We start from the raw sequence: 72,089 nt of genomic DNA, 5'->3' as shown, positions 1-72,089 counted from the left end.
AACACCGCTGAGTACGAAGGGCTACTTGCTGGCCTCACGAGTGCATCCAGATCTGGGATCAGGAAGCTCATCGTCAGAGGTGACAAAACAGCTAGTTGTCTCGCAAGTCAACAAGGACTATCAGAGCCAACTAATGGAAGCTTACATGGAGGAAGTGAGGAAGTTCGAAGAGTGTTTTGATGGTCTACAGATGGAGCACATCCCCCGTGCCGAAAACACCATCGCCGATGACCTGTTGAAGCGTGCAACTCTTAAGTTACCTGTGGAACCAGGGACTTTTGTGCTACGACTGACTCAACCCTCCGTAACACCATAAACCAAGCCGGGCAAGAGAAGGATGCTGAACTCTGGCCAGTATTTTTCGGCAGACCTGTCGAGGAGTCCCGGCAAGGATCTTATCGGAGAAGAAGTTGCCGGAGGAGATGCCAAGCCTGCCGGGGGGATACCCCCCTAGCAGAGGATATGACTTTAGTCCTTGTCGTCGAGCCTCACGCTCCGTCCTGGGCACCACAGATACTCCGATACCTCCAAACTGGGGACCTACCCAAAGAGCAGGAAGAAGCAGAAAGAATAGCCCGTCAATCCAGCATGTACCAGTTTGTGGATGATGCCCTTTACAGGAGGCGATTGAATGATGTGAAATTGAATTGCATCCCCCAGGAGGAAGGACAGGAGTTGTTGGCCGAGATACATGAGGGAATATGTGGCTCCCACATAGGGAAAAGAGCCCTTGTCGGCGAAGCATTCTAACAAGGTTTCTTCTGGTGCACAGCCCTCCACGATGCAACCGCACTAGTAACCAAGTGTGAAGCATGCCAGTTCCATTCAAGAAAGCTTCATCAGCCAGCCCAAGCTCTCCAGACGATCCCTCTCTCCTGGGCATTCTCGGTCTGGGGGCTCGATATCCTCAGTCATTTCGCCCTTGCTGTCGGGGGCTTTGAGTACTTGTACATCACAATTGACAAGTTCGCAAAGTGGCCAGAGGTAGAACCAGTGAGAATGGTGACAGCGCAGTCAGCCATCAAGTTCTTCAAAGGGATAGTCTGCCGTTTTGGTGTCCCAAATAGAATCATCCCCGACAATGGCACCCAGTTCACGAGCCACACCTTCATGCAGTACACTCAAGACCTCGACAACAAAATATGCTTCGCTTATGTTGCCCATCCAAGAAGAAACGGTCAAGGTGAAAGAGAAAATGTTGAAGTACTGCGGGGGCTCAAGACAAGAACTTTTGACAAGCTGTGAAGACATGGAAAGCACTGGATCGACGAACTTCCAGCGGTTCTTTGGTCGATCAGAACGACGCCAAATGGAGCCACCGACCATACACCCTTCTCCCTGGTCTATGGGGCGCAGGCAGTTCTTCCCACGAAACTCACTTATGGATCACCTTGGGTGCTCACTTATGATGAGCTTGAGCAAGAGCAATTGGGTCAAGACGACGTAGTGCTCCTCGGGGAGACCGGATTAAGGCAGCTGTGCGAGCTACTCGCTATCAGCAAGCCTTGCTTCGCTATTATAGCCGCAAGGTATGAGCCAGAAGTCTTGAGGAAGGTGACCTTATTCTTCGGCATGTTCAGTCGACCAAGAATTCAAACAAGTTGACGCCGAAGTGGGAAGGCCCATATCGGGTAGTACGAGTCACCAGACCTGACGATGTCCGCATGGAGACCGAAGATGGCACACCAGTGAGCAATTCCTGGAACATTGAACATCTTCAAAAGTTCTATCCGTACTACCTATACTACCGGCAACCACCTTTTGTACAAGTCTTGCCCAAGTTGCATGTAATCCTTTGTCCAAAGCCAGGCAAAGACCCTGCGCGTAGTTGAATAAAGCATAGCGTTTCGCATCATCATTTATATTCCCATGTTAGATCATATGCGTGCATAATCTAAGATTTTTTGAAACGCCTGAGCTAATAGACCGAAAGATGATCCGCTCAAAGACAGAAAGAAGTACCGCAACCTAAAGATAAGTTGCAAAAACTTTGACTAAGTTATCGAGTGGATACATCATTCCCCTTCACATGTCTTCAGTTCTTTTGTATGGAAAACCTGTGCGCGGAGAAACTCAGTCGCGGGCCTCCTAAACATTGTCTTGAAGCGCACTCGGTAACTTAAGAGGCCTATCCAATATGCCCCTTCTGTTTGAGAAAGAGCGTGCTCAACAACCTATGGAAAGGCCCAGAGTAAAGCAAGGCTTCTTGCCGGCAGTGACAACTCCGGCAAGAGCCACTCCTCGAGACATTCGCGGCAAGGCCAGCTTGGCCGACAAATCCCTAGCAAAACACAAGGATGAGCCATACAAAAAGCGCGACCGAAAGAGGGGGTGATACTTATCAAGATTATCAAATATATTACAATACTGACTATTATAATCAAGACACAACAGCTCTTAGCTGGAAGTTGCAGCAACATGAAAGCATGGGGAATTAATCCCGGTGTGGGCCTTGCACCATCTTGATCTGGTCCACTTTATCAACGATGGGGATGACCATCTTCTCGAGCTCCTTGAGGTCCGCCTCCTTCGGCAAACGCCCCTTTGTGAGATCGATATCGGGATTCCTATGCACCAATTTGGTGCGGACCTTGAGGAGGGCACCCCAACACAGCCTCCGAGACTCGTTCGCTAGGCGCGCCGCCTCGACACCTTGAAACTGCTTCAGGGCATTGACAACGCCCTCGAAGAATAGAGTTATCTTGGAGCTTGGAGACACCTCTGGGCCCGAAGAGTAGCCAAATCTGTGAAGATCCATAGAAGACAACTGCGTGGCGATCCCCTCTGCAACATTGACAAGGCGCTCTGTCCACAACTCCATGCCATGTGTATAATCCTCATGGGCGGTGGAGGCGGTCTCGAGCTGCTTTGTTGCATCGAGAAGCTTCTGGGTCAAGACCCCTTCGCGAGCCTTGCTCTCTTCGAGGGCCTGCTCCAGGGGAGCCAGCTTATCCTGCAGGGCGACAAGGGAGGCGTTGATGGAGCGAAGTTGAGCACTCTTGTCAGAAATGGTAGCTTGGATCTCCATCAAGTTGGAGAGAGTTTTCTCTCTCTCAGTTGTGAGGGTTGAGATCTCCTTGACGAGGCCTTCAAGGTTCTCATCCAGCTTCTTCACCTTGTCGGCGAGCTCGCCCCTGGTAGCCTCGGCGGCAGTGGCCATGTCAGCAACCTCCTACAGCTTGCCGGTGTGCTCCGAGGTCTGGGCGGCAAGGGCACCCTTGTGCTGATCCAACAGCTCTTGGGTATGCTACGCCATGAGCCACTCGACTTCCTCGTCCTTGGCGCGGAGCTTTTCGCTGAGTGCCTCCTCAGGATTGGCGAGTTCCTCTTCAGGGGAGTCGAGGCTGATCATAATCGTGTTGAGAGAGATGTCCTCATCGGAGATACGGCGTCGGGCATGTTCTTCCTGCTTCCAGACGTCATACGACTTCTGAAGGACCGTGTCTCGCTCAGCTCTGAGCTTTTCATGCTCATCCTTCACCCCCTCGTGAGCCTCGGCAAAATGAATCCGCGAATCCTCGAAGAGCGTCTCGAAGGTTTCCTCGGCTGCCTTGACGACCGCCGCCCGGGATTCTAGTTTCTCCCTCTGGGCCCGGTAGAGAGCTTGGAGCTGGCTGACGTTGTTCTTCATGGACTGGAAGAGCTGCTATTCGCTTAGTTTCCTGCCGCCGACCTCTGATGCACCTAGGATCTAGAGCCTAGCATCGACGGAGATTTCGACGTCGAGGCTCCCCCCCTCCGTGACCGTCCCTGTGCGATCCACCCCCGGCGGGTTGATGAACAGACCCTTGTCGGCACGAAGGTACTCGCTGGCTGGCGGGGGCTCAGACGCGGAAGGTTGATCACCGCCAACGTCCTCGCCGACAAGAGGGGGCTCCTCATCCAATACGGCCTCGTCAACCCCAGCAGCAGAGGATTCCCCGGAGCATGCATTGGGCCCCTCGATGGACTCCTCCGTCGGTTCCTGAGTGGCCCGTTCCCGCGCCTCCTCGGTAACCTCGCTCGCGGCGACCTTTTCAGCCTCAGCAGCCGTGTCACGGGCGGTCTCCTCGATGACAGAGTCGACGTTCATCTCCTCCGCGGGAGAAGGATGTGAAGCACAAGATAAGGAAGAAAATGATCAGAACAAGATGAATACTGAAGGAAACAAAATAAAAGCTCGCAGATGTTCTTTGCCGGGACACTCACCCTCGTCAAGTTGAAAAGGAGTAGTTGTCCCCATTCTGACAACATCGGTTGCCGGGGGCTCGTCTTCGGGCGTCGCAGGCCTCGGCAACTCACGTCGGGGGCTGGGCACAGGAGTGGCCGAAGCCGCCGGCGGCAACTCTGAGGCACTTGTCGTGCGCCCGTCGCTTGCCGACACCTTGACCCTTTTAGCCATCCTCTAGGCCAGCGTTTCTGTGTCCCTGCGGAGAAGAGACGGCATCGGATGAGCAAGAGTATGAAGCAAGGGGTTTGAAGGAGGTAAAGGGACATGCGCGTACTCTTCCTCCTCCCCCAAGCTGAAGGCAAAAAGATCGAAGTCCACATCCACTTCGGTGTTCGCCGAAGGGGATAAGGCCCTAGGACGCTTGACTGGCGCAGTGGACGGAGCTTGCCGTACGGGGAGATAGGACCCGACGTGTCGAAGCACTCGCTTAGACTTCCGACGGGCTAGAGGCTCTTATTGTTCCTCCTACTCCTCCTCCTCGTCGGGCACCCGTTCCTCTGAAGGGCTCCCGGCAGCTGAGCTGCTGGGCTTCCCAGCAAGCTCTCCCTCCAGCAGCATCCCTTCCTCGGAAAGTCAGTCGTCATAAAAATTGACACTTCTGGCCACTTCAGCAACCTCTTTGGGGGTGGCGTCGCGAACAAGGCCTGTTTCCTCCCTGATGGGCTTCTCCGACAGGCGGTCAAAGAAATATAAAACATCCTCCTCCTTGGGCTCGATCCAGGTTGCGACCACGCCATGAGCATTGCACTCCGGCATCATTGTCGTGAGTGCGCTTAGGGCCGAGTTGTTGCACAAGGGTATGACGCCCGACGGCGGCCGGACCCTCGAATCGGATTTGAACAACTTCTGGCAAATGAATGCATGCTCCATCGTCATCAAGTTGTTGTTCAAACCCGTCCGCAGCCACATGATATCAGTGGCATTCACAAAGGCCGAGGCTGGTCTTCCTTCCCTGTTCTGGAGAGGGGCGGTGCGCCTGCAAACAAAATCAGCACCCACCATCTCCATCGTCAACCCTGCGACCCTGAGACGTAGGATCCTGCTGACGGCGATGGTCAGCTTCTTATCATCTGGGGCGAAATGACTCCAATGCTTGTCGCGGTAATCGATCTTCGCGGTCCTGGGCTTGCAGAAGGGCAGATACCCCTCCTAACGGATCCAACAACATTTCCCCCGCCATTCTTCCCACTTGTCACGAAGGGCCCCATCCGGGTATATATCCTTACATCTGGGCCTTGGCATCCAGGTAATGGAGCCCGAACGGGCTTCCCTTCTCTTGATGCGAGGAGTGAAGTAATGGTAGAAGAGGGCCATGTTGGGAGTGATCCCAACGAAGTTCTCGTAGAGATGCATGAATATGAACATGCATGTCACCGCATTCGTCGTAAAGTCCAGAAGATGGAAGTCGTAGGTGTGCATGACATCAACGAATAATTCAGAGAAGGGCGGGCAGATCCTGCAATAGAAATAGTCGGTGAAGAAAGGATACTTGTCTGGGCCACCACCGGTCTCTCCCGGGGTCACGCGGGTGGCCGGATGCACCGTCAACCAAGCCGCCCACATGAACTAGTAGCGCCGCTTCAGAGTGACCGCATCGGGCCCCGGGGACAAGTAGGCGAACTCTTTCCGCATCTTCACCAACTCCTTCTCCGTGATGACAGCCTTCCCTTCTTGCCTTTGGCTCCCTTCGGCGCCATAGCAACGGCGGAAGCTGCGGCTGCCCGATGCACAACTTGGAAGGTGAGGGGGAGGGTGGAAACTCTAGCTAAAGGAAGGTGACAACGGCAGCTTCGAGATTGAAGGGAGCTGGGGGCAATGGGCTCGTGCGCGTGCGTTGCCCCCTCTAATGGGGGCGCGGGCCGACCTTTACGTACCCAACTAACGACTCTGCGCAAACGTGTCCATCTCCACTATGCGCATGCCTCCCCACTTCGTGCGTTCAATGCACAACATGGGGAAAGACCACTACCAACGGCTCCAAACCGCAATGTACCCTATCACAGAGGCTCGTGCACCACTTTGGGTCTGGCCCAACAACACCTCACTCGCGTGTATGGCCCACGCCCGGGGGCTCCTCTCGTTGCACTGAAGACTAGGGTTTCCTATGCCCTAGACTTGTGCACGGGAGCCGGCAACCCCTTTGACGGCAAGGCACGACGATGGCTGGCAGGAAGACTAACCTCCAAATTCACCAAGGCCACACCCCTCCAAGGGTGTGAGGAATAAGCCCAACCTCCAAGGCCCCGACAAGCCCCTCTTGCCGGGAAGACATCCAAGACCCCGACAAGCCCTTCTTGCCGGGAAGATGTACAACACCCCAGCAAGCCTTCCTTGCTGGGAAAAGCATTCAACACCCAGGCAAGTCCTGCTTGCCGGGAAGATAGACAAGGCCCCGACAAGCTTTCCTTGTCGGGAAGGTAGACTAGGCCACTGGCGAGGGAACCATCCCGGGAAGCCGCATTCGCCGACAGTTGTCCCCTCCTGCCACAGTGCCACCGACTACCATAGCACCAGCGCATCCCTCATGCGCCAGCACAACGCCCAAGTGTAAAAACACCTGGGTACGTGTCGATACCATCCTGATGTGGTCAGGAGACTGGCGAGGCATTTACTGCCGCTGACACCGTGGTAGATAGATAGCGGTGAACCTTGTTCACTATACAGATCGTGAACCCTCTGTTGAGCACTGTTGGTGACCCCTTTGCCTATAAAAGGAGGCCCAAGGCTCACTTCTAAGGGGTTAGACACTTCAGGCATTGGCCAACAGGCAATCACTGTAGCAAGTAATCCTATAGTAAGCATATAATACAAGAAACAAAGCAGGAGTAGGGTTTTACGCCCTAAGCGGCCCGAACCTGGGTAAAAATGTTCCTGGTGCTGATCACTAGCTCTGCACTTGGCACCACCCCTCTCCCCGCCGAACGATCAAGGGATCCATGGAGGTTCCCATACGTGTCGTTCCCGACACACCGATCCGTGGACTTTCGCCTTAGGGGGAGAAAGATTGTCAATGATCCCAAGTTTCATTACTTTCTAAGATCTAATTGAACATTTTGTGAAACAAAATTAGTGTTAGCATGTTTTTTCTTGGGGGAGAAAACTTCTCTAGGGGGAGAAAACACTTGTGATGCCATAGAATATAAGAGGTAGAAACATCGAGGAGCCCAAACATAGGGGGAGATCTTTGTAGGAACTCTTATCCATATCAAAGGTGGAGAACATTCAATGAACCCTTACCTACTATCTAAGGGGATAACTTTCAAGGAACCCTTATCAAAGAGAGAAGTATCAAGGATACCTTTCTCTCAATGAGCCCTTGCCCTTTGACCTTTTTGGCAATTAATGCCAAAGGGGGAGAAATATCAAAGCTTCCAATAAACATATATAAAGGGGGATAAATATCACCAATAATCTTACACAAAAGGGGGAGAAATATCAAAGGGGGGCATATCAGTTCCAAATGGGGCCTAAGGGGAGATCTACCTAAGGGGAGATGTATCAAACCTTACATATTAAGGGGAGAGTGATAAAATTGTTTCACATATCATTGATTTACATTGTGCTATCTTTTGACTGAACTTGTCTTACCCTACCTACTCCCAATATCTACATGCTATGATTTAGGGAGAGAGGTAATCTTACTTATTCATTCTTAACGGAGAAAGTTCTAAATTCTCTTGGAGACATATCTATAATCAAATTAGATTTCTCATATGTCTTTAATATCTTGGTACTATTGAAGCTCTTTGCATCTTTACAGTAGAGCACTCTTGTGTTATCTAACATTTGTTTTCCCAAGTGTACCTCTACTACTAAGACGTTCAAGAACCTGAAGGCAAGTAGATGCATCATATCCATGTTCATGACGATCTCTTGTCTCTTGCACAAATTGTTTGCAAGAGTGAGTCTTGAACATGGAAGTTCTTCATTCACATATGTTTGATGCATATAGCCAACATCTATATGACTTGTCTTGTCCTTCTACCTTGTGTGTGGCCATGCAGTCCAAAGCAACTATCCTTTAGAAAGGTATTGCACACATTTAGGGGGAGCTTGTACTAGTAATGTGTCTTTAAAAGCTGTCATATTCTAATGCCTATCTTTATTTGAAGCTTTGATTGTATGTTGTCAACAATTCCCAAAAAGGATGAGATTGAAAGCACATATGCTCCCTTGGTGGTTTTGATAATTCATGACAACATACGTTGTCTATTGGACTAACACTTTTACGTAGTATATTTCAGGTATAGTCCACACAGATCTTTGGCTATAGGATAATGAGGAGAAGCCCCTTGATGAAGAAAAGAATAGGGTTGGCTCAAGCTTGAATAATGATGAATCTACATTTTATATTTGTAAGAAATCACTTTGAGTCCACAGGAAAGCCAGTACTATCAAAAGGGGATGAGATATTATGATGAATTGGTTGCTCATGTGCTTAGTGATAGCCACCAAAAATACTCAGCCATTCTCCAGCAAAATATATCTGTCCCAAGCCACATATGCAAAATCGGTGCCACCAACATTTCCTACTCGGCCATACCGATTTTACATTTAGATAGATCCAATGCCAAACCCACCATCTCGGTACAACCAACATTCCTATTGGTGCCACCAAGATTGGGTGACCAACATTCTGTTAAGATAATTTCAAGTTTTGGAATTTCCGAGTTTGAAATCGGTCTCACCGAGTATGGAAACCAGTCTAGGTCAGTGTATCAGTACCACCGAGATTCATATATCGGTCTCACCGAGAATTCAAAAGTTTCCACATCTAGTGCAACTCGGTACCATCGAGATTCATTTTCGTGTCACCGAGTTGGGCAATAATGTTGTAATGGTTGGATTTTGGGGGATGCTGTTGATGCAACAAAAGACCTTCCAACGGCGCCAGAAACACCTGCTGACGGGAGACTGTTCTTCATACTCCTCAGCAACGGCACCAGGAATCCTTCTGCTACAGCTACGCCTTTAGGGACTTCCTAGGAAAATATGCAAAGGATTTCCCCATGGCCTTGGAGCCTTGCGTTGGTGTTCCCTCGAAGCGGAAAGGGTGATGTAGCGCAGCGATGGTAAGTATTTCCGTAAGTTTTGAGAACCAAGGTATCGATCCAGTGAAGGAGTATCACAAGTGCCTACACGAACACAAAAAGCTTGCTCCCAACGCTATGAAGGGGTTGTCAATCCCTTATAGATTGTTTGCCAAGTGAGAACTGAAAGCAACAAAGTAACAAAGCAAAGTAAAAGCGGAGGTGTAAACGATAGGTGTGAATAGACCCGAGGGCCGTAGTGTTTACTAGTGGCTTCTCTCATGAAAGCAAGTAGACGGTGGGTGAACGAATTACTGTCGAGCAATTGATAGAACCGCGCAAAGTCGTGACGTCATCTATGGCAATGATTATATCTATAGGGATCACGTCCAATACAAGTAGACCGATAGTTTCTGCATCTACTACTATTACTCCACACGTCGACCGCTATCCAGCATGCATCTAGTGTATTAAGTCCAAAAGAACAGAGTAACGCCTTAAGCAAGATGACATGATGTAGATGGACAATCTCATATCTACGACAAATCCCACCTTGTTACCCTTGATGGCAACTACACGATGTGTGCCTTGCTGCCCCTACTCTCACTGGGAAAGGTCACCACACGGCAAGAACCCAAAACCAAGCACTTCTCCCATTGCAAGAATCATAGATCTAGTTGGCCAAACAAAACGCAAGACTCGGAGAGACTTACAAGGATATCAAATCATGCAAATAATAAATCAGCAAATCGGATCTCGACAAACACACCGCCAAAGAGGATTACATCGGATAGATCTCCATGCAGATCATAGAGAACTTTGTATTGAAGATCCAAGAGAGAGAATAAGCCATCTAGCTACTAACTACGGACCCGTAGGTCTGAAGTGAACTACTCACGAGTCATTGGAGGGGCGATGATGTTGATGAAGAAGCCCTCCAACTCCAAAGCCCCCTCTGGCAGGGCACCGGGAAGGGTCTCCAGATGAGAACTCGCGGAAATAGAAGCTTGCGGCGGCGGAAAAGTGTTTTCGCGGACGCCCTGATTTTTTGTGTATTTTTAGGGAATATATAGGCCAAAGACCTAGGGCAGGGGAGCGCTAGGGAGGCCACAAGCTTGGTTGCCGAGGCATCCCCCCTGGCTGCGGCAACAGGGCTAGTGGGCTCCCTGTGGACCCACTTGCTTGGCCCTCAACCCTCCTGATCTTCTTCCATTCTGGAAAAAATCATTTTGGGGATTTTATTCTGTTTGGACTCCGTTCCAAAATCAGATCTGAAAAGAGTCAAAAACACAGAAAAAATAGGAACTGGCGCTTGGCACTGATTTAATAAGTTAGTCCCAAAAAATATATAAAAGGTAAACAAAACATCCAAAGTTGACAAGATAACAGCGTGAAACCATCAAAAATTATAGATACGTTTGAGACGTATCAAGCATCCACAAGCTTAACTCCTGCTCGTCCTCGAGTAGGGAAGTGATAAAGAATGAATTCTTGATGCTTTCATGCTACCTAGCATAGATGTCCTTTGTAACTCCTCTTATGTGACGTGAATATTCAGATCCATTAGATTCAAAACAATAGTTTGCTATTGACGTGGAAACAATAATACTTCAAGCAAACTAGCAAAGTAATCATGAACTTTCAAAATAACAAGGCAAAAAGAAAGTTATCCCTACAAAATCATATAGTCTGGATATGCTCTATCATCATTGAACAACGAATTCAAATCATGGACAACCCCGGTATTGGCCAAGTAATTGTTTTCACACCTTTACTTTCTCAAACTTTTTCAACTCTCATGCAATACATGCGCGTGAGCCATGGTTTTAGCACTATAAGTGGTGTGGAGTATGGTGGAGGTTGCAAGACAAACAAGGAGAAGATGATCACATTAACTAGGCATATCAATGAGCTGTGGAGATGCTCATCAATAGATATGAATGTGAATGAGTAGGGATTTCCATACAAATAATGCACTACAGCTATGAGTATGTGAAAGCTCTTCTAGAAAACTAGTGGGTGTGCATCCAACTTGCTTGCTCACGAAGACCTAAGGCAATTTCGAGGAAGCCTATCATTGGAATATACAAGACAAGTTATATAATAAAAATTTCCCACTAGCAATATGGTGGTGACAAAACGAGAGACTCTCAATCATGAAGATCATGGTGCTCAATATGCACAAGTGTGGAAAGGTGGTGGCAATGTCCCTTCTCTCTTTTTCTCTCATTTTTTGGATGGGCTCTTTGGCCTCTTTCTTTATTTTTATTTTTTTATTTTCATGGGCCTCTTTGGCCTCTTTTATTTCCTCACATGGGACAATGCTCCATCAATGATGATCATCACACTTACAACTCAAAACTTAGAGCAACGATGACTCTATACGGAATGCCTTCGGTAGTGTACCGTGACAATGATCTAGCATGGCATGAACATTAATGGAAACATCATGCTAGCTATCTTACGATCATGCAATGACAATGTAGACGTGGTGGCACATGTTAGGGTGGTAGTTGCATGGCAATATATCTCGGAATGACTTTGAAAAAGCCATAGTAGGTAGGTATGGTGGCTGTTTTGAGGGAGGCTAATGGTGGGTTTTTGTGCACCGCGAAACTTGCATGGCACAAAGAATATAGTGATGGTGGAAGGTGAAAGTGCATCTAAACCATGGACTCAACATTAGTCATGAAGAACTCATATACTTGTTGCAAAAGTTTTATTAGTAATCGAAACAAAGCATTCAACGCATACTCCTAGGGGAAGGGTTGGTAGGTATAAACCATTGCGCTATCCCGACCGCCACACAAAGGATGACAGTAAATAGACTAATCATGCTGAGACTTCATCACATAGCGGTTCACCATACGTGCATGCTACGGGAATCACTAACTTCAACACAAGTATTTCTAGAATCACAACACCTTACTAATATAACTTCAATATTACCATAACCACAACTCAAAACTAGTTGAGATGAATCAAACTTCTCTAACTATTCAATGCACATGAAGGTGGAAGTTTTCGTATCCCTTTGGATAATTACCCCTTTTGAGACTACTTTCATAGCATAGATCAGCTACTAAGCCATGCACCGTCGTGCTCTAAAAGATATAAGTGAAGCACATAGAGCAAAATCAACTAGCTCAAAAGATATAAGTGAAACACATGTGAGCTGAATTGTCTACCAAAGGATATAAGTGAGGCTCGACAAAATCACGGTGAGTGAATGTTTCTCTCTCTAGGTGTGCAGCAAGGATGATTGTGACACAACAAAAATAAAATACTCCTACGATACAAGACGCTCCAAGCAAAACACATAACATCTGGTGAATAAAAATGTATCCCCAAATAACGTTACCAATGGATTGAAGACGAGAGAGGGGATGCCTTCCCGGGGCATCCCCAAGCTTAGGCTTTTAAGGCGTCCTTGAATATCTTGGGGTTCCTTGGGCATCCCCAAGCTTGAGCTCTTGCCACTCTTTATCTTTTTGTCCATAAGAACTTCACCCAAAACTTGAAAACTTCACAACACGAAACTTAAACAGAAACTCGTGATAACATTAGTATAAGAAAGCAAACCACCACTTCCTTAGGTACTGTAGAAAACTTGAATTCTACTTATTATGATTTTGGGTTACTGTATTTTCAATATTCCATGGCTAATACCCCCCGATACTATCCATAGTTTCATAAAAATAAGCAACCAACACAACAAAAACAGAATATGTTAACAGCAGACCAGTCTGTAGCAATCTGTATACTTCGTATACTTCTGGTACTTCAAAAATCCTGAAACATTACGAAATTCTGAGGCATTTGCGTATCAATCATCAGCAAAAAGAATCAACTCAAAAGTTCTTACAGAAAAAAAATTGAAAATTCTTTTCGTGAGCAGAAATGTCTGTCTTTTCCAGCATGACCAAACGATCATCCCCAAGACTAATCATAACGGTTTTGCTTGGCACAAACGCAAAAAGAAACACAAAAAACACAATCATAACAGAATTATCAAAGTGTGGAAAACACAAAACGGTAAGAAAAAGTATATTCGTTGGGTTGCCTTCCAACAAGCTCTATTGTTTAACGCCCTTAGCTAGGCATAAGGTGATGGAATCACGTATAGTCATCTTGGGTGCTCAAACCATAAGTAGTGTGATCATTTATCATCTTAAGATCTTCATATTTATTGTATGACTCACCACTTGCTTTAGGAACAAACACAGACTTGACGGTCTTTTTGAGAGTGAGATTTGGAGTATTTTGCACAACGGCAAAAGCGGAACCCAAGTTGGTTATGACATCTTCTAGTTTGCCAATTCTAGAAGCATCATTAACTATAAGTTCCTTCTCCCTTAAATTTTTCAAAAACTTTCCCACTTTGGAAGCGTACTGAGTAATTTGATTGCGGATATTTCTATCCAAACCCTCAATAAGTTCAACGGTGGCAATTTTGTTTTCAATAGCGTCAAGCCTTTACATCACGTGTTCCAAGGTTAAGGTAGTTCCATTAACCATGAGCGGGGGTGAGCCTACCAAATTCATGATAGCTCCATAGGAGTCAACAGTATGGCTCCTCAAAAAATTCCCGCCTACAATGGTATCAAGGATATACCTATTCCAAGGAGAAATTCCAACATAGAAACTGCGAAGAAGAACAGTAGTGGATTGCTTACGAGTAGATCTAGTTTGAGCATTGCAAATGCTGTACCAAGCATCCTTTAAATTGTCTTCCTCATTCTGCCTGAAATTGAGAACTTCATTCTCAGGGGTATCGTTTGGAGTGGTGGGTCTAGCCATTAATGGACTATCTCACACACAAACGAGCAAGAAGAGAGAGTGAAAACGGGCAAAAGAGAATGGCAAAGCATAAAGGCAAATGAAAACGGCAAATGTGAAGTGGGGGACAGGAAAACGAGAGGCAACTAGCAAAAAAGTAAATGCAGGAGATGAATTTGTGAGACCTACTTGGATAGATCTCTCCTTCCTCGGCAACGGTGCCAGAAATACTTCTGTTGATGCAACAAAAGACCTTCCAACGGCGCCAGAAACACATGCTGACGGGAGACTGTTCTTGATACTCCTCAGCAACGGCACCATTAATCCTTTGCTACGGCTATGCCTTTAGGTACTTCCTAGGCAAATATGCAAAGGATTTCCTCGTGGCCTTTGAGCCTTGCGTTGGTGTTTCCTCAAAGCGGAAAGGGTGATATAGCACAGCGGTGGTAAGTATTTCCCTCAGTTTTGAGAACCAAGGTATCGATCCACTGAAAAAGTATCACAAGTGCCTGGACAAACACAAAAAACTTGCTCCCAACGCTATGAAGGGGTTGTCAATCCCTTATAGATTGTTTGCCAAGTGAGAACTAAAAGCAACAAAGCAACAAAGCAAAGTAAAAGCGGAGGTGTAAAAAATAAAAATAAAATAGTCCCGGGGGCGTAGTGTTTACTAGTGGCTTCTCTCATGAAAGCAAGCAGACGGTGGGTGAACGAATTACTGTCGAGCAATTGATACAATCCCGCAAAGTCGTGACGTCATCTATGGCAATGATTATATCTATAGGCATCACGTCCAAAACAAGTAGACTGATACTTTCTGCATCTACTACTATTACTACATACGTCGACCGCTATCCAGCATGCATCTAGTGTATGAAGTCCAAAAGAACAGAGTAACGCCTTAAGCAAGATGACATGATGCATATGGACAATCTCATATCTACGACAAATCCCATCTTGTTACCCTTGATGGCAAATACACGATGTGTGCCTTGCTTCCCCTACTGTCACTGGGAAAGGTCACCACACGGTAAGAACCCAAAACCAAGCACTTCTCCCATTGCAAGAATCATAGATCTACTTGGCCAAACAAAACCCAAGACTCGGAGAGACTTACAAGGATATCAAATCATGCATATAAGAAATCAGCAAAGACTCAAATATATATCATAGATAATCTGATCACAAATCCACAATTCATCGGATCTCGACAAACACACCGCCAAAGAGGATTACATCGGATAGATCTCCATGAAGATCATGGAGAACATTGTATTGAAGATCCAAGAGAGAGAAGAACCCATCTAGCTACTAACTACGGACCCGTAGGTCTGAAGTGAACTACTCACGAGCCATTGGAGGGGCGGTGATGTTGATGAAGAAGCCCTCCAACTCCAAAGTCCCCTCCGGCAGGGCACCGGGAAGGGTCTCCAGATGAGATCTCACGGAAACGGAAGACCTAGGGCAAAGACCTACGGTGGAAAAGTGTTTTCGTGGACGCCCTGATTGTTTCTGGATTTTTAGGGAATATATAGGCCAAAGACCTAGGGCAGGGGAGCGCCAGGGAGACCACAAGCTTGGTTGCCGCGGCCTCCCCCTAGCCGCGACAACAGGGCTTGTGGGCTCCCTGTGGGCCCACTTGCTTGGCCCTCAAGCCTCCTGATCTTCTTCCATTCTGGAAAAAATCATTTTGGGGATTTTATTCCGTTTGGACTCTATTCCAAAATCAGATCTGAAAAGAGTCAAAAACACAGAAAAAACAGGAACTGGCGCTTGGCACTGAGTTAATAAGTTAGTCCCAAAAAAGATATAAAAGGTAAACAAAACATCCAAAGTTGACAAGATAACAGCGTGAAACCATCAAAAATATAGATACGTTTGAGACGTATCAGATGCCTATATATATCCCTCCACCTACCTCTTATTCATAGAGGAAGCACTCAGAACAAAATTACACTTGCCAGATATATTTTCTAGAGAGAGAGACACCTACTCATGTGTTGAGATCAAAAGATTCCATTCTTATCATTTGAACCTTGATTTCTAGCCTCCTGAAGTTGCTTTCCACAAGATCAATCTCTCCTACCCCTGCTAAATCTAAGAGAGTGTGGTTTATTGTTGAGGAGACTATCTTTTGAAGTACAAGAGCAAGTAGTTCATCGTCCTACTACATCTATTACCTTTTGGAGCATGGTGCCTCCTAGATTGGTTAGGCGTCGCTTGTGAGCCTCCTACTTCGTGTTGTGGAGTTGAACCAAGAAGTTTGTATGGGCAAGGAGATCGCCTACTTCATGAAGATCTACCGTGAGTGAGGCTAGTCCTGTGTGGACGAAAGCCTTGGTGGAATAGACAATGAAGCTTCTTCGGGGACCCCTTGTGGCTGGAGCCCTCCGTGGACTCTTGAAGTTGTTACCCTCCGTGGGTTGAACTCTCCACTAACATGGACGTACGATAGCGCCACCCATCGGAACCATACCAAAAATCGTTGTGTCAACTTCTTCGTGTTTGATCTTCCTAAACTCTACTCCTTACTACATGTGCAAAGTATTTTCTTTCCGCTACCATATTTGTTGACTAGCATGACAAGGATGCTTTAGACTTGTTAGAATCACTAAATTGTGTCAACCATAAAATTGGGAAAAGGCTAGGATTTTAGTTATGCAAGTAGTCTATTCACCCCCTCTAGATACCTCTTCTATTGATCTATCACACCGATCAGGTGCCTACGAGTTTTCCACATATTGTGCTTGCTAAGCTACTATTTTTGCTATTGTTGTTAGCACTGCTACAAAACTTCTACCACTTTTAGCGTTACTGCTCCTACTGTTACCACTCCTATCAAAACTATCATATTAGTGTGCTACTCATCACTATGACGTAGATACTAAATCTCCAAGTGCGATTGAATTTACAACTCAGTTGCTAATACCTGCAAATATTCTTTGGCTCCCCTTGTGTAGAATCGATAAATTTGGGTTGAATACTCTACCCTCCAAAACTAGCGCAATCCCATATACTTGTGGGTTATCAAGAACATTTTCTTGCTCCATTGTTGGGGAGCATAGCTATCTTTGGTGAGTCACTTGGGATATATAATTATTGATCATTATGAAGAATCTGAAAGATCCAAGAACCAAGATTGTTCCCTATAAGATGAGCGGACGTAAGGAACCGCCATCTAGCTCTGCACTTGATTCACCATATGTTTTGAGTAGACTTGCAACACCACCACCACATGCTATTAATCATGATATGTCGTAAGTAATTGATGATGCTACCTCTACTATGAATGATGCTTATGATGATGCTAGTACGTTACTTGATGATACTATGCCACTAGGTGAGTTTCTTGATGAACAACTTGCTACACCTAAAGAAACTAAGCATGCTGAAATTGACGACACTATTGAAACTGAAGAATTCCTTGCTACTGAAAATATTGAAATATCTTTTAGCCACGACTATCCTAGAGCTGAAATGCCTAAAATACCTGAAGGTTATGTTATGGATGAAGAAATTGCTAGAGACTTTCTGGCTTGTAAGGATTTAGAAGACCTTAAGAAACTATTATGCAAGTTGAAAGAAGAATCCTTGAATGCTAGAATGAAATATGATCCTAAGTTTGGTACTTCTCTTATATTTGTTACCGATAAGGATTATGAATTCTCTCTTGACCCAGAGATAATTACTCTGGTTGAATATGATCCTTTTCATGGCTATGAAAATGAAACTATTGTGGCACATCTCACTAAGCTAAATGAAATAACCACCCTATTTACTAATGATGAGAAGATTCGCTACTACTAAATCCTCAAATTATTTCCATTCTCATTGAAAGGTGATGCTAAGATTTGGTATAATACTCTTGCTCCTGGTTGTGTGCATATTCCCCACAATATGATTTGCTACTTCTATGAAAAAAATCATGCTCATAAGAAACAAGCTGCCTTACATGAAATATTTAACTTTGTGCAACTTTAATAAGAAAGTATCCCACAAGGTTGGGGGATTCTCTAATTACTTAATGCTTTGACTGATCACCCTCTTAAAAAAATGGATACTTGATATTTTTTATAATGGACTAATTAATGCTTCTAGGGACCACCTAGATAGTTGTGCTGGTTGTGTTTTCAGGGAACGAACTGTCGAACAAGCTTAGGAATTATTGACTAATATATAGAAGAATCATGATGAATGGACACTTCCTGAACCACCACCTAAGCCTTCTCCAAAGAAAAGAGTTATCTTATTCCTTAGTCCTCAAATTATGCAAGAGGCAAAGAAATTTATGAAGGAAAAGGGCATTAATGTTGAAGATGTTAAGAATTTACCACTTATCGAAGAAATCCATGGTCTCCAAACACCACCACATATGGTGGAGGTAAATTCTCTTTTAAAGTTTGATGAAGGTGGCATCCCTTACAATAATCCTCCTAGTAAATGCTTATATGAGTTTGATAATTATATTATGAAGCAAGATCATTTCAATTCTTATGTCATGAAACAATTCAAACAAAACCCTGATATGATTTCTCGCTTAAGTGACTTTTTATTTAGAATCACCAATGGTGTAAGAGGTGTAGGAAAACATGCTTCTATGGTTCAAACCCAACTAGAACAAGTTGCTAAATCTCAAAGTGAGTTACTTAATGAAATGACTAATAATATTAACGATCATGATGTGAGAGTAACGATTAGAGGAGGAACAATGACTCAAGATCCACTATAACCAGAAGGTCATCCTAAAGGAACTGAACAAGATTCACACATAATTAATATTGATGCACCTCGTCCTTCTAGGAAGAAAAATAAAAAGAAAAATGATCGAACCTTGCATACATCTAGTGAACCTGAATTAGAGAAACCTTCTACTAATCCTAATTATATCTCTATATCTCATGCTGAAACTCAATCTGGTAGTGAACATTCACCTAGTGATAATGAAAATGATGATGATGATGCTCATGTAGATGCTCAACCTGACGATGATAAAGAAACAGAAAATGACATTGAGATCATTGTTCAAGAAATTAGTAACTCGTAGCTGCTCGGTCGGCTTGGGTGTAGCGATTAATCGGTGAATCGGCCTATTAACTGGATTAATCGGTCGACCATTAATCGGTAGATTAAACATAAACTTGTCAACTTATATCTAAATTTTTTATGTATCATACCATAATTCCATGCACCTAGCTATGTAATATACCAAAATATGCTATTGTAGGCATATAAAAAATAGATAAGAGGTAAAATTAATGATCGTTATACATCTAAATATATAAAATCTCAAAATTGAAAATGAGCAATTAAACATTTAAACTTATCCATATACTTGCTAACATACACATAATATACTACAGATAACAGCCAAAACCAACAGTTCCATCCATCCATCTAAAAAATTGTAATTCATAATCTACTAATATATGAATGTTGGATTCTCCAGTAAGGTATAGGGGGGAGATGGTAGTACCTTGCCTGATGGTGACGCCATTGAGGAAGAGATTGGGAAGCATCCCATGGGAGAGGATGGGGAGTGCCCAAGGGGGGTGGTGTCGAGGCAAGCGACCAGAATGGCGGAGCAACTAGATCTTCCAGGTGTAGTGTGGAGACTGGCACTGGTCAGAACACGACTAGCCACCAACCAGGTTACGAGGGGATGAACGGAGCATGAGGAAGCGCGAGGAGGGCCAAACCCTAGGTATTTAGTAGAAAGAGGGGTGGGAGGCATTATGTGCCAGAATTTTGGGATTTGTTTGCCCACCAGTTCATAGGCCTGTAGTGATTAATCGGTGTGGCAACTAATTAATCGGTAGGACAACTTATTAATCGGTCTAACTCGCCAATTAATCGGCATGGCAAGTTAACACGATGAATAGGTGTTGTTCGATTCGGTCACCCTAAGAGTAGGATTAACTCGCAAGTTAACTGGTTAATTGGACGAATTCTTGAGCAGTGACTGAGATAGAACCTGCTAAACCCACAACCTAAGAATAAATGTTATGATAAAAGAGATTTTGTTGCTAGAAGGCATGGCATAGAAAGAGAGCCATGGGTTCGAAAACCCATGCCTTATCCACCTAAACCAACTAAGAAAAAAGACGATAAAGAATTTGAACGCTTTGCTGAAATGCTTAGGCTAGTCTTTTTGCGTACTCGTTTAACTGATCTTTTAAAGATGGCCCCTTATGCTAAGTACATGAAAGACATCGTCACTAATAAAAGAAAGATACATGAAGCTTAAGTCTCTACCATTCTTGCTAAGTATACCTTTAAGGATGGAGTACCTAAAAAACTGGGAGATCTAGGAATAGCAACTATACCATGTTCCATCAAAAACAACTACGTGAAAACTGATTTATGTGATCTAGGAGTTGGTGTTAGTGTTATGCATTTTTCTTTGTACAAAAGACTTGACTTGAGTAAACTCACACTTACTGGAATTTCATTGCAAATGGCTGATGAATCAACAGCCATACCTATGGGTATTTGTGAGGATGTATGTGTTGTTCTTGCTAATGTTACTATCTTGACAGACTTTGTTACACTTGATATTCCCGAGGATGACAATATGTCATTTATCTTCGGTAGACCTTTCTTGAATACTGCAGGGGCTGTTATTCGTTGCAACAAAACCAAGGTCACTTTTCATGTCAATTGTAAAGAACATAAGGAGCATTTTCCACGAAAACAATTTCAAGTTAATGGTGTTAATGTTATTGAAAATTCTCCGACTACCATCGATGAAAGTTTTCAACTACCTCTACTACAGCTAAAAATAAATATGAGATACTTATGGTTGGGGATATGCACATCCCCATTGAGGTAACTTAGTGTTTTAAAAAAATTCTTCAGGATCATACTAATTGGAAGTGATTGTTAATAAGAGTTGATCAACCTTATTAATGAATCATTTCGAGACGCATGAGGTCAATGAATTCAGTAGGCACAACCCCTTGTACACACTTCATTTTCCCTGTTATTTTTAGCTAGTTATAATAAAAGTCATAATTTTCCTGTTTTCCGATTTTGCTGTGCAATAAAAAGTGCCCAATAATAAAATTTCTCCAAATGATTTGAAATTTTTGCACTATTTTTTCTGCATTTTTGTGAATTTTTGTCACTAAAAACACTGCAGGGGTGTCCCACGTGGCCACTAGACACGAGGGCACACCAGCCTCCCTAGCACGGCCATGTGTTTAGTGGGCCCCTCGGGGGTCCCCTCACTTCTCCCTTCGTCCCACTTAATCACGCACCTTTAGAAAAAAAATCCCTATAGCTTTCTTTCTCGTGTTCTTGCTCTCAAACCCGTGGATTTTGATCTCTTTGCTGGAAACTCCATTTCCAAATCGGTTTTGTGGGATTTCTCCTTGGTAAGTAACTCCCCCATTCCTCCAATTAGTTTTTGCTCTAGTGGTTTATCTTAGGAGTAATCTGCTACTCTAGGTGTTGTTATAGATGAGCTTGCATGTTGAAGTCTTGAATTCCCAAGTAGTTTGAATGCTTGTTTTAGGTTTTAGGTGTCCCTATTATTAATTGCTACCATTCTTATGAAGTTTCGCTAACTTTAGTTTGTGACCCAAAAATAATCAGAAATTATATGTAGGATAATGAGCTGGTTCAAAAGGAGTTCTTTGAGGAGGAAGTCCTCGGGGGCATCGTGTAGTGATATTTCGATACCGCGGTCTTATGTTGAGCCAGGTGAAAGTTCTATGCGAGAAGCCCAAGCCAAATCGTGCCTTTGGAGAAATGATGACTTCATGTTGGGTGCGGGCATTAAGGAAGAATTCGAGCAATACATTGATAATACTAAGATCGCACCCTTCATTGCATATAAGTGCACAAAACATTATCATCTTACTGAAACTTTCAATAAGGGATTTAAATTTATCCTCTAGAATTTATAGTCTCCTTTAATCCCTATGAAAATGCCTTCACTATGTATCCAGATGATTTCTGTGATGCATGTAAAATTCCATGTTGGGGTTCGCTAGACAAACCACCAAAATCTGAATATGAGACATTTTTAACTACTCTTTGCTTTGGTGAAGATAGGGGAGTAAATCATGGTAGAATAAATAGTATATATTTTCCAACAATTCTTTATCTAGCACTTTTTAATGGAAAATGCATACTGGGCAAGCAAGATTGTAGTACTTTATGTGGCTCGGACCAAAGTCTCCTGCATATTGCCTTAACTCGTATTAAATACTATAATCTAGGAGCAATTGTAGTACGCAGATTGCAACACAATTTTGACAGTGGTTATTTTTATGGTGGCATTTATGCCTCTCTTTTAGATAAGGAGTGTAGCGTGTCACCGCAGTCTAGTCACCCTATTCTTCCTACTCAGTATTTATACTTTGCGGCCATGAAGTGCCATAAGTTCATAAAGGCCACCGCTGCTGATTATAACTACTACATGATGTTTAATAATAAATCTATTGTGCCTGTTATTTTGCCTGCACCTTCTCTCTTTGATAATCAGGGAAAAGTAAGATATCATGTCTATGAGAGGGAGGCGCACGAGTACAACGCGACAGTGGAGGCTGCCCATCACGCCGCAGAGGATGCACCAAGGACTTCCATGAGTTACCACACTAACTATTACCCAGGCTACTACGGGTGGTGATTACCAAGCTAGGCCAAAAGCCTAAGCTTGGGGGAGTACGTGCTTTCACCGTCTTTACATTCATGTTGTCGGTGTTCACACTCTTGAATGGTGATATCCTTATTAGTTTTATTTTCTTGCCTTCTTATTGTGTGTTTGAAAAACATGCACAAAATCTAAAAATATTTATCACTTCTTTTCGATTTTTATTTCTAGAGTAATTTAGTCATAGTATTAAAGCAAAACCCAAAAAGATTTCTATTTTCTTATTTTACTTGTTGGGAGTTTTCACGTGTAAATAGTTTTTCTCGTTTTAGTTTTTCCCTTCTTTAATTTGTTTTCTTCTCGAAATATTTCACTATGTTTCTCGTAATTTCTTTTCCCTTCTTTGATTTATCCCCAAGGGGAAGACCACGAGGAAAATACTGAGTGGATCTCATATGCATTTTTATTGATCTAATGACGAGCCCATATTACTTTGTCTTCTCCTCTTGAATAAAATATTACAGATTCCAGCTTAGTCCATGGCACTATTGCACTATTACCATTTTCATATCGTTCGGTCGTGCAAGTGAAAGGCAATAATGACGATATTTGATGAAGTGATTGTAGCAAAGAGAAGCCGATACGAACTCAACTTGTTTTTATTTTGGGTATTTTACATTTGTGCCCCTAACTCGAACCCACTACTCAAATTCACCCCTAAGTTTGAAGCATGCCCAAATTTTTCCCTCTTCCATTAAGTGCACTTATATAAATGCCCTTCCATACACTTTTCGTCCAGTCAAAGACCGTTGACCATTAAGTGAGCGTATAAAAAAATCGAACGGTCAAAGGCCTTTGACTGGATGGAAAATGTACGAAAGGGCATTTGTATAAGCAGACTTAACGGAAGAGGGGCGAATTTGAATATGCTTCAAAACTAGGGGCAAATCTAAGTAGGTGGTTCAAGTTAGGGACAGAAATACATATGGCCCTTTTATTTTTGTAAATATGTTGAGACCAGTATCCATGATTCAGCATATGATGATCGAACATGTTTGCAATGAGAATTAGAGATTATAGTTGTTCATGCCATGCTTAAGTAGCTAGGAGCGGGTATTGATTTATCTTGGATGTCAACATGCATTAAAATGGTTGTGACGTTGTATGATGATATGGTATCCTCCTCTGAACGTTCAAGTGGCCTAACTTGGCACATGTTCACGCATGTAGTTGAATCAAAAGCAGCATAGCCTCCAAGATCTTTATTTTCATGGTGTTTATATCCTACTCATGCTAGTATGAAAAATGATTATTCATAAAGCATGTTCATGACTGTCTTCACTCTCTAGGTGGTCGCTTCCCAACATATTTGCTAGCCTTGGCCTATACTAAGTGGGAATACTGCTTGTGCATCAAAACCCTTGAAACAAAGTTATTCCAGATGAGTCCACCATACCTACCTATATGTTGTATTACCATGCCGTTCCAAGTAAATTTGCATGGCCACCTCTAATAATTTCAAATGAACTTATGTTTTGTGTGCCTGGACCGCTCATGGAGCGACGGAGGGCAGCCAGTATCTTCAATGCTAAGTTGATTATTCTCATGATGAGTGTTTATTGACTCGTCCTTGCATGCGAGGGGCTACTAATAGGGACTCCCAATCCCTAATCATAAATTGCAAATATTTAAAGAAAACTTCCACTGGATTGTTGTTGGTTTGGACGACACCCATGGATTTGGCTAGCCGTGGAGTGTGTTTGATTGGTGGAGGGGAGTAAACCTTTACATTTATCGCTTGGGAACCGTCGCTAATTTGTTTAGCATGGAAGATATCGATAACTCTTGGTCGTAACATTGACAGGAAGGGTGCACCTCCCAAAATAATTTATCTCTTACTTTCACTATGAGCTCTAGCACCTGTGCAAATCCCTGCTTCCCTTTGCGAAGGGACTTTCTATTTAATTTCATGTTATTTTACTTTTACTTTGAGTCATCACCTTCTGAAATAAGCACTAGACCTGAGAGCACTGTTGTCATCCTTATACTTTGTGTCTAGTTAATTGTTGTTTGCAGCATGACTAGATCTCTTTAACCATACATTACAATGTCTAGTTGATGCTTGAACTTTAGAGGTGCTCTGCATTTAAGTTATGTGGTCTTAGAAAGGGCTAGTGAGATACCATTATTGTCATATTATATCATGATCGTTTTGACAAAGTGTTGTTGTTTCAGATATTTTATTAATGCTCACTAGTTGATTATGACATTGATATGAGCTAATATAGTTCTTAAGGGTAATTGTCGATATGATAAGTCAAGATTTATGCTGAAAACCTGAGTGCTCTCTAAGCATGTATATGTAAACAAGAACAAAAGAGTTCATAAAAGTTTTTCTTTATCACTTTTAATTGGTCAACTGAATTGGTTGAGGACAAGCAATGGATTGAGCTTGGGGGAGTTGATACTTCTCCATTGTAACGCTTTTCCTCTTGTTTGGGACTCTAATTTGCATGATTTGAATGAAATTAACCCAGACTGCCGCTCTTTTAGCACAACTACCATGTTGTTGTTTTTGGGCAGAAATAAAAGTTCTCAGAATGGAACAAAACTTTTTGGAGATTTTTTCTGGAATATATAAAAAATATTGGAACTTAGATCCACCGGTACCACAGCAGCTCACTAGACATCAGGGCCCGCCAAGACCCCCTGGCATCGCCTGGTGTCTAGTGGGGCCCGCATGGCTCTGCTGACCCTAATTCCAGCGCTATAAATTCCTATTTTTGGAGAAAAAAATCAGAAAGGAACTTTCATCACGTTTCATGATACGGAGTCACCACCACCTCATGTTCTTCATCAGAAGGACTAATATGGAGTCTGTTTGGGGCTCCGTAGAGGGGAATCTTCGGTCTTCGTCATCACCAACCCTCCTCCATCACCAATTCCATGTTATTCTCCGTCGGGAGTGAGTAATCCCTTCATATGATTGCTGGTTGGTGAAGAGCTCGATGATATTCATCATGTAATCAAGTTAGTTTTGTTAGGTCTTGATCCCTAGTATCCACTATGTTCGCTGATAGATATTGCTATGACTTTGTTATGTTTAATGTTTGTCACTACGGCCCGAGTGCCATGATTTCAGATCTGAACCATTTATGTTTTCACCATTATATCTATGTTCCTGATCCGATTTTGCAAGTTATATGCACCTACTACATTTTGGGATCTGCATACCCCAAATTAACAATAATTGGGATTCTTACCGGTGATTACCGTAGTTCAAGGAGTTCATTTATTCACTATGTGTTAATACTTTGTTCCAGTTCTCTATTAAAAGGAGGCCTTAATATCCCTTAGTTTCCTTATGGACCACGCTGCCCCTTGAGGGTAGTGTTTGTGTCAAAACCGACGGATCTCGGGTAGGGGTTCCCGAACTGTGGACGTTCGATCGATGGGTTGCAGGACACGAGGGGACAATATTTACCCAGGTTCGGCCCCTCTTGAGGAGGAAAAACCCTACGTCCTGCTTGATTATATTGATGGTGTATGATGATTACAGAGTTGGTCTACCTCGAGATCGTATGAGCTAAAGCCTAGATGAATCAGCATGTCATTGTAGAAGAAACTCTCTAGTTTATATAGGTACCACGGATCCCTAGGGTTACATACAACCAACCTCAGTCGGGGTAGATGTGCCAATCTAGCCTACTCAACTTGGATGATATGCCAGTCTCCGGAGCTTTCCTACTTATCCACGAGGGTCTTCATGCAGTCCAGTCTTCAATATTGCGGCCCATATGGTCAGCCTCTAAGATATGGGCCGACCATCCGAGGACCCCTTAATCCAGGACTCCCTTAGTAGTCCCCGAACATGCATCCAACACTGATGTACATGGTCTTCGGCAGCTTCTTGCATCCAAAGTAATCGGCTTGCCAGGTGAGTTCCCCCCTTATTCGGCTAGTTTAGACTTGGTCATTTGGCGATGTTATACCTTTAAAATAGGCACTGGTTAATCAGAAGGCCAACAGGACCGAGTGTGAACAATTCCTCCTCTGACAGTCTTTCTAACGAAAGGTCACAATAACCAGTTATGAAAAAAAACATGATTCACAGTTTGAGGCTACTTTTTAACGGGCACGTCTTGTCAAAGTGGAGATTGTGCCCCGTGTTTAAGGGGATATGGGTAATGGTCTGGGTAATCCCACGCGTGTTCACCTGTGCGGTCATTTCGGGAAGTGGCGGGGCCTGTGGTGCAATAAACGGGAACCCTTGGCCTAGCATTCCCCCCATAAAAAGGAAAAAGATCCACACAGCCGCCACACGCATCCTAGACTCGACCCCCTCCCATTCTAGCTTCCAAGCGCCCAGATCCATTTCGCTTTCCATCCGCTCCCAGCCATCCTCCCCAAACCAAGTGATGGTCAGCTCAGATTCTAACGACAAGTGGGAGGTGATATGTCCCCAACGTATCTATAATTTTTGATTGTTCCATGCTATTATATTATCAACTTGGGATGTTTTATATGCATTCATATGCCATTTTATATCATTTTTGGGACTAACCTATTAACTCGGTGCCTAGTGCCAGTTTCTATTTTTTCGGTGTTTTTGACCTTTTTCAGAAAAGAATATTAAACGGAGTCCAAACAGAATAAAACATGCGGGATGATTTTTTCCATAACAGAAGATACGCAGAGGACTTGAGAACCAAGGCAGGCTCGTGCCGCCCCCCCCCCCCCCCCCGTGGCTCCTTTGCCCTACCTCTTTCACCTATAAATTCTCTAAAATCCCAAAACCTCCAAAGAGAGCCACGAAAATACTTTTCCACCGCTGCAAGCTTCTGTCTCGGTAAGATCCCATCTGGGGACCGTTCTGGTGCCCAGCTGGAGGGGGATTCGGACACGGAGGGCTTCTTCATCAACACCATTGCCTCTTCAATGATGCATGAGTAGTTCACCATAGACCTTCGGGTCCATAGCTAGTATCTGGATGGCTTATTCTCTCTCTCTTGGATCTTCAACACAAACTTCTCCATGATCTTCATGGAGATCTATCCGATGTAACTTTCTTTTGCGGTGTGTTTGCCGAGATCCGATGAATTGTGGATTTATGGTCAGATTATCTATGAATATTATTTGAGTCTCCTCTGATTTCTTATATGCATGATTTCGTATCCTTGCAATTCTCTTCGAGTTATGGGTTTCATTTGGCCAACTTGATCTATAATTCTTGCAACGGGAGACGTGCTTGGTTTTGGGTTCATACCGTGTGGTGTCCTCACCCAGTGACAGAAAGGGTAGCGAGGCACGCATCGTGTTGTTGCCATCAAGGGTAAAAAGATGGGTTTTATATCATATTGCATGAATTTATCCCTCTACATCATGTCATCTTGCTTAAGGCGTCACTCCGTTTGTTATTAACTTAATACACTAGATGCATGCCGGATAGCGGTCGATGTGTGGAGTAATAGAAGTAGATGCAGACAGTATCGGTCTACTTGTCTAGGACGTGATGCCTATATGTATGATAATTGCCTTAGATATCGTCATGACTTTGCGCTATTCTACCAATTGCTCGACAGTAATTCGTTCACCCACCATAATACTTGCTATCATGAGAGAAGCCTCTAGTGAACACTATGGCCCCCAGGTCTACTTTACACATCATATATTCAGATCTACATACAAAAATACCTTGCTGCACTTTTACTTATTTACCTTTCATCTATGTCAGATATCACCTTGCAAGTAATCGTGAAGGGATTGACAACCCCTTTATCACGTTGGGTGCAAGTTTGTTTGTTTTTGCGCCGGTGCATTGGTGCCTCATCTTGATACTCCTACTAGATTGATACCTTGGTTCTCAAACTCAGGGAAATACTTATCTCTACTTTGCTGCATCACCCTTTCCTCTTCAAGGGAAAAACCAACGCAAGCTCGAGAAGTAGCAGGAAGAATTTCTTGTGTCGTTGCCGGGGAGTATTCAAGTGAAGCATATCTACCAAGTACCTATCGCAAACTCATCTCTTGCATTTACATTATTTTCCATTTTCCTCTCTTTTTCCTCTCCCCCACTTCTAAAACGATTTTCCAAAAATACCAAAAAGAGTTTCCTTTTTTATTCGCTCTTCTTCCGTTCGCCTTTTTGTTGCTATGTTTGCTTATGTTTCCATGTGCCTTCTATTTGCTTGCATCTTCGCTTGCTAAAAATCTATTGATATGGATCCTCATCCACTTGCTAATCTTTTCAAAAGACCAAATTATGATGAACAATTTGCTAGTGAGTTGAGTGCACTTGACTATCTCTATGGAGTTTTGCTTGAAATTCATGAATCTCAAAATTTTGATGAAGTGTTGAAAGAAGAAAATTATAAAGCGGTTCATGATATCTGCTTGAATTAAAAACATGATTGCCATGTTGTTAGTATGAATTCTCTAAATATCTATGATGCTAATGATATGCAAAACCACAAGCTTGGGGATGCTATGCTTGATGAAGATGATATTTTTTGTTTCCCATGTTTTGGTGATGACCCTTATGCTATAATTGATCATGAAAAGAATGCTTTGTGTGATAGTTATATTGTAAGATTCCTTCATGATGTTATTGAAAATTACTATGCGAGAGGAAAATATGCTTTTACGTATTGCAATAATATCAAGCTTCCTCTCTATGTGTTCACCGTTTTGAAGTTATGCTTGTTTTGCCTTCCTATGCTAGTTAATTCTTGTTCCCATAAATTGTTTGCTCACAAAATCACTATGCATAGGAAGTGGGTTAGACTTAAACGTGTTTTTTGCCATTCATGATGCTCTTTTTCATATCTCAACTACTACTTTTATGTGAGCATCATTGAAATCGTTAAGCCTAGCTAGGGGCGCCAAACAATAGCGCTTGTTGGGAGGCAACCCAATGAATAAATTTGTTTTTGCTTTTCACTTTCTGTTTTGTTGAGTCCACACCATCATGATTCTGTTATGATTGTGTTTTTTTATGTTTTAATTAGTGTTTGTGCCAAGTAGAACCTTTATGACTAGTTTTGGTGATAGTTGTTTAATCATGCTCAAAAAATACAGAAACTTTGTGCTCAGGAAATTATTTTTAGTTACTATCCAGAAAGAGATTTTGAGTTGATTCTTTTTGCTGCTAATTTATATGCAAATTTCCCTAATTGTCAAAAAAATTCAGAATTTTTGGGATAGCAGAGTTATACGAAATATACAGATTACGAAAGACTGTTCTGTTTTTGGACAGATTCTGTTTTTTTGTTGTGTTGATTACTTATTTTGATGAAACTATGGTTAGTATCGGGGGGTACAAGCCATGGAAAAGTTAGAATAACGTAATATCACATCAATCTAAATGGAAATCAAGTTTACTATAGTACCTAAAAAGTTGGTAGTTTGTTTTCTTATGCTAATAATATCACGAGTTTCTGTTTAAGTTTTGTGTTGTGAAGTTTTCAAGTTTTGGGTGATGTTCTTATGGACAATGGAATAAAGAGAGGAAAGAGCTTAAGTTTGGGGTGGCCCAAGTCATCCCAAGCCAAATTCAAAGACACCAAAAAGCCTAAGCTTGGGGATGCCCTGGGAAGGCATCCCCTCTTTCGTCTTCAATCCATCGGTAACGTTACTTGGAGCTATATTTTTATTCACCACATGATATGTGTTTTGATTGGAGCGTCGTGTATTATACGAGTCTTTGCCTTTTGTTTTGTCACAATCATCCTTGCTGCACTGTGGGGACCCCGACTGGGAAGTCGAGATCGCCGTGCCAAGTGATCCCAAGGATCAATGCTCACTGAACACAGATACTGAATAATAGAGTCTTACATCCATACATACCGTTTGATACAATAAATGATCTGTTCGGTCGAGTCTTACATACACAGGGCCTTAAAGGCCAAAGCACCAAACTAGACCAATAGCGGAATTATTGGTTGAAAGCGTGAACCCATGCCATCAGCCTTAACCTACAGGCATTCTGATTGGGACACGTCCTAGCTCGCAAGAGCGTCACCGAGTTAATCTTCACCATATCATGTTCTCTCATACCTGGTTAACGAAATAACCAGTGGCAAGCCAATGAGTACGTCGAATGTACTCGCAAACAGCCCATGATACGAACAATGAAACTGAAGGATAACAGTATCATGCATCTTTAGTGTAACTCAACTGGGTGGAATGATCATGTATATGCATCAAGCTAAAGAATTACTTTTGAAGAACAGGTTACAGATATCAACATATCTGCTAAGGGTTGAACCATTCGGGTTCCCCCTATATGCCAAGTCATCGGACTTGTCATAACCTCCATGTATCAACTTAGGGTTAAACCATCCGGGTTTACCCAATATGCCAAGTCATCGGACTTGTCATAATCTCAATGTATTAATGAGGGCTAAACCATCCGGGTTTACCCTATATGCCAAGTCATCGGACTTGTCATAACCTCCATGTATCAACTGAGGGTTAAACTATCCGGGTTTACCCTATATGCCAAGTCATCGGACTTGTCATAATCTCAATGTATTAATGAGGGCTAAACCATCCGGGTTTACCCTATATGCCAAGTCACCGAACTTGGTCATATTTTCTCATGATTATAACAACACCTTTTTAACACCACACACACACACACACACACTTGGTTTATGCGGAAACACAGGACGTAGTTTAAGCAGCACCACCCAACTGTCCTTGACCGTGGACACGGCTATTCGAATAGTTTACACTCTGCAGAGGTAGTACGCTGGACCCACGAGAAACGGGAAACTTCGGTGTCATCCACGACTCGCGGTATATCACATATACCCGAGGTAAGTACCCGATCATCATCTTTCCCCTGACGATACTAGATAAAGAGGTCCACTCGATTGGTACCCAGCCCACATGTTGTACGTCTTACGAGCACCGACTCTAGACTGTATCAACCATGCAGGGACCAACGGTGTGCCTGGAAGTCATAATAATGGCATATCGTCCTACCTGGCACGACCCCATCACGAGAGTGACACCGATCACTCCCGCCACTAGTAATGTGGCACTTTGCTAGTACCGACCAGAGTAATCAACAAAGCCCCGTCCATAAAGGGGTATCATGGTCGTACTGGTAAGGTTGGGACGGTCGACACATCATAAATCTAATCAAATTTCCGAAACCGTACTCACACAAAATCACCGGTGCATCACTTCACCAAAAGTGATCACCAACTAATCATCACCCTCGGGCATTAGTGGCACCCGACAGGGTTTTCATAAACTCTTTATTTAACCCATCATCATGGTTGTGATAATATGCTCTATCTTTACTTGTCAACATGGTATAACATGACCCTCAAGGGGTAGGGTCAAGCTCAATGCAATGGTCTTACTTGACTAGTCAACATGACAGTAGCATGATCCTCGTAGACAGTAGGTTCAGCTCATCATGTTTGTGCTCCGCAGAGCCATGTGAATATCATTATCAACATGCAAGTGCTTCGAAGAAGCCTCCGGTACCATCACCACAATGATGAACCGGCACCGTGATCACATGCAACGGGAAAATACTTGCTATACTAGCATGCATCATTTTATATACTTAAGTCATGGCAAAAGGGCTGCTTGCCTTGCTCACGTAAGTCCTCGGGGTCTTCGAGGTCTTCCGCTCCGTCTCCGAGTACTCCGTCTACCGTCAACTACCATCGGAAACAACTATAGCAAGCCATATAACAAGAAGAATAAAAGTGTTCTATAAATAGAAGTTTTATTTTTCTTGGACCTCTCTGGTCATAAGAAAAATACCTGAAGTTTTGCCAAGGGGTTTGAATCATCAGGGGTGTCTAGATGGAAGGAAAGGAGGGATAGGTGACCTTTGAAGAGGTCAACAGAAATCATTCCGTTAAAAATGAGTGGAGGCACCCATTTAACAGAGAATGATTTTAGAAATATTTAGGAAGTGGTTTCACTGGATTTGGAGTTGAAATGAATTTACTAGGAATTTCTAATGTGGGACAAATAGCAATAGGGAGCTATTTATTATATGCAACAGAATGAAGTTTGATAAAAATGTTGACCAAGGCTTTAAAAATGAAGAGTGATTTTAGAAGTCTGTGGAAGTTTGAATCACTCCATTTGGAGTTGAAATGGATCCTCTAGGAATTTGCAAAGGTGGTGATTAGTATGTCTAAATGGGCATTTAGATATTATTATCACAGGAAAGTATTTTGGAAAAGTTGCAAAGCCAACATCTGGATAGAACCGGATTTTATAAACCTGCAGAAATTTGAATCAAGTGATTTGGAGTTAGTATGAATTTACAATGGATTTTTGAAGTTACAGATAAATGAAAAAGACAAAAGAGGGCCTCCAGACTTAACTATATTACGCACAAGGCGCTAGAGAAAGAGATGGGCCGGCCCGGCTGCGCAGGCCGCCTGGGAGGCTGCTGACGTCGAAGGCGCACTCCCTCTAATACGTGTTCACGCGAGGAAGACGTCAACGGTCAGGGGCGTGGCCACTAAACTGCGCGGGCCCAGCCTTTGTTCCGCTTACAGGCGGGCCCCGCTCGCCAGGGCTTTGTTCTTCCTCCCGCTCAAGCTGGGAGCGACGGGAGACAGATCAGGGCGCTGCCGGTGCTCGCCCCTAGTGGCTCCGGCCACCGCTGACGATGCCGCTGACACTAGCACCCTCGGGGAAGTCCTCCGGCACCCACCTGGGCAGATCCAAGGCGCTGGGGAGGCCGGCACAAGCGTGCCTGCGGCCGAGGTGGAGAGTGGCGATAGCGGCCGCGGGGAGGGGCGCTCCGGCCACCTGAAGGGCAGGCGAAGGAGGGGCAGCCTGCTGCGGTCTGGGATGCCCCTGGGGTAGCTAGCTGAGGAGGGGAATCTGCGCAAGCTCGGATGCGAGCTTGGTCGCGTCGGCCACGGCAGCCATGGAAGAAGAGGAGGGACAGAGAACTTGAGGGGAGATGGAGCTCGAGGGTGGCTCCAGGGAGAGAGCGAGAGGGTTCTGGAGGAGCCAGAGGGCTCGGGGGGAGCCATATGGAGAGGGGGAAGAGGAGAAAGCTTAGGAGCTCTCTGGAGCTCTGAGAGCAGGGGGTAGACAAGCATGCCAGAAGGGTTTGGAGGGTAGCTAATGGATGGAGATGGCTTGAACGGTCAAGGGGATGCTCTGGGACATGCTCGGGCAACCTGCCTTGCCAAGAAACGGTCGGGAGGGGTGAAACTAGGTGCAGAGCACCTGGTTTGCACGCCAGGGTGGTGGTCACCACGGCCACCCACGCCCACAGGTTTGCAAAGACCAGTCAATCATGTCTGGGAGGTGGGGCATGCTATCAGGAAGAGAACTCTGAAGTTTGGAGGCTAGTGAAGTTGATTTGAATGGCTCTTCACTGCCGCAAAGTTTCTAACAGCCAACTTGGAGGTGATAAAACTGTGTCTTAGGTGGGGATCCTTGGAGGGAAATTACGCCTGGCAGTGCTAAGCATGGAAGGACTACCAGACTGCAAAGTTTCAGATCAAACAAAGGAGGATAGCTACTACTTGCTGTACAAAGCCATGATTCAGCCAGAAATCTATTTGAAGAAGTGCTGCTCATTTTTCCTACATGAGCATGCCATCAATTGATTTGAAATGATGCATTGAGACACTAGAGAGGCTCTGGAAAGAATTGGGGGTGATAGCTTAAGCAGAATAATGGAAAGAAGGGTAAAACAGTGCTGCCAAGGGTAAAAATGAGAGAGAGTTACAAAGGGACCTTCCCCAATAATTGACCAGTGGTCATGGAAAGATACTGGAGGAGAATTGTAACTATGTGAGGCTGTGGTAGAAATTTGGGCTCAAGGAATAAAGTAGAAGGGGCAATAAAATCCAAATTAGTGAGTGCAAACAAGGTGTTTGATCTGTGGTTAGGCTACCAGATGGATTCCAATGGCTATGAAACTTAACAGGATCAAATAATAGATGAAAATAGGCTTGCACACCAAATTTGGGATTTGCTGGATAAGTTTTCCAATGTAGACTTGAAAAACCCTAGAAAGGAGCAGAAATGGGTTTCTGCTTAGATCCCTATTCAAAACAATTCCCACAAATCCAATATTCGGTGTAGGGGCATGATTTGAGCATTTAGGCATGCACAAAAATTTTGAGGTCAATTGGACAAACTTTATAATGTAAAGTTTGTCAAAGTCAGAAATCAACAGAGAGGGTTTTGAGGGTTTTAGGACAAGTTCCTCTATTCTCCTTGGTGTACCACTTGGTGTGGATGCCTCATTGGAGTACTGGAACATGTCCACCAAATTTGAGCACAATTGGAGACACTTCACAATGTAGAGTTGCTCAAATTTGATTCTGGACAGATAGGGTTTTAGAGTGATTAGGGGGGCCAAATCAACTTGGATTGAAATGAAACTTGGCAAGATCATCAAGAATATCATAGATGACATGCTAGAATTTTACTGGAATTTATTGAGAATATTTCTTATAGAAATATTCCAAAAGCTTGAAATACGCAGGAATGATTTTTGGAGGGGTTTGCCCAATATTTTGAACATGACCATGTGTTGAAACTCATAAATATGGAATAAATATATCCATTGAGTTTCCCTAAATTTTCTTAAATATTTTGAAGGTAATAAAAATAACTTTCCTTCATAGGAGACCATTTCTGGCCTTACAGAAAGGCTTTTAAATAAAATAATAAGATAACCTTTAAAATAATAATAAGATGGTTTTTGGAAGTCATTTTGATAATAGGTTTTAAATAAAAGTTTTGGTGCAAAAGAAATTCCCTAATTTGAGGATTTGTAGTACAAACCTCATCTCACGGGTTTGAAAGTTTAATTCAAAGAAAAGCTTTTTGGTGAAAATAATATTTGGTAAAAATAGATATTTGTCCTAAACACATGGCATGATCATTAGGCAGGAAAACATGGGATGAGGAGATGATTAAGAGAGTGACAGGATCTATTAGGTATCAAACACAATCATGCAAACAAGCAAGGCAAACAATAGTCACTTCAAGCATCACAAGTATTCACAAAAATTTTAATTGGCCCCAAATTTTGAAATAAGTTACTTAGTCACGAAAGCAAAAAATTGGGGTGTGACAAACCTTACCCCCTTAAGAGAATCTCGTCCCCGAGATTCCTGGGCTAGGGGTTGGTGAGATACAGAATCTTGAGTTGGAGGTAGTCTTCATGTCCCACGGTTGTTGTGGTGGTCTTGAGGTGCCTGATGGTACAACTTCGAATGTTCACAAGTCCTCGACTGATCGTGAGCGGAATCTGGCAATAAGTTAGGCTTGACCGAGGTCAAGGGCTTGGTAAGCTAAGTCCGTGAAAGGTTCTGGCTTGCGAGTGTATTCCAAGTGAGAATATGTGGCAAGATAGTGTGTCTAGGATCTGGTCATGGCTTTGCGTGTCGGTTAGTGACATCAAGATGTCTCGTGTTAGAACGCACTGTCAAGTCTATGCATGGCTTCCTGCTTACGGGGAAGTCCTCGACTTCCTTTCGGCAGTCAAGCTATGGTCGAAATTAGTCATCGTAGACTTCTCATGGAAGAGTCCGGGCTGGGTCTCACCTATGAGTCTAAGCTCGGAGGCTCAGATCCCGAACAGGTCCTACCATCTTGGGAGTTGCGAGGGTTTCTGGATAAGCTGGCTACCCAAGAGTATAGACCAGTCATCCATTCCCAAGGTTTGCGACTTGGCGGGCGGAAATCACCTTTAGCAGGTTTTCACCATGACCTACTAGTACTTGTGTCCTTGATTTGGACCAAGAAGAGGTCGTCTGATCCTTTCGCTTGTCCAAGGCTTCGTCATCTTGAATCGTCGAGGCTTCTTGACGTCGTTGATGTAGTCGGTGCGCGGTCGGTAGTTGACTTCTGCTGCTTCATCGTCGTTGTCATGGCTTCCTCGTCGCAGCGGTTTTTCGTCTTCACTTGCGTAGGATAGTCTTCCGTCATCTTGGGACTGCTTCGAGAAGTCCACCTTCTCGAGATATCACGGTACCTTCGAGGGCATAACAATCGGCGTTCCTGGGTTCGACCAAACACGGCTAAGGTGTTCTTCCTCTTACTGGGTGAGTAAGTATGTCATCAGTAAGGATAACACCCTTCCTTCCCAAACACGACATAAGCACAGTGCTCAAAAGTCGGGTGAGGAGAACGGGACTTTCTATGGGCGGGTACTAGACACATTTCAACGACTTAGAGTCGTCTTCTATAGTCGTAGTCCGTCCATCTTGTGGCTCAGCGAAGCTTTAGGGTCTCAAGGAATTTAGGGTGTGGGCGAACATTTATCATCTTATCTCTAAGCACATTCCTTGGATGCCAATATTTCGACCTCTAACTTGAGACAACATCACCTCATCTCATCAAGGATACCATCCTACGTGGGTCAACTCCACACCGCTCATGCTAGTCAACTCCGGGTTGAAGGAAGAACTAAACCCAAACACTTACAAGTATGGTGTAGCCCCAACTGTAGATGCATTACTATGCAAGGACCTTGGGGAGACATACAGCTACCACGATTGAATCTGAGGCACCACAAATCCAATTGTCCGCCCAAGTCATCCATTGGACAGGGTACTACACTACTATATTAAGGAAACACGTAGTAGACCAATCCAATATTTCGTTTCCTTCCTATGAATCCGATCAAGTAATCCATCAATTCGACCAGCCATGACTAGACTCACCACTCCTACAAATCCAACATTGACGAGGTTCCACATAAACTCTTAGGGTCCTCATAATTCACATAATACTGCAAGAATTACGTCATAGTATATCCACCAACTTCAATAAACATGGCCATCTAATCCCCAAGGCCAACTACATAGGTTGTAAATCAATTGACAACTCCAAGTATACGCACTCTATATCCACCGAGAAAACATGGTGTCATGATCGAGATTAACGAGCTAAATCCAATTTACTCCGAACCATGTGGTCTTTGTCATCCTCAATACTCTATTAAGATTACCTATTTAAATCCAAGACTCAAATCCAATAAGAAGTCTACTTGATACCCCAAGTAATTATGGTAATTATCTCCAAACCATGCCAACTACTTGCTAAAGTCATGTATACCACCGAGAATAATGTTTACGATCATAATCATCCTACTAAATCCAATCTTACTCCAGATTATGAAGATTATACTACTGTATCAACTCGTTCCACCAAATCCACCTACTGTATAAGGGTCTCACGATCCACCAAAATAGTTTAGCTATATCCTCAAGACATCTATTATCATCGCAACAATCTTAGTCTAATGCTCTCATATCGGAGATCGGTCCTCTTATGGCATCAAGGTTACAGTGCTAGCTTAAGATGAAGGGATACTCGTTCACGGTGATCACTTGTTCCATAAGGAACCCAGTGCTTAGCGGGGTTCATCGGGGACCTACACGAGTTCTGGCAAGTCCGTGTACTAGACACGTAACCAGAAAATTTGAGCCGGAAAGGCTTGTGGAGGTTAGTCTGGTCTAGTGTGTTTTTCCCAATCTTGAGGGAAAACACACTCCTACGGTTGTGTGTGGTTAAGCATAGCACAGTCAGTGTCTTCAACGTCAGTCGTCCTTCGAAGTGGATCCTTGGCGCATTTGCCTTTCCGTCTTCAGTTGTCGAGAGGGGTGAGAGAGAGAGCACCAAGGGGGAAGGTCTAAGGGTCTTAGTGCAATCAAACAAGCGTTGAAAAATCAACTCAAACAAGTGCTAAAATTATTTTGAACATCAAAATAAGACAAGTGATATAACCGCATGCTTGTTGCCTAAGCAAAAGTGCGACTTATATCAAAGCACAAACAACAAAAATAAGCAACACACAACATGGTCCATCCGAACTATTTCACGGACTCGACTTTGCATAGGGGGATTCACGACTCATCCTATCCTAGGTTCTGGGATCGACAGTCGTGCTTGCTTCTTGCTCCGGAGAGGAGTCCGCTAAGTCTTCTGGACCTTCTCAAGATGTTATCACACCTCTTGTGGTCGCTTGCTGAAGCAATTCGCTTGAGTTGTAAGGAACTCTGGTTGTCTTCTCGTCTCGGAAGTTGCTGATGAAGGTGGTTCTTCATAGCTGTCACTGACAGGGTCTTCTGTTGTCTTCATGATCTTGTCAGTGTCTTCTTCTCTTCCGAGGCTTTGGGAGTCTCAGGTGGGCACCTTCATGCACCAATATTTGCATGACATGATAGAGTTCTGAGCTGTCAATCATACTAATTGCGATATCGACACCTAGAGTGGGGGATGAAGAGAACCGTTTTCCTGCTCACTAAGGTGAGGCGGACCAAATGGCAAGATTCTCATCCACCGGTGGTGGTCGACACAGTTATTTATAACTGACACGGTCGCTCTATTAGTGATGCAGATCAAGGTTTGCATATATTATGTTCAGATTATCATAGGCAAAAGTGGCATCACTCTGGAACAATGCCCAGGGTTTCACCATCTTCTAAGCCTCCATGTCCTTGTTCCTCATGGAGGTACTTCTGTTGGTGTCGTCTGGTCGTGGAGTGGTCTTCTCTGTCCTTCAGCTCAGGTGTTTGCCTGGAAAGGTTACTTCCTTCCGGGCTGCCCACGAGGAATTCAATTTATCCCGTGGTCAGAATGGCATAAGGTTCTAGCGACCATTAGCAAGTTTTGAAAAAGTAGACGAGGAGGGTGAGGAAAATAAGAGTGGAAGGCTAGAGCATAACCTTCAATTTCTTTGAAGTTTCAGGAGAGTTGAGAAAATATATAGGTTTTGTAAGTATTTTGAAGGATCTGGAAAGCAGTTTTATCCTAACTAACGTCCGTGCTAACTAAGGGCTTCCTACAGTCAGGATGGCTCTGATACCAGCTCTATGGGGACCCCGACTGGGAAGTCGAGATCGTCGTGCCCAGTGATCCCAAGGATCAATGCTCACTGAACACAGATACTGAATAATAGAGTCTTACATCCATACATACCGTTTGATAAAATAAATGACCTCTTCGGTCGAGTCTTACATACACAGGGCCTTAAAGGCCAAAGCACCAAACTAGACCAATAGCGGAATTATTGGTTGAAAGCGTGAACCCATGCCATCAGCCTTAACCTATAGGCATTCTGACTGGGATGCATCCTAGCTCGCAAGAACGACACCGAGTTAATCTTCACCATATCCTGTTCTCTCATACCTGGTCAATGAAATAACCAGTGGCAAGCCAATGAGTACTTTGAATGTAGTGGCAAACAGCCCATGATACGAACAATGAAAGTGAACGATAACAGTATCATGCATCTTTAGTGTAACTCAACTGGGTGGAATGATCATGTATATGCATCAAGCTAAAGAATTACTTTTGAAGAACAGGTTACAGATATCAACATATCTGCTAAGGGTTGAACCATTCGGGTTCCCCCTATATGCCAAGTCATCGGACTTGTCATAACCTCCATGTATCAACTAAGGGTGAAACCATCCGGGTTTACCCTATATGCCAAGTCATCGGACTTGTCATAATCTCAATGTATTAATGAGGGCTAAACCATCCGGGTTTACCCTATATGCCAAGTCATCGGACTTGTCATAACCTCCATGTATCAACGGAGGGTTAAACCATCCGGGTTTACCCTATATGCCAAGTAATCGGACTTGTCATAATCTCAATGTATTAATGAGGGCTAAACCATCCGGGTTTACCCTATATGCCAAGTCACCGAACTTGGTCATATTTTCTCATGATTATAACAACACCTTTTCAACACCACACACACACACTTGGTTTATGTGGAAACACATGACGTAGTTTAAGCAGCACAACCCAACTGTCCTTCACCGTGGACACGGCTATTCGAATAGTTTACACTTTGCAGAGGTAGTACGCTGGACCCACGAGAAACGGGAAACTTCCGTGTCATCCACGACTCGCGGTATATCACATATACCCGAGGTAAGTACCCGATTATCATCTTTCCACTAACGATACTAGACAAAGAAGTCCACTCGATTGGTACCCAGCCCACATGTTGTACGTCTTACGAGCACCGACTCTGGACTGTATCAACCATGCAGGGACCAACGGTGTGCCTGGAACTCATAATAATGGCATAGTCGTCCTACCTGGCACGACCCCGTCACGAGAGGGACACCGATCACTCCCTCCACTAGTAATGTGGCACTTTGCTAGTACCGACCAGAGTAATCAACAAAGCCCCGTCCCATAAATGGGTATCGTGGTCATACTGGTAAGGTTTGGACGGTCGACACATCATAAATCTAATCCCATTTCCGAAACCATACTCACACAAAATCACCGGTGCATCACTTCACCAAAAGTGATCACCAACTCATCATCACCCTCGGGCATTAGTGGCACCCGACGGGGTTTTCATAAACTCTTTATTTAACCCATCATCATGCTTGTGATAATATGCTCTATCTTTACTTGTCAACATGGTATAACATGACCCTCAAGGGGTAGGGTCAAGCTCAATGCAATGATCTTACTTGACTAGTCAACATGACAGTAGCATGATCCTCATAGACAGTAGGGTCAGCTCATCATGTTTGTGCTCTGAGGAGCCATGTGAATATCATTATCAACATGCAAGTGCTTCGAAGAAACCTCCGGTACCATCACCACAATGATGAACCGGCACCGTGATCACATGCAACGGGAAAATACTTGCTATACTAGCATGCATCATTTTATATACTTAAGTCATGCCAAAAGGGTTGCTTGCCTTGCTCACGTAAGTCCTCGGGGTCTTCGAGGTCTTCCGCTCCGTCTCCGAGTACTCCGTCTACCATCAACTATCGTCGGAAACAACTATAGTAAGCCATATAACAAGCAGAATAAAAGTGTTCTATAATTAGAAGTTATATTTTTCTTGGACCTCTCTGGTCATAAGAAAAATACGTGAAGTTTTGCCAAGGGGTTTGAATCATCAGGGGTGTCTAGATGGAAGGAAAGGAGGGATAGGTGACCTTTGAAGAGGTCAACAGAAATCATTCTGGTAAAAATGAGTGGAGGCACCCATTTAACAGAGAATGATTTTAGAAATATTTAGGAAGTGGTTTCACTAGATTTGGAGTTGAAATGAATTTACTAGGAATTTCTACTGTGGGACAAATAGCAATAGGGAGCTATTTATTATAAGCAATAGAATGAAGTTTGATAAAAATGGTGACCAAGGCTCTAAAAATGTAGAGTGATTTTAGAAGTCGGAGTTGAAATGGATCCTCTAGGAATTTGCAAAGGTGGTGATTAGTATGTATAAATGGGCATTTAGATATTATTATCACAGGAAAGTATTTTGGAAAAGTTGCAAAGCCCAGATCTAGATAGAACAAGATTTTATAAACCTGCAGAAATTTGAATCAAGTGATTTGGAGTTAGTATGAATTTACAATGGATTTTTGAAGTTACAGATAAATGAAAAAGACAAAAGAGGGCCTCCAGACTTAACTATATTACGCACAAGGCGCTAGAGAAAGAGATGGGCCGGCCCGGCTGCGCAGGCCACCTGGAAGGCTGCTGACGTCGAAGGCGCACTCCCTCTAATACGTGTTCATGCGAGGAAGACGTCAACGGTCAGGGGCGCGGCCACTAAACTGCGTGGGCCCAACCTTTGTTCCGCTTACAGGCGGGCCCCGCTCGCCAGGGCTTTCTTCTTCCTCCCGCTCAAACTGGGAGCAGCGGGAGACAGATCAGGGCGCTGCAGGTGCTCGCCCCTAGTGGCTCCGGCCACAGCTGACGACGCCGCCGGCACCAGCACCCTCGGGGGAGTCCTCCCGTACCCACCTGGGCAGATCCAAGGTGCTGGGGAGGCCCGCGGCCGAGGTGGAGAGTGGCGATGGCGGCTGCGGGGAGGGGCGCTCCGGCCACCTGAAGGGGAGGCGAAGGAGGGGCAGCCTGCTGCGGTCTGGGATGCCCCTGGGGGGTAGCTAGCTGAGGAGGGGAAGCTGCGCAAGCTCGGACGCGAGCTTGGTCGCGTCGGCCACGGCAGCCATGGAAGAAGAGGAGGGACAGAGAACTGGAGGGGAGATGGAGCTCGGGGGTGGCTCCAGGGAGAGAGCGAGAGAGTTCTAGAGGAGCCAGAGGGCTCGGGGGGAGCCATATGGAGAGGGGGGAGAGGAGAAAGCTCAGGAGCTCACTGGAGCTCTAAGAGCACGGGGTAGACAAGCATGCCAGAAGGGTTTGGAGGGTAGCTAATGGATGGAGATGGCTTGAACGGTCAAGGGGATGCTCTGGGACATGCTGGGGCAACCTGCCTCGCCAAGAAAAGGTCGGGAGGGGCGAAACTAGGTGCAGAGCACCCGGTTTGCACGCCAGGGTGGTGGTCACCACGGCCACCCATGCCCACAGGTTTGCAAAGACCAGTCAATCATGTCTGGGATGTGGGGCATGCTATCAGGAAGAGAACTCTGAAGTTTGGAGGCTAGTGAAGTTGATTTGAATGGCTCCTCACTGCCGCAAAGTTTCTAACAACCAACTTGGAGGTGATAAAAGTGGGTCTTAGGTGGGGACCCTTGGAGGGAAATTATGTTTGGCAGTGCTAAGCATGGAAGGACTACCAGACTGCAAAGTTTCAGATCAAACAAAAGAGGATAGCTACTACTTGTTGTACAAAGCCATGATTCAGCCAGAAATCTATTTGAAGAAGTGCTGCCCATTTTTCCTACATGAGCATGCCATCAATTGATTAGAAATGATGCATTGAGACACTAGAGAGGCTCTGGAAAGAATTGGGGGTGATAGCTTAAGAAGAATAATGGAAAGAAGGGTAAAACAGTGCTGCCAAGGGTAAAAATGAGAGAGAGTTGCAAAGGGACCTTCCCCAATAATTGACTAGTGGTCATGGAAAGTTACTCGAGGTGAATTGTAACTATGTGAGGCTGTGGTAGAAATTTGGGCTCAAGGAATAAAGTAGAAGGGGCAATAGAAGCCAAATTAATGAGTGCACACAAGGTGTTTGATCTATGGTTAGGCTACCAGATGGATTCCAATGGCTATGAAACTTAACAGGATCAAATAATAGATGAAAATAGGCTTGCACACCAAATTTGGGATTTGCTGGATAAGTTTTCCAATGTAGACTTGAAAAACCCTAGAAAGGGGCAGAAATGGGTTTCTGCTTAGAACCCTATTCAAATAAATTCCCACAAATCCAATATTTGGTGTAGGGGCATGATTTGAGCATTTAGGCATGCACAAAAAGTTTGAGGTCAATTGGACAAACTTTATAATGTTAAGTTTGTCAAAGTCAGAAATCAACAGAGAGGGTTTGAGGGTTTTAGGACAAGTTCCTCTATTCTCCTTGGTGTACCACTTGGTCTGGATGCCTCATTGGAGTACTGGAACATCTCCACCACATTTGAGCACAATAGGAGACACTTCACAATGTAGAGTTGCTCAAATTTGATTCTGGACACACAGGGTTTTAGAGTGATTAGGGGAGCCAAATCAACTTCGATTGAAAATGAAACTTGGCAAGATCATCAAGAATATCATAGATGACATGCTAGAATTTTACTGGAATTTATTGAGAATATTTCTTATAGAAATATTCCAAAAGCTTGATATAGGCAGGAATGGTTTTGGAGGGGTTTGCCCAATATTTTGAACATGACCATGTGTTGAAACTCATAAATATGGAATAACTATATCCACTGAGTTTCCCTAAATTTTCTTAAATATTTTGAAGGTAATAAAAATAACTTTCCTTCATAGGAGACCATTTCTGGCCTTACAGAAAGGCTTTTAAATAAAATAATAAGATAACCTTTAAAATAATAATAAGATGGTTTTTGGAAGTCATTTTGATAATAGGTTTTAAATAAAAGTTTTGGTGCAAAAGAAATTCCCTAATTTGAGGACTTGTAGTACAAACCTCATCTCAAGGGTTTGAAAGTTTAATTCAAAGAAAAGCTTTTTGGTGAAAATAATATTTAGTAGAAATAGATATTTGTCCTAAACACATGGCATGATCATTAGGCACGAGATCATGGGATGAGGAGATGATTAAGAGAGTGACATGATCTATTAGGTATCAAACACAATCATGCAAACAAGCAAGGCAAACAATAGTCACTTCAAGCATCACAAGTATTCACAAAAAATTTAATTGGTCCCAAATTTTGAAATAAGTTACTTAGTGAGGAAAGCAAAAAATTGGGGTGTGACATGCACACCTTTTTGAGAGGGACATGCACTCATCGTGAATTTGTTAGAATACTCAATGAGCTTCACTTATATCTTTTGAGCTGGATAATTTTGCTCTAGTGCTTCACTTAAATATTTTTAGAGCACGACGGTGTCATATTTTGTAGAAATAAAAACTCTCGATCTTCACTTATATCATTTTGAGAGTGCTCTCTCTAAGTAACTTGCTAATTGGCGTACGCTATGAAATTAGTCCTATATATGATAGGCATCCAAAGAGGATATAATAAAAACTTTCATATTCAAGTGCATTGATTAGTAAGAGAAGTTTGATTCCTCACAATTAGTTTTGAGATATGGACATGGTAATATTAGAGTCATGTTAGTAGGGTGTTGTGAATCTAGAAATACTTGTGTTGAGGTTAGTGATTCCCATAGCATGCACGTATGGTGAACCGCTATGTTAGGAAGTCAGAACATAATCGATTTACTGATTGTCATCCTTTGTGTGGCGTCGGGATCGCGCGATGGTTAACACCTACCAACCCTTCCCCTAGGAGTATGCGTTTAGCACTTTATTTCGATTACTAATAAAACTTTTGCAATAAGTATATGAGTTCTTCATGACTAATGTGAGTCCATGGTATAGATGCACTCTCTCCTTCCAGCATTGCTAGCCTCTCTAGTGTTGCGCAACTTTCGTCGGTAAACAAACTCACAATATACCTTCCTCAAAACAGCCACCATACCTACCGATTATGGCATTTTCATAGCCATTCCGAGATATATTGCCATGCAACTTCCACTGTTCCGTCTCATGACATGTGTTGTCACTTTCATATTTCCATTGCATGATCGTAAGATAGCTAGCGAGATGTTTCAACGTCATACGCTAAGCTAGATCGTTGCACATCCCGGTACACTGCCGGAGGCATTTCATATAGAGTCATTATTGTTCTAAGTATTGAGTTGTAAGTAAATAAAAGTGTGATGATCATAATTATTAGACAATTATCCCATGTGAGGAAATAAAAAAAGAGGCCAAAGAGCCCACCAAAAAAAAGAGGCCAAAGAGCCCAAAAAAAATGATGAGAGAAAAAGAGAGAAGGGACAATGCTACTATCTTTTTCCACACTTGTGCTTCAAAATAGCACCATGTTCTTCATGATAGAGAGTCTCTTGTTTTATCACTTTCATATACTAGTGGGAATTTTCATTATATAACTTGGCTTGTATATTAGAATGATGGGCTTCCTCAAAATTGCCCTAGGTCTTCGTGAGCAAGCAAGTTGGGTGCACATCCACTAGTTTTGTTTTTGAGCTTTCATACACTTATAAGCTCTAGTGCATCCATTGCATGGCAATTCCTATTCATTCACATTGATAGGCCGAGCCGATGTGACCATATCCTCCTTTTTGCCTCACAACTTCCACCATATTCTATTCCACCTATAGTGCTATATCCATGGCTCACGCTCATGTATTGCATGAGAGTTGAAATTTTTTGAGAAAGTAAGAGTACGAAAACAATTACTTGGGCAATACTGGGGTTGTGCATGATTTAAATTCATTGTGTGGGGATGATGGAGTATAGCTAGACAATATGATTTTGTAGGGATAACTTTCTTTGGCCTTGTTATTTCAAAAGTTCATGATTACTTTGCTAGTATGCTTGAAGTATTATTGTTTTCATGTCAATATTAAACTATTGTTTTGAATCTTACGGATCTGAACATTCATGCCACAATAAAAAAGTTACAAAGAACAAATATGTTAGGTAGCATCCCACATCAAAAATTCGGTCTTTATCACTTCCCTACTCGAGGACGAGCAGGAGTTAAGCTTGGGGATGCTTGATACATCTCCAACGTATCTATAATTTTGGAATGTTCCATGCTATTATATTATCAACTTGGGATGTTTTATATGCATTCATATGCCTTTTTATATCATTTTTGGGACTAACCTATTAACTCAGTGCCCAGTGCCAGTTTTCTGTTTTTATGTGTTTTTGGCCTTTTTGGAAAAGAATATTAAACGGAGCCCAAACGGAATAAAACATGTGGGATGATTTTTTTTCCATAACAGAAGATACGCAGATGACTTGAGAACCAAGGCAGGAGGTCTCATGGGAGGTCACGAGCCCCCTAGGCGCGCCATAGGGGGGTGCGCCTAGCAGGCTCGTGGGCCCCTCATGGCTCCTTTGCCCTACCTATTTCGCCTATAAATTCTCTAAAATCCCAAAACCTCCACAGAAAGCCACAAAAATAATTTTCCGCCACCGCAAGCTTCTGTCTCCGCAAGATCCCATTTGGGGACCGTTCTGGTGCCCTGTTGGAGGGGGATTCGGACACGGAGGGCTTCTTCACCAACACCATTGCCTCTCCGATGATGCGTGAGTAGTTCACCACAGACCATCGGGTCCATAGCTAGTAGCTAGATGGCTTCTTCTCTCTCTTGGATCTTCAATACAAAGTTCTCCATGATCTTCATGGAGATCTAGCTGATGTAACTTTCTTTTGCGGTGTGTTTGTCGAGATACGATGAATTGTGGATTTATGATCAGATTATCTATGAATATTATTTGAGTCTCCTCTGATTTCTTATATGCATGATTTCGTATCCTTTTAATTCTCTTCGAGTTATGGGTTTTGTTTGGCCAACTATATCTATAATTCTTGAAATGGGACAAGTGCTTGGTTTTGGGTTCATACCGTGCGGTGTCCTCACCCAGTGACAGAAAGGGTACCGAGGCACACATCATGTTGTTGCCATCAAGGGTAAAAAGATGGGGTTTATATCATATTGCTTGAATTTATCCCTCTACATCATGTCATCTTGCTTAAGGCGTTACTCCGTTTGTTATGAACTTAATACACTAGATGCATGCTGGATAGCAGTCGATGTGTGGAGTAATAGTAGTAGATGCAGACAGTATCGGTCTACTTGTCTCGGACGTGACGCCTATATGTATGATCATTGCCTTAGATATTGTCATGACTTTTCGCTAGTCTATCAGTTGCTCGACAGTAATTCGTTCACCCACCGTAATACTTGCTATCATGAGAGAAGCCTGTCGTGAACACTATGGCCCCCGGGTCTATTTTACACATCATATATTCAGATCTACATACAAAAATACCTTGCTGCACTTTTACTTATTTACCTTTCATCTCTGTCAGATCTCACCTTGCAAGTAATCGTGAAGGGATTGACAACCCCTTTATCTTGTTGGGTGGAAGTTTGTTTGTTTTTGCGCTCGTGCATTGGTGCCTCACCCTGATACTCCTACTGGATTGCTACCTGGGTTCTCAAACTGAGGGAAATACTTATTGCTACTTTTCTGCATCACCCTTTCCTCTTCAAGGGAAAAACCAATGCAAGATCGAGAAGTAGCAGCAGGTCTCGTGAATGTTTGACCAGGACATCCGACAGCTGAAGGACGCCGACTATCTTCCATCGGATATTGCTAACTGCACGCTGGAGGAAGGCCAGGTGGTACCCACTCCAAGGCCAAGCGAGAGAGTGGTGTCCGTTCCCCACTTCATACGGGGACTAGGCTTCCCAATGCATCCCTTCGTCGGTGGCGTGACGTCTACTATGGGTTAGATTTTCATGATCTCCCCCCAAACTCTATCATGCACAGCTCTTCATTCATCATCCTCTGTGAGGCCTTCCTTCGGGTCCATCCACACTTCGGCTTATCGCAAAAGACTTTCAATGTCAAGCCAAATCCATTCAACGGACAACACGCCGACTATGGCGGGGCCGTGATCAGCAAACTCCCGTGGGTCGAGTGGCCGGAGGGCACTTTCGTCGACACCATCAATGCGTGGCAAAAGGAGTTGTTTTACATCACTCAGCCTCCGAAATAAAGTTGGTCGACACCTGCCAAGTTTAGATCCGAACCCCCCCCCTCCCCCGAGAGGCTAACCTCGTGTGGGTGAAAAAGGGCCTCGACTGGGGAATATCCTCGGAGGTGAAAACACTCAGAAGTGTATTAAGTAGATGGTGGAGGCAAATGTTTAGCTAATCGACATGGTTAAGGTCATGCACCGCTATCACATCCTTCCCTACCAGCGTCGGGACACTCCGATGTGGTCCTACAAGCTCGAAGACCCTAGAAGCATGACCCAATTCTACCACACTAACCTCGAGAAGTTGTGTAAAGTGTTGTTCAAACCTCAACACGAATGGCCAGCCAAGGAGGAAGATGTCGGCTTGGACATCGATCACCCTCCCCTGGAGATATGACCAAGCCTTTATTCTATATTTAAAGCTTTTAGTCTTTACGAGTGATCTTATCCTTTCCCACATCTCCCTGCATGGCTTGCTGGAAAAGGCCAAGGAGATAAACGGCCCAGTCCCCCTGCACGAGGACCCTCGGTCGCAATTGCTGACCGCAATGCTGGTGGTCGCGCCATACACGACACTAGAGAAAAAGGAGAAGAACAAAAGGGAGACTCGCAGGGGTCTCCGCTCAAGGGGTCTTTTGGATACCAAGTCCAGAGACACCCATGCATCCTTTGTCTACGAGGAAGAGGAGTCAGAGGATGGAGAGGAAAAGGATTCCCTCCAAACAAGAAAGCGGGCGACGCCGGAGGAGGCCAAGGAGGGCTTGCTTCCCCAGGCACCAAAGAGACCACGTAGAAGCAAGGTCATCCTATCCGATGACAACCCATACTCCAATGAGGACTCCAAGGCCTTTAAGAGGGTTCCCCGAAGGACCCCCAGGGTCAAGCCCCTGGCCCAAAGGTCCAAAATTTGAATCATGTTTAATGAATTATAATGAGCTTTTGTTGGTAATCGCACATGCTCCTTTCTCTGATGTAGCCCTGCCTGAGACGTCCCAGCGAACTAGGTCTTAGAGGGGGGTTCACCGCCCGCCGAACTGGCGAAGAGGGGGAATGCGTCCCGCACTACTCTTCCTCAACCATCGGACGAGGCTGCGAAGGTGATATCCCACCAAGTCCATCCGAGCACAGGGGACGGGGTGGTGACGGTCGAGGTAAATACCTCGGCCACCGAAGACTAGGAGGTCCCAGCCGAGTTTCATGCCTCAATCACCAGGACCCAGGAGGTCGATCCCTTCCCAACAAGGGGAGAGGGAGGCTTGGATTCGTCCAAGCTTCCTCCGGATACAGCTCCAAGGTGCTCTCCTCCTCCGGCGTCTTCAACGTTACCTATGGTGCCGCCTGTGATAGAACGGGTTGCGGCTGAGTGGCCTACAATGATGAAGGAGGCCCTATCCATCTCATCCATCACCGATGAACATCGCACCCTTATGTTTGCAATTCTGAAAAGCATCCAGTCCGTTGATAGCAGACTGAAGGGAGCCTTCAGCGGTTTGTTGGCGGGCTTCGAGGTAAACCGATTAGTGTTAATTTTATTTATAAAGTTTTTACATGCCTTATAGTTATGATAGCCCCCGAGCCATGGGTGAGTTGAAAAACTCGCCCATGGCTCAAAACAACTCACGGTCTTTGAAAAAAAATAGTTCGGGGACCCATGAACTATAACAGCTCAGTAGGGTACTTCGGCCAAATATCCCAATCCTCTTAGTTATAATGCTTATCAATACCTATTTTCTCTTGCACGCCCAATCCTCGACTATGGCTACCAACGCCCTAGAACTTGGCGACCTGAACCGGAAACTCCGGGTTTCCGATGAGGAGCTCAGCCGACTTAATAGTCGGCTCGACGAGAAGCAGTGTAAGATTAATCCATGCTGCTGAGATTCTTGATGTACTTTTGGGAGTTTAGTACTATCTGGCTTTGGTATATGACATCATGATTTCGATTATGTCAGCAACTATGGACATGGAGTTGGAAAAACTCAAGGTTGAATTGCAGAAAGCCACGCAGGAGGCTGCTACTCATAAGATGTTGGCCGAGCGGACACCCGCCGAGCTAAACTCACTGAAGATCGAGAGCGGCTCGCACAAGTCTAGGATGGCCGAGCTCGAGCAGGAGCTTCAAGATGTGAGCGCGAAAAGTGAGGCCCTGTAACAAAAGCTTGAGGAACAGACGACCGAGCTCTCCAAGCTATCCCGTGAGCTCAAATTAGAGCGGGTAGTGAGGCACTTCTTTGAAGAAGAAGTGCACCAGGCCAAGAGGATTGCGGATGGTAAGGAATACTTACTGCAAAGTGCCTTTGGTGGAAACAAGTTTACCTTTCTTACATAGCTATGGCATTCCCCACGCACCTTTACGGACGTCCCATGGAGTGCAGCAGACGCGGCAAAGTACTATGCGGTCCACGACGGGGATGCCGAGCAAAGGCTGTTCTGGGCGCAGTTCCAAGCTCCTGAGGCCAACCCCCTTCTTGTCAATCAAATGAAATAACTTATGGAATTGTATACGATGGCGGATCCGGCCATGAAGGACTTCTACATCCAACTGTTGCCTACTGAGCCTCTGCCGAGCAATTATTTCAGCTTACTGCAGAAAGTTATGATGTTGTGCCTCATATCGAAGTCCTGAAGCGCTCTGTCTGCATAGAGGAAGCTCAGATGGCTCTTGTGAGGACCATGATGGCAACCGCACCTCCGCCTCTTGGAAAGCAGCACCGACATCCTGAGCTTTACTTCTCTGCACTAACGGAGGGTGCTCGGGCGATAGAAGCCCAGTGTTCCAAAGATGTAATTTAAGAGTAGGGGTATTGTAGTGTGCCTTGGAACAATCTATCATTATGAAACTTGTACCGATGTAATGCACTCTGAATTATTTTTTGACTCCTGTTCGGTCGTTTAATCTAAAAGTTTCCAGTCATCGACATTAGCCCCTGTGTAGAGACTACAAGGGGTGTTTCGACATCCGCATTCTCACCCTTGGCCGATATATCGGTGCCCGAAGGCGGTAGTGTCTGAAGGAAACTAGGAAATCGTATTATTCGGCTTTAATGCTTTCACTTAGCCTTAGGAGCTTGAATTCAGGGGGCTAGCCCCCATTTTTTGTGGGAGTTAGATAAACCGGATTTGGAAATTGTTACCACAATGTTCCTAAAGGAACAAACCCCTCCGTATGACATGGCATAAAACGTCCATCGGTTTTTAGTACTTAAGCTCGGATTGAATACTAGTTCTAGCTTACTACGATAGTCAGTTTTCGGCTTTCTCCACTGAGGTATTTTTAGACAGGCCAGTTGGGACTACAATCGTAGTGGTTCTCCCTTTACCCCTTTACACAAACTAGCGGAACGTAAGGGGGTACTCACAGGAGCGGGGCAACCCAACTTTTAACCCAAGACATAATTTGGAACCGATGCATATAAAGCAATATCAAAGAAACAGAACACTAAAAAAGGTAATGATGGGGTAGTGCTGAGGGAGGTATTTATCCAAGCCCCAGTCTATTAGCCGATCACACTGAATACTTATTAAACAAATCTACCCTTCGGCGCCAGTGAGAAGAACCATATATATGTAAAGATACTTTGAAGGAGTATATGAATAATATTTAATATAATTCATGGTGCCAAGGCAACTATTATAGGGAACTCTTGTTTTGAACAACATATTTCAAGGCAACCTTTTCTCCATTTCCTATCATGGGTGACTTGAAGTCAGCCCTACTTCCAGCTGCGCTGTTTATCCTATACTTCTTAGAAGGGAGGGGTAGTATCCTTTAAAGGTGGTTATTGTCGGCAGGCGGACCTTGAATAGAGGGTCTTGAGAAGTTGTCGTGCTATATGTGAGCTTGATGCTTGAGAGATCCTTAACAGCATCTCGTGCTTGTCTATGAAGACATTTGGATTGTAGTTTGGTTGAACCGAACATATGGTCCTTGGTGGTAGATCCCCACAGCTGCCCATGGTATTTTGAGAATGAAATTGTGTCTATGAGGGACATACCTTACGGGTGACCGGGCTTTGCCGTGGGGAGCATGTACCCATTTGTTTTGAGCCGAAGACATCTCTTGGGGATCCAATTGAACTCGGGCTCACTTTCCTGCCTGTCGCGCCTCGATCGCGAGCTTGTTGCTTGATGCTTCATTGTTGTATTGGCATTCAGGTGACAAGGCCAATGCGTGCTCCTCGGTCCAGAGGGAGCATTCTATATTTCCGTTGACGATGATAACACCTCCGGGTCCAGGCATCTTGAGCTTTAGGTAAGCGTAATGAGGCACAACATTAAAGCGGGCGAATGTTGTGCGGTTGAGTAGATCATGGTACCCGTTGTGGAAGGGGACGATGTCGAAGATTAAGTCCTTGCTACGGAAGTTGTCGGGTGAGCCAAACACAACCTCCAGCATTACCGTGCTAGAGCATCGGGCTTCGACACACGGGATCACTCATCTAAAGGTAATGGTGCTGTGTTTACTTCTTGATGGGTCTATGCCCATCTTTTTTATCGTATTTGGGTAAATTAGATTAAGGCTACATCCTCTGACTGTAAGGCCTCTCATGAGGTGATACCCATATATGATGGGGTCTAGGACAAGGTTGGCCAACCCTCCGTGATGGATACTGGTCGAATGATCCCTAGAACCGAGAGTGATCGGGCAAGCCGACCATTGGTTGCACTTCGGGGCTGTGGGCTCTACGGTGTATACTTCCCAAAGAGCTCGCTTCCTTTCCTTCTTTGGTATGTGAGTAACGTAAATCATGTTCATAGTTTTCATCTCTGGGGGAAACTATTTCTGACCCCCATGTTCGAACCGCGGGGCTCTTCACTGTCCTCGCTTCGTGGGTCCTTGCCTTGTTCCTTGGCTGCTAGTTTGCTAGCCTATTTAAACACCTAACAGTTATGGTTGGTGTGCGTGGTGGGCTTGTCTTGTGTGCCATGGATCTGGCAGGGCATTTCCATAATATTATCAAATGGAGTCGGTTCGTCCCTGTTCCCTTTAAAGGGTTTCTTCAGTTGTTCAGATGTTGAGTTGTGGAAGCGAGCATTTACGGCTGTGTCATCGACATCACCCTTACGGTGCCGGCGTTTGCTCTTTTTTTTGCCTTGGCTTTTCATTCCCATCTCGAACTTCAGAGGTACCGGGGTCGTCATCATTATGGCCGCGCCGAGCTAGCCAATTATCCTCGCCAACACAAAAGAGGGTCATGAGGGAAGTGAGAGCGGACATTGTTCTCGGTCCATCTGGCCGAGCTAGCGAGCTAGCCATTCGTCACGAATATTGTGCCTGAAGGAGGCTATTTCCTTGGCATCCGAATAGTCCACTATCTGGTTCTTCTTGGTTATGAACCTATTCCAGAATTCTCTGGACGATTCGCCCGCCTTTTGGACGATGTTGCTCACGTCAGAGGAGTCCGATGGTCGGATGTAGGTTCCCTGAAAATTAGACAGGAAGGCTTCTTCAAGCTCTTCCCAACTTCCGATAGAATCTTCATGTAAGCTGTTTAGCCAGTGTCGTGCTGCCCATTTAGCTTTAAGGGGAATGTACTTGATGGAGTGGAGGTCATCTCCCCTAGCCATATGGATGTGGATAAGGAAGTCTTGTATCCACACAACGGGATTCATAGTCTCGTCTTACTGTTCTATGTTTACGGGTTTAATACCTTCCGGGTGTTGCATGACCTCATTTCTGAAGCACAGTGGGTGAGCGGCGCCTCTGACCCGGGCTATAATATGTCGGAGATCTGTTGTTGGTTGTCTTCGATATGATTTCTGGTCTCTATTGGTGTGGTTAAACCGAGCTCGATCTCCATCCCATCAGGTGGGAGAGTACCTTGTGGATCCGTAGATGGATCTGTTGCGACATGTTTTGTTGTCCAAGACGTGACATAGGTCGTGTCTGCCCCTGGGCTGCACATGTTCCTTTCCTTTCCTATAGGGAGGCTTGGGTCAATACTCGACTTTTTCAGCCGCTCTATCGCGCCATGGAGGTGGTCGATCGGGCTGGTCGTACTATGTGCGCCTGGGGGACATGGGATCTGGGGCCTCGTCATCAAACTAAGGCAACAGGTGCCGGCGTGGGTAGCTTTTGTTTTTAGTTGGCCACTCGCTGCCATATCCTTCTTCGGCTACCAATACTTTTGTCCATCTATTGGTGGTGGTGTCTTCTTCGGCTGGAAGTTGTTGTTGCTTCGCCTCGACGCTGCGTTGGTAGCTATGAGCTGATGCGTGAACCGTTCCTGACCCTCAGGGTCCTCGAGGACTCTGAAGTCTTCGGCCTCCAAGCTGTCCTCCGCGTCGTCAGGAGGGAGGTAGTTGTAATCGTCTGAATCATCGAGGTCATCGAGATCGTACTGGTCTTTGGGCTTGTTTGGGTCCTATGGTTGTTGCTCGAGAACTCCGAGGTTACATGTGTCCTATTGGGTTGTGTTCTCCCCGGTGCCCTCTATGGTCCCCCTTCCTTTGTTCGCCTTGGATTGTTTACGCATCTTTCGGCTCTTTGATGGCTTCTCCCCGGATTTATAAATGTTTTGTGGTATGGGGATATGATCGTTGTTGCCTATGGGTGTGTCCACCATGTAGACATTGTAGGTGGAGGTTGCAGTCCACCGCCCGGTATTTATAGGGGTGGGGTCGTCGGCCGCATAATCCATGTCTTCGACCTCCTCGGAGGCGTAATCCAACACTTCAGTTAAGTCTTCGACGATGGCTACCACGTCGGTGGTGGGTGGGCCATAAAAGTCCTCGTAATCCGCATCTGGACCGGTCCGAGTATAGATTGGGTCTGGACCATAACTAATTTCCAGTGATTGGAGTTGTTCTATCATCTAGTTTAACATCGAGAGGTTGTCCAGATCGATCTCTTGATGGTTTTCGGAGTTGACCTCCGTAGATTCCGCGAGGGATGCATGTTTTTGCAGTTGCCCGGGAACCGAGGTCGGATCCGGACTCAAAGTCAACTCTCCGATGAAGAGGGAACCGAGGTCATGGCCGGACAAGAGACCCAAAGTCAAGGCTTCGGTATTTTGGGGCTCATCGGACGAAACCATCATCTTAGCGGGGAGAAGATTGCCTTGGGAGTCGGCGGAGAACTTGAGGTTCTCGAACCTTATATCCTGGTCGGGGAAGAAGCCTCCGATCTGTCCAAGGCAGACGGTCGGGTCGGTGCACAACGTGAAGCTGCTTAATGTGAGAACCTTCTCGGGGACGAAGATGTCCATGTTGCTGATTTGGTTGCTTACGATTAAGCAGGCCATTAGTCCTTCCGGTGATCCCACAACGGAACTCTTAATGAAAGCACCAAAGTCGGAGTGGAACTCTCTATGAAAGCACCAAAGTTGGAGTCAAAACCGGCGGATCTCGGGTAGGGGGTCCCGAACTGTGGACCATAAATCGATGGGTTGCAGGAGATGCGGGGGACAATATTTACCCAGGTTCGGGCCCTCTTGAGGAGGTAAAACCCTACGTCCTTCTTGGTTATATTGATAGTGTATGAAGATTACAGAGTTGATCTACCTCGAGACTATATGAGCTAAACCCTAGATGAATCAAACTGTCTATGCCGAAGAAACGCTCTAGTTTATATAGATACGAGGGGTCCCTAGGGTTACATACAACCGACCTCGGTCAGGGGCAGATGTGACGATCTAGCCTACTCAACTTGGACGACACGCCTATCTCCGGAGCTTTCCTACTTGTCCACGAGGTTGTCATGTAGTCAAGTTTACAATAAGGCGACCCATATGGTCGGCCTCGAAGAGATGGGCCGACCATCCGAGGACCCCGTAATCTAGAACTCCCTTAGGTAGGACAAAATATGTCATGCAAGTTCTATTCCATAAGCACGTATGACTATTTACGAAATACATGCCTACCTTATATCGATGAATGGGAGCTAGTTCTATGCCACCCTATGTTGCGATTGTTATATGATGAATATTATCTATAAATATCATCGATCTAGTGCCTACGAGCTTTCCGTATATTGTGTGTGCTAAGTTACTATTGTTGCTACTGTTGTTACCACTGCTACAAAACTGCTTCCACCGTTTTAGTTACTTCTGCTAGTGTTACTACTGCTATCAAAACGATCATATTATTGTGCTACCCTCGAAAACTATAGCAATACCATATACTTGTGTGTTATCACACGGTGTCCTGGGGAGGAAATGTGGGTGATGTGAGGGGTCTGCGTCGGCTAGGAGGGAATACTGGAGTGGCCAGGGGCGAGCGAGAGCTTAGCATGGAGCAAATTTTGAGCAGAGGCCGCGGGGGATGTTTCGGTCATGAGCAAGGATGAAGGGCGAAGGAGAGGTGTGGCTGGTCCAGGAGGGTCTGCAGAAGAGAGTGTGAGCAAAGGGAGCTTAGACAGGCACATGGGGAGGGGTCATTAGGCTGGGGGAGCCGAGGGAGCTGCGGTTCGCCTCGGATGGCCTCAGTTGCGGGGATCATGCGTGCGACACCTGTCTTGGCTACATCCTCACGTCAGGGAGGGGCATGGGTGGTCGGGGGGAGATGCTTGGAATGATGGGGTGCTCTTTTGAGGCCGGACCTGAGCTACCCGACCAGGTTAGAAGGCAGAGTTGAAAGTGTACTACATAGACTACAGGGGTGAATAAGTGATTTTTATGAATTTGTCACCAAGGAATTTTCTGGTGAGAAAATTGCTCAGTAATGAACAGCTTGCAACGGATTAAGTAATTAAGCGTACGCGCAACAGAGCAAAAGCGTAGTCATAACGATGAAATGAAACAAACACTTAGCGCGAGTACCTTGATGAGGATATGCACGTGAAGAACAAGTTAAGTGAAGAATTTGAGATGAGGAAATTGTGAAAGTCTTTAGTCAAATTCTTCAAATAGTAACAATCAATTTCATCAACACATAAATGAGGAAATAGAAGGATTAAGGAAATAGAACCAGGTACTTGGTGAAGACAGTAATTTGATTACCCAGTTCCAACTATTATGACAGTCGTACGTCTCGTTTGGAGTGGCTTGGTATTTAAACCAAAGGATACACAGTCCCAGGACACTAAATCCTTACTGTATTCTCCTTGAGCTAAGGACACATAGTCCTCACCCAACACTCGTGGTAAGTGTTCACGGCACACTTCCAAATCCTCAGAAACTTGGTCACCCGGCAATTCACAATTTACATCTGGATGCTCTTGACCGGTGATGCCTAACCGTATGGAAGATGCACAGTCTTCAAAGGTAACAAGCATAGGTTCCACACACGAATAATCTCTTCAGTGATGCTCAATCACTTTGGTTTTTTGGGTTTTGGTTTGGGTGTTTTGGGTTTTTCCTCACTCATGATTTTCTCTCAAAGTCTTCGAGGAATGGGTTCCTCTCAAATGACAAGTGCCAGTTTCTCTCATGAAGCAGCCAACCAGCTAGTGGTTATGGGGGTGGCTATTTATAGCCAGGGAGCAATCCTGACATGATTTGACATAAATGTCCCAATGATATGACCGTTATGTGGATAAAGTTTGGGGACAGGTGGCGCACGGCGCAGCAACCGTCGAAACTTTCAAGCTGTGGAAGTCCTCATATCTATCATATTCCTCACTTATAGGTAATTCGTAGTGGAAAAATCCTAACTCCTCGGTTAGAGTAAGTTCCTCAGAGACCAGAAGATCTTTGTGTCTGTCACTGAAGAAAAGGACTAAATTGTAAAAGTTTTCCAAAGGCTTCACTCGAAGGGTTCGTTATGTGTAGGCTTTGAGATGAGCATCACTTGGAAACTTTTCCTTAGTTTTATCTCGACCCCCTTTAATAGTATTGTGTTCCTATGACTCAAAAGAAAGGAAATGAAACTATGAAAACAAAGGTCTTCATGCTTCAAAGTCTTCATATCAATAACTTCAAGGACACACCAATTTCCTCGCTTTCAAAGTCTTCGAGGAATTATCAAAGTCTTCAGCCAAAGACATTCATTTTAGGGGTCTACATTATTTGAATAACTCAAACTCCTCGGCGGCTTATAGAGCCTGTGCACACTCACAAACAAATTAGTCTCTTAACATATAAGACTTCAATACACCGAAATCACTAAGGGGCACTAGATGAACTTACAATCTCCCCCTTTTTGGTCATTGATGACAAATATGTTATGTTTTCAATGGGGATAAATAAATGAAGTGTAAGTACATAGTTTGAGGAATTCGATTGCAAGATATAGTGAAATTCCCCTGAAGATGTGCATATTTGAGGAATTTGCGTTGGACTACAAATGTACATTGTAGGTTTATACGATGGAGATTCGTCCTATATCTTGTAATCCATGTACGCATTTAACATATATCATGAGGAAATTTAAATTCATGACGGAAAGTGGTGTCTAACGAAATTCAGCATGCGTGCATTAATCAATGTGTGGAATAAGAATGCGAAGAAAACGTTTCAAAAGTGTCAGACCACCACCGGACTTAAGTTTACAACTCATACAAACAAACACTTCACAAGAACGAGAGTTATAACTTAACAAAAATATAACCCATAACGTAGACCCGCTTGATGACTAACTCAGATTTCTCCCCCTTTGTCATCAAGTGACGAAAAGGGATGAAGCTGAGGACTAACGCCCCTCAATAATTTCAACTTGTTGGTGGAGGAGGAGCGCCAGCATTGTCGGGGTCGTTTGTCATTATAGGGCTAGCAGCAGTGTCGTCAAGATCCTCAACTTCATCCTTCAATGCGATGAAGAAAATGACCCAGTTACCAACACAGGAACATGAACCTTCTAGAATTTCTTCTTGGGCGGCCACGACCAATCAAAGTCTTGCTGAAATTCCATCTCCTTGAGTTCTTGAGGAGTCTTGAGGTGAGACAAAAAGGACCATGTGTGTTCGAAGATTTCGTGAAGATAGTAATGATTCTTCCTCACGGCATTACACGTCAGAGTCATATCACGCACAATGGTACCAAACTGAATTTACCCACTTGTGGTTACAATCGACCTTGTAATGAAGACTTAGTGATACTTCCATTTTGCATCATGCTTTTATATCGATATTTCTTGCATTATGGGCAGTTAATACACATTATGGTACAATACTTATGCCCTTTCTCTCTTATTTTACAAGGTTTACATGAAGAAGGAGAATGCCTGCAGCTGGAATTGTGGAGTGGAAAAGGTGCAAATCTGAGAGACCTATTCTGCACAACTCCAAAAGTCCTGAAAACTTACACAGAATTATTTTGGATTATATAAAACATATTGGACGAAATAAATACATCAGGAGACCCACCAGGTCGCCACAAGCCAGGGGCGCGGCCTACCCCCTGGGCGCGCCCTATAGGCTTATGTGCCCCCTAGGAGGCCTACGGTGCCCATCTTCTGCTCTATGAAGGGTTTTGACCTGGAAAAAATCATATCATGACTTTTAGGACGAAGCGCCGCCGTCTCAAGGCAGAACTTCGGCAGAACCAATCTAGAGCTCCCGCGGAGCTATTCTGCGTGGAAAACTTCCCTCGTGGAGGGGGAAATTGAAGCCATCGTCTTCACCAACGATCATCTCATCGAGAGGGGGTCAATATCCATCAACATCTTCATCAACGCCATCTCCTCTTTAAACCCTAGTTCATCTCTTGTATCCGATCTTTGTCTCAAAACTTCAGATTGGTACCTGTGGGTTGCTAATAGTGTTGATTACTCCTTGTAATTGATGCTAGTTGGTTTACTTGGTGGAAGATCATATGTTCAGATCCTTAATGATTATTAATACTCCTCTAATTATGAACATGAATATGCTTTGTGAGCAATTACGTTTGTTCCTGAGGACATGGGATAAGTCTTGCTATAAGTAATCAGGTGAATTTGGTATTCGTTCAATATTTTCATGAGATGTATTTTGTCTCTCCGCTATGGTTTCATGTGAACGTAGACTACATGACACTTCACCATTATTTGGTCAAGGGGAAGGCATTGGGAAGTAATAAGTAGATGATGGGTTGCTAGAGTGTCAAAAGCTTAAAGCCTAGTTTATGTGTTGCTTCGTAAGGGGCTGATTTGGATCCATATGTTTCATGCTATGGTTAGATTTATCTTAATTCTTCTTCCGTAGTTGCAGATGCTTGCGAGAGAGGTTAATTATAAGTGGCAGGTTTTTCCAAGTGAGGGCATCACCCAAGCACCGGTCCACCCGCGGATGAAATTATCAAAGTAACGAACGTGAATCATATGAGCATGATGAAAACAAGCTTGACAGAAATTCCCATGTGTCCTCAGGAGCGCTTTTCTTTATATAAGAGTTTTTCCAGGCTTGTCCTTTGTTACAAAACGGATTGGAACACACGGCTTCACCTTTGTTAAAATAGTTACTTGCTACCCGTTACGAATTACCTTATCACAAAACTATCCGTTACCGGTAATTTCAGTGCTTGCATAGAATACCTTACTAAAAACGTTTGTCATTTCCTTATGCTCCTTGTTGGGTTCGACACTCTTACTCATCAAAAGGACTATGATAGATCCCCTATACTTGTGTGTCATAAAGACTCTTTTCTAGCGTCGTTGCCGGGGAGTGAAGCTCCTTTGGTGAGTGGAACTTGGTAAGGAAAAATTTGTATATTGTGCTAAAATTTACTATCACTTGTTACTATGGAAAATAATCCTTTGAGGGGTTTGTTCGGGGTATCTACACCCTGACCGGAAGCACAAAGAGATGCTCCCCAACCTGCTGCACTTATTTAAAATATTTATTATCAAATTCCTTCGGGTATGTTAGAAAAACTGCTAGCTAATCCTTATGCAGGAGATGGAATACTACATCCTGATTTGCATCTAATCTATGTGGATGAAGTTTGTGGATTATTTAAGTTTGCAGGTCTGCCCGAGGATGATGTCAAGAAGAAGGTATTTCCTTTATGTTTTAAGGATAAGTCATTGACGTGGTATAGGCTATGTGATAATATTGGATCATGGTACTACAATCGATTGAAATTGGAATTTCATCACAAGTTTTATCCTATGCATCTGGTTCATCGTGATCGGAATTATATTTATAATTTTTGGCCTCGTGAAGGAGAAATAAATGCTCAAGCTTGGGGGAGTCTTAAGTCAATGTTATATTCATGCCCCTATAATGAGCTCCCGAGAAAAATTATTATTCAAAATTTGTATGCTCGGCTCTCACGTAATGATCAATTCATGCTCGATACTTCTTGTGTTGGTTCCTTTATGAAGAAAGATACTTAATTCAGATGGGACTTATTGGAAAGAATTAAAAGCAACTCTGAAGGTTGGTAACTCGGCGAAGGTAATGAGTCAGGTATAAGCCTTAAGTTTGATTGTGTTAAAACCTTTATAGACACCGATGCTTTTCGTGATTTTAGCACTAAATATGGACTTGACTCTGAGGTAGTAGCTTCACTGTGTTAATCTTTTCCTACTCATGTTGATCTCCCCAAGGAGCAGTGGTTTAAATATAATCCTCCCATTGAAGTTAACATGGTTGAACCTATTAAAGTTGAAGAATAAACTATAATTTATAATGTTGATCATGTTATTCCTACTACTTATATTGAGAAACCCCCTTTCCTGTTAAGATAAAGGAGCTTGCTAAAGCTTCAACTGTGGTTTGTAAGAGTTGTACTAGAAAACCTATACCTCCTGAACAAATTAAAGTTGAACCTAATATTGCTATGGTTAAATATCTATTGGTTGATAATATTTATGGACATGTCATTCATTTCTGTGATGAAGCTGCTAGAATTGCTAGACCAGGTACTAAAGGTAAACATAGACCTATTGTTGGCGTGTGTGTTGTTTCTATTAAAATAGGAGATCATTGTTATCATGGCTTATGTGATGTGGCTGCCAGTGTGAGTGTAATTCCCTTTACCTTATACCAAGAAATTATGAATGATATTGCACCAGCTGAATTAGAAGAAATTGATGTAACCATCAAGCTTGCTAATATAGATATTATTGAACCAATTGGGATTATTAGAGATGTTGAAGTCTTGTGTGGAAAAAAAGGGATCCTACAGATTTTCTTGTTCTTGGTTCCCCACAAGATGATTTTGTCCCATTATATTCGGTAGACCCTTCTTGAATACTGGTAATGCTAAGATTGATTGTGAGGAAGAAACGATTACTGTACGTTTTGGGGATGTGTCTCATGAGTTCAATTTCTCTAAATTTTGTAGACAACCCCATGACAAAGAGTTTCCTAATAAATATGAAATTATTGGTCTCTCTTCTATCGCTATGCCTCCTACTGATCCTTTAGAACAATATTTGATAGACCATGATAATGATATGCATATGAATGAAAGGAATGAAGTAGATAAGATTTTGTTTGATCAGCAGCCAATTTTGAAACACAAACTGCGTGTTCAAATACTTGAGGATCCTCCTCCACCCAAGGGTGATACAATGTGTGAGCTTAAACAACTACATATTACTCTGAAGTATGCTTATCTTGATTAAAAGGAGATACATCCCGTTATTATCAGTACTAACCTTTCAGAGCATGAAGAAAAGAGATTATTGAAAACTTTGAGGAAGCACCGTGCCGCTATCGGATAAACTCTTGATGATCTTAAGGGCATTAGTCCCACTCTATATCAGCACAAAATCAATATGGACCCTGATGCTAAACCAGTTGTTGATCACCAAAGAAGAATAAATCCTAAAATGAAGGAAGTGGTAAGAAATGAAATATTAAAGCTTCTGGAGGCACGTATAATTTATCCTATTGCTGATAGTAGATGTGATAGTCCCGTTCATTGTGTCCCTAAAAAGGGAGGTATTACCATTGTTCCTAATGATAAAAATGAATTGATCTCGCAAAGAATTGTTACAGGATATAGAATGGTAATTGACTTTAGGAAATTAAATAAGCCTACTAGGAAGGATCATTACCCGCTACCTTTTATTGATCAAATGCTAGAAAGACTATCCAAACATACACATTTTTTGCTTTCTAGATGGTTATTCTGGTTTCTCTCAAATACCTTTGTCCAAAGAGGATCAAGAGAAGACCACTTTTACTTGCCCTTTTGGTACCTTTTCTTATAGACGTATGCTTTTGGTTTATGCAATGAACATGCTACCTTTCAAAGATGTATGATGGCTATATTCTCTGACTTCTGTGAAAAGATTGTTGAGGTTTTTATGGATGATTTTTTGCGTTTACGGAACTTGTTTTGATGATTGCTTGAGCATCCTTGATCGAGTTTTGCAGAGATGTGACGACACTAATCTTGTCTTCAATTGGGTTAAGTGCCATTATGGTTAATGAAGGCATTGTCTTGGGACACAAAATCTCTGAAAGGAGTATTGAAGTTCATAAAGCTAAAGTTGATGCTATTGAAAAAATGTCGTGTCCAACCGATATCAAAGGTATAAGAAGGTTCCTTGGTCATGCTGGTTTCTATAGGAGTTATTAAAGACTTCTCTAAGATTTCTAAGCCTCTCACCAATATTTTGCAAAAGGATGTTCCATTCGTTTTTTATGATGATTGTGTATAAGCATTTGAAATTCTTAAGAGAGCTTTGATCACTGAGCATGTTGTTCAACCACTTGATTGGAACCTACCTTTTGAAATTATGTGTGATACCAGTGATTATGATGTTGGTGTTGTTCTAGGGCAAAGAGTTGATAAGAAATTAAATGTCATCCATTACACTAGTAAAACTCTAGACAATGCTCAAAGAAACTACGCTACCACTGAAAAGGAATTTTTAGCAGTTGTGTTTTCTTGTGATAAGTTTAGACCTTATATTGTTGATTCCAAAGTAACAGTTCACACTGATCACGCTGCTATTAAATACCTTATGGAAAAGAAAGATGCTAAACCTAGACTTATTAGATGGGTTCTTCTGCTACAAGAATTTGATTTGCATATTATTGATAGAAAGGGTGCTCATAACCCCGTGGAAGATAACTTGTCTAGACTAGAGAATGTTCTTGATGACCGACTACCTATTGATGATAGCTTTCCTGATAAAAAAATAGCTATCATAAATGCTTCACGCGGTGCTCCTTGGTATGCTGATTATGCTAACTACATTTTTGCTAAATTCATACCGTCTAGTTTCACATACCAACAGAAGAAAAAGTTCTTCTATGATTTAAGACATTACTTTTGGGATGATCCACACCTTTATAAAGAAGGAGTAGATGGTATTATTAGACGTTGTGTACCTGAGCATGAACAGTGACAGATCCTACACAAGTGTCACTCTGGGGCCTACAGAGGATATCACGCTGGAGATAGAACTGCACACAAGGTATTATAATCTGGTTTTTACTGGCCTAGTCTCTTCAAGGATGCTCGTAAGTTTGTCTTGTCTTGTGATGAATGTCAAAGAATTTTTTAATATCAGTAGAAGTCAGGAAATGCCTATGAATTACTCTCTTGTTATAGAACCATTTGATGTTTGGGGTTTTGATTATATGGGACCTTTTCCAAAGTCCAACGGGTATACTCATATTCTAGTTGTTGTTGATTATGTTACTAAGTGGGTAGAAGTTATTCTAACCAGTAATGCCCATCCTAACACTTCTATGAAAATGTTGAATGAAGTTATTTTCCCTAGATATGGAGTCCCTAGATATTTAACGACTGATGGTGGTTCACACTTTATTCATGGTGCTTTCCTTAAATTTCTTGCTAGGTATGATGTAAATCATAGAATTGCATCTCCTTATCATCCTTAGTCTTGTGGTCAAGTAGAATTGAGCAATAGACAAATTTAATTGATCTTGCAAAAAACCATTAATGGATCTAGCAAGAATTGGTCTAAGAAACTTGATGATGCATTATGGGCTTATAGAACCGCTTACAAAAACCCTGGGGTATGTCCCCGTATAAAATGGTTTATGGTAAAGCATGCCATTTACCTATAAAGCTAGAACATAAAGCTTATTGGGCAATTAAAGAGCTTAACTATGATTTCAAATTTGCTGGTGAGAAGAGGTTATTAGACATTAGCTCGCTTGATGAATGGAGAACCCAGTCCTATGAGAATACTAAGTTGTTTAAAAAAACGTTAAGAGATGGCATGATATAAGGATACAAAAGCGTGAATTCAATGTAGCTGATCATGTCTTGCTATACAACTCTTGTTTAAGATTTTTTGCAGGAAAACTTCTCCCTAAATGGGAAGGGCCTTGCATTATAGAGGAAGTATATTGTTCTGGTGCCCTCAAGATCAACAACGACGAAGGCACAAATCCGAAGGTGTTAAATGGGCAAAGAATCCAACATTATATCTCATGTACTCCCATAAATGTTGAAACCAATATTATCAATATCATAACTCCGGAGGAGTACATTAGGGAGACCTATCAGAACGTTTCAAACTTCGAAAAGGAATAGGTATGTGTTACGGTAAGCAAACTGACTCCAAAACTATTCCAATGGGAATTTTAATCATTTTTTGGAATATTTAAAAATTTAGGAAAATTTAAAGAAGTCTGAAAAGTGCACGATGATGCGACAAGCCAGGGGGCGCAGCCTACCCCCCTGGGCGTGCCCTGTAGTCTTGTGGCGACCCCGTGTACCCGCCGAACTCCGTTTTATTGTCATAAACTCTTTTGGGTCGGTAAAAATTCATTATATAATCTCCCGAAGGTTTTGACCTTTGTATCACGACAGTATCTCCTGTTTTCGATTTGAGATGTTTCTGCAGCAGATTTAGATCAACATGATGTCTTCAAGTGCTTTGAAGGACAAGTTCTTCGAGAGGGTCATCAACCCCTACCTTGTGGAGGTGCTGCAACATCCTCAAACCATTGAGATGCATGAGGGGGTGTTGCACATCCGTGATGTTAAGGGGCCAAAGAAGACCGGAAGCGTGGAGACAATGCTCGAAGCAATGGATCAATAAGTTTTCTAGTGCCAAGGGATGGTGGAACGAGGACTCAATGTCAATCTCATGATGACCGCGGAGTTTACCCATAAGAACAAGCTAGACGCCAAGGACATCTGGGATCACGTCTTCAAGCTTTACGTGAAAATCGAGTATCTCCAAGCCCAGATCTATGACCTGCAAAACCAAAATTGTGAGTATGAATACAGATTTAAGAGAATGAGTTTGGCTGCAGATTTGAGTATCCCGGAGATGATGGTGATCCCATGCTTTGGAAGACGGAGGAAAAGCCCTCAACCTCACTAACAACTCCAACATCACCACCTCCGAAGAAATACAAGTAAACACATGGGTAAATGGCACTACCCTTGGCTTGTGCCAAGCTTGGGGGAGGTGCCTCGATATCGTATCACCATCACATGTTTTACTTTCTTCATATTTGTTCTTTTGAAACTTTTGTTTATATCTTGATCTAGTAGAATAAACTTTTGCTTTATGTTCCCCCTGTGTAAGAAAGTTCGAGAGTTATATAATAAAGAGTAGTTTTGAGTTGAGGGCTTTGCTTGCTTGCTATGATTTTGAGAAACAGAAATAGAAAGAAGTATAGAATAAAAGAAAAAGGGTATATACGATGATCTTATGGTGAGTGATGACTTCACATATAAAAAGTATGTCGATTCAAATTTATTATGAGTTGACAAACAAAGCTATTAGTCATTGTTGCAATTAAAATGAAGTAATAAAGAAAGAGAGGTTCACATATAAATATATTATCTTAGACATCTTTTGTGATTGTGAGCACTCATTAAAATATTATATGTTAAGAAGTTGATGTTGGACAAGGAAGACAACATAATGAGATGTTTGCTTACTTCAGAATAGAAGTTATATGGTTATAGATCCTTCAACATGTATCGCTTGCTTCCACCCCTTATCAACCAAAAACTTCCGCACCAAGTAGAGATACTAGCTACTTGTGCATCCAAACACCTTTAACCTAGTTTTTCCTTGAGAGTCCACCACACCTACCTATGGATTGAGTAAGATCCCTCAAGTAAGTTGTCACCGGTGCAAGCAAAAACTTGTTGTTTTAATGTGTGTGATTTATTAGTGTGCGGAAAATAAACTTTATACGAATTTGTGATATAGAAGAAATAAAAGCGACAGATTGCATAATAATGTTCTTTATCACAAGGGTCAATATAAAGTGATGTTCTTTTGCATTAAGGCATTGTGCATCAAACTATAAAAGCACATGACAAACTTTGCTTCCCTCTGCGAAGGGCCTATCTGTTACATTTACTTTATAGTACTTACCTTTATGTAAGAGTCGTGGTGATCTTCACCATTTCCTTTATTTCGCCTTTATCCCTTGGCAAGCATCATGTGTTGGGGAATGATCTAGACAAATTAATCCACTGGGATGTGGGTGATCATGAGTTATTATTGTTGACATTACCCTTGAGTTAAATAGTTGGGAGGCAAAACTATAAGCCACTATCTTTCTCTATATCCGACTAAAGCTTTGACCCCATAGGTACCACATAAGTGTTAGCAATTATGAAAGACTATAAGATGATTGAGTATGTGGATTTGTTTACAAGCTCTTATATTGATTCTTTCCTATGTTGCGATAAATTGGATTTGCTTCAATGACTGAAATCATAGTTTGTTAGTTCTCAACGGAGTTCTTGATTCAAATTTTACCATGTGAATGAATCGATACTCTAGCATAATAAATTATATGTCAATATGTGTTGATGTTCTAAAGATAACCATGATACCTTCATGTCTGTATTTTATTTTTATCGACACCTCTATCTCTAAACATGTGGGCATATTTATCGATCTCGGTTTTCGCTTGAGGACAAGCATGGTCTAAGCTTTCATATCGATATTTATTGCATTATGGGGTGTTAATACACATTAGGGTACAATAATTATGCACGTTCTCTCTTATTTTATAAGGTTTACATAAAGAAGGAGAATGACTGCTGCTAGAATTCTAGGCCGGAAGAGGAGCAAATCTGAGAGACCAATTCTGCAGAACTCCAAAAGTCCTCAAAACTTACGAAGAATTATTTTGGATTGTATAAAAAATATTGGGCGAAAGAAATACATCAGGGGACCCACTAGGTGGCCACAAGCCAGGGGCGCGGCCTACCCCCCTGGTCGTGCCCTGCAGGCTTGTGGGCCCCCTGCCAGACCTCTTGTGCCCATCTTCTGCTATATGAAGGGTTTTTACATGGAAATAAAATCATATCAGAACTTCCGGGACGAAGCGCCGCCATCTGGAGGCGGAACTTCGGCAAAACCAATCTAGAGCTCCGGCGGAGCTATACTGTTGGGGAAACTTCCCTTCCGGAGGGGGAAATCAAAGCCATCGTCATCACCAACAATCCTCTCATCGAGAGGGGGTCAATCTGCATCAACATATTCATCAACACCTTCTCCTCTCCAAACCCTAGTTCATCTCTTGTATCCCATCTTTGTCTCAAAACCTCATATTGGTACCTGTGGGTTGCTAGTAGTGTTGACTACTCCTTGTAGTTGATGCTAGTTGGTTTACTTAGTGGAAGATCATATGTTTAGATCCTTAATGATTATTAATACACCTCTGATTATGAACATGAATATGAATTGTGAGTAATTACATTTGTTCCTAAGGACATGTGATAAGTCTTGCTATAAGTAATCATGTGAATTTGGTATTTGTTCGATATTTTGATGAGATGTATGCTGTCTCTCCTCTAGGGGTGTCATGTGAACATCGACTACATGACACTTCACCATTATTTGGGCCTAGGGGGAGGCATTGGGAAGTAATAAGTAGATGATGGGTTGCTAGAGTGATAGAAGCTTAAACCCTAGTTTATGAGTTGCTTCCTAAGGGGCTGATTTGGATCCATAACGTTCATGCTATGGTTAGATTTATCTTAATTCTTCTTTCATAGTTGCGGATGCTTGCGAAAGAGGTGAATCATAAGTGGGAGGTTTGTCCAAGTAAGGGCAGCACCCAAGCACCGATCCACCCACATATCAAATTATTAAAGTAACGAACGTGCATCATATGAGCATGATGAAAACTAGCTTGACAGAAATTCACATGTGTCCTCAGGAGCGCTGTGCTTTATATAAGAGTTTGTCCAGGCTTGTGCTTTGTTACAAAAAGGATTGGGCCACCTTGCTGCACATTTGTTACAATTGTTACTTGCTACCCGTTACGAATTACCTTATCAAAAAACTATTTGTTACCGATAATTTTAGTGCTTGCAGATAATACCTTACTGAAAACCGCTTGTCATTTCCTTCTGCTCCTCGTTGGGTTCGACACTCTTACTTATCGAAAGGACTATGATAGATCCCCAATATTTGTTGGTCATCACTTAGCTGAAGTTCATGGTCAGTCATCATGCACGGGGTAGAGTCCCGAGGAATTATAGGTGAGGCCTTTGCAACAAAGACTTGTGATGGAGTGTCATCATTTGTGGAGTAGAATGCTGCTTTGCAAAATTGTCCATCAAGGGGATGAGATCCTTCATCAATAACTGTTTTTCCCTTGCCTTCAATCAACTCGAAACATTTCCTGATGACTTTGAGTGAAAGTAGATAGCTAAAGTGATTCTGGAAATCAGCATTGTAAGGAATTGAGGATTTGGCCCTGATAAATTTCATGTTCCACGGTGCATAAGGCTTTATCTCAAAAGGCGCCATTGCAATATTGGCCAAAGTACTCATGAAGAAATCATGAAGATTTATGGGAATCCCATCAATGATGTTAAATAGAAGATTCTTCATGATTCCCACCATGTCTTCTTCTTCCGAGTTCTGACCCTTCATGGGGCAGAGGGTTTTGGTCAAGATGCGGTACACAGTGATTAGTACATAGAAAAGATCTTTGACGAGGAATGTGGTCCTTGGTGGCTTGATGTAACACCCCGAGACCGATGCTCCAGATGATTTCCCTTTTAGTTCTTTGCTGCCTTGCGATTAGATTGTTTGTCGCATTCATCATCACGTCATCCGCATTGCATCAGCACTCCATTGTTGTCAAATTTCCAAACTTGCATCTGTCATTAGTTGCTCATTCTCGCCATTTCCTCCGTTCACCATTTCGAGACCAACCACACACGCACGCGCCCGTGGCATCATTAAAGTATTGTTTTTAAAGGTGTGTGTAAAACTTTCTCGGATTAGGTTAAAACTTGGCGTCCGTTCTTATTTTAATGTAGGTAGAAAGCCTGCCAAATTTGGTCGCAAAATCGGAGTTCTTTTGATACCAGAACCGTTAAACCTATAGCGGCATTATAGCCACGTCAATTGTCGGACGTTTTGGTATTTTAAAACTACGATGTCGGGTTGCCCGTTTTCCCTCTCATCCCCGCCTAGCCCCTCTGCACAGTGCACCGACCTGCGCACAACCTAGTCCAAAAACCTCCCGGTACCTGAAACACTCGGTTGTAACCGTTGGGTCCGGATCAACCCCGTTCTACCCCAAACCATCATCGGTTTTTCAATAGGAGCCCATAACCTATTTAATTGTGATCGTATGATTTAGATCGGAGGGTCGAGACCTGGCTGAACCTGCTATTTATATACGAATGTAGACCTACCCTAACCCTAGTCCAATCAATCCCAGTTGTCGTGGGAATGAACCTGACACTAGACGTGTAGGGTACGAATGGGGAGGGCAAAGTCCTAGCTACGGCAAACTTGTACACAGGATGTATGAGTTCAGGCCCCTCTCTTAGAGGTAATAGCCCTACGTCTCAGTGCCCAGGAGCTCTTGCAGTGTGAAATGTGTATTACAGGGGGTGCGAACCCTTGTGCCAGAGGGGAGGGGTGGCTTATATAGAGTGTGCCATCCCTCATCAAGGCCTCAGCATCTAAGTGCTCGATCAATATGGTTTAAACATATACGTTACTGATAACGTATGTATGTAATTAATTCTATTCATGACCATTAGCTGAGCGCAAGCCCGTTGGCCTCCGTGAAGGTGGCTTCTGGTCTTCTATGTCGACTGGAACCGTCCGAGTGGAAGTAGGTCGTCGAGCGGATTGGAATATCTTCCGAGTGTTTATGTACCGAGTGACTTCTTAGGTGCCATGACCATCCAGTCGGAATCTTCTGTGTGACCCTTCAGCTAATAATGAGGTACCCTTGGGTAGGATCTTTAGGTCAGGCCTATGACCCTAACCTAGGTACATATTGCTACTGCGACAATAGACCTTCCCTGACAACGGCGCCAGGAATCCTTCTGTCACCGGCTACGCCTATAGGGACTTCCTTGGCAAATATGCAAAGGATTTCCCCGCAGCCTTGGAGCCTTGCGTTGGTGTTCCCTTGAAGAGGAAAGGGTGATGTAGCACAGCGGAGGTAAGTATTTCCCTCAGTTTTGAGAACCAAGGTATCGATTTAGTGGGAGGCGGTCGTCGAGTCACAAGTACCTGGACAAACACAAAGAGCTTGCACCCAACGCTATGAAGGGGTTGTCAATCCCTTATAGATTGTTTGCAAAGTGAGAACTGAAAGCAAAAAGTAAACAAAGCAAAGTAAAAGCGAAAGTGGAGACGATAGTTGTGAATAGACCCGGGGGCCGTAGTGTTCACTAGTGGCTTCTCTCATGAAAGCAAGTAGACGGTGGGTGAACGAATTACTGTCGAGCAATTGATAG

The sequence above is a fragment of the Hordeum vulgare genome, chromosome 4H (genome assembly GCF_904849725.1).
Source record: "Hordeum vulgare subsp. vulgare chromosome 4H, MorexV3_pseudomolecules_assembly, whole genome shotgun sequence".
Taxonomy (NCBI): domain Eukaryota; kingdom Viridiplantae; phylum Streptophyta; class Magnoliopsida; order Poales; family Poaceae; genus Hordeum; species Hordeum vulgare.
Note: the sequence above shows the minus strand (reverse complement) of the source record.